At 39.4% G+C, this 72,089-nt stretch overlaps 2 protein-coding genes across 2 annotated transcripts; both read right to left on the reverse strand.

Annotated features, from left to right (window-relative positions):
* Positions 1–11,834: 11,834 nt before the first annotated feature.
* LOC136677393 (adhesion G protein-coupled receptor E3-like) lies at positions 11,835–28,123 on the reverse strand. Its single transcript, XM_066654917.1, has 15 exons — positions 28,084–28,123; positions 27,676–27,999; positions 26,390–26,728; positions 22,023–22,060; positions 21,812–21,907; positions 20,906–21,059; positions 20,630–20,746; positions 20,163–20,344; positions 19,477–19,644; positions 18,765–18,971; positions 17,777–18,006; positions 17,591–17,657; positions 15,539–15,814; positions 15,095–15,157; positions 11,835–11,984 (listed from the first exon to the last, which is right to left on the reverse strand). The coding sequence occupies exons 1-15, from the start codon at positions 28,121–28,123 to the stop codon at positions 11,835–11,837; spliced, it is 2,451 nt and encodes an 816-aa protein (XP_066511014.1).
* Positions 28,124–40,900: 12,777 nt separating this feature from the next.
* On the reverse strand, positions 40,901–48,374 carry LOC136686639 (adhesion G protein-coupled receptor E3-like). Its single transcript, XM_066660540.1, has 10 exons — positions 48,300–48,374; positions 47,852–48,005; positions 47,571–47,687; positions 47,239–47,420; positions 45,358–45,525; positions 44,535–44,741; positions 44,183–44,412; positions 43,971–44,037; positions 43,345–43,620; positions 40,901–41,572 (listed from the first exon to the last, which is right to left on the reverse strand). The coding sequence occupies exons 2-10, from the start codon at positions 47,922–47,924 to the stop codon at positions 41,477–41,479; spliced, it is 1,416 nt and encodes a 471-aa protein (XP_066516637.1). The 5' UTR covers positions 47,925–48,005; positions 48,300–48,374; the 3' UTR covers positions 40,901–41,476.
* Positions 48,375–72,089: the final 23,715 nt, after the last annotated feature.

Consider the following 72,089-nt stretch of genomic DNA (forward strand, 5'->3'; position numbering starts at 1 on the left):
CAATTGGACTAATGTCTGGGCTTTGACTAGACTGTTGCAATACATTTACACATTTCCCCTTAAAACACTCAAGTGTTTTTTTAGCTTTGGGTCATTGTCCTGTTGGAAGATGAACCTCCACCCCAGTCTCAAATCACTGCCAGACGAAAACAGGTTTTGCTCAAGAATATCCCTGTTTTGAACACCATCCTTCTTCCCCTCGACTCGAATCAGTTTCCCAGTCCCTGTTGCTGAAAAACAACCCCACATCATAATGCTGCCACCACGTTTCACTGCTGGGATGGTGTTCTTGGGGTGATGAGATGTGTTGGTTTTGTGCCAGACATAGCATTTCCCTTGGTGGCTGAAAAATTCAATTTTGGTCTCATCTGACCAGAGCACTGTCCCCTATACATGTAGGGAGTCTCCCACATTGGGTGCTCTCTATTTTGTCCTCAGAAATCAGCCGCCAAAATTTAACTCTGCTGTGATGAACATACATTTGATTGCACTGTTTCATACTGAAGAAATATGATTTTGAAGAAATATGGATTTGATCCTATTCTGTGTCCTCTGATTAATGACATCAAAACACTAGAGAACAATGGCCTTGATTTACCCTTCTCTAATGAAAAAGTCCATGGCACTATATGTCAGATAACTGGGGATAACTTAGGGATGCACACAATTCTAGGGTTTACAGGGTCTTTTAATGGACGTTATTTCTGGAAAAGAGCTTTTGAAATGCATTATAATAAGTTGCAGTCAGACCCGCAGAAGTTACCTGTGCTTGGTTAAAAGCACAATTCCACTCTTAACAGCCTACAGTTTTTTCATGTTTGCCAAAATTTCTCTTCGGACATAATGCATGACATTCTTGAAGGGGTGGCACAGTATGAGATGAAATTACTGTTGGAGTATCTGTCTGAAAATTTTTTGTCAAAACTTGATCTGTGTTCTAGAATTTATGCTTTCGACTATGGGTACTTGGAGTGCAAAAATCATCCTACAAGGTCGATTTAAGGTCGATTTAAGTTAAGGTCCTTAACTTGGACACCAGTGGCAATAAAATAGGTCTCAATTCCATTCAGACACTATGTCTTGTAAGAAACCTTCCTTTGATTTTTGGTGACATTGTGCCAGAAGGAAATTTGAATTGGACATTGCTGTACATTTAAAGCATTTAATAATGGAGCATCATGACTTGTTCAAGCAGTTGTATCCAGATAGAAATCCAATCCCAAAACACCACTTTATGATACACTACCCAGCTTGTATAAGAAAAATTGGGCCCCTAATTCATATGTAGAGCATGAGATTTGAAGCAAAACCAAGGGTTTTTTAAAAATACTCTGAAAAAATTTAAGAACATAACCAAATCACTTGCAATAAAGCATCAAATGCACATAGGGTGTTATGGGCCCTTGAAATCATTTAATGTGGTCAGGGAAGACAACAGAGAACTCTTGGCCTGAGCATTTCATGCCATTGTTCCACAAGACATCTTTTCTACTAACTGGATTAAAATCAGTGGGACAGAGTACAAGACAGGACTGATCATTTGCAGAGAGATTGAAAATGAAATGCCTGTCTTTTGCAGAATACAGAAGACTGTTTTAGTCAACAGTGTTATCTACTTCCTAGTGGACAAGCTGGTGGTTGACCATTTCAGTGAGCATTTTCATGCCTTCAAAGTATTTGAAAGTGATGAGAAAGATGTTATCAAAGCAGACAGTCTTGTAATTTATAAGCCATTTGACTTACAAAATACTTATGGTGGAGATGAGAGCCTAAATGTTGTACCTTTATTTTCTTTGTAACTGCACATTTTATAGCCAATCCACATGGTGCTTTGATAATTTTCTGAATAAAGAGTTCAGTTCAATGGTAGTTTAAGTGATTGTGTACTTTTTCTGTTAATGTTTTTGTAGTCATGCATGTGTCGAGAATACTTTACAGATTTAGTGCAAAAATTCATGGTGGGGGTGCAACACGTAATCACCATCACATGTCAAAAAACTGCACTGAATAACCCAGTTCTCATAGTTCATAACAATAATTTATTGTCACAAAACAACACTGAGTGTCAGAAATAATTCAGAGTTAAAAAATCAACACAACTCAAAGTGTAATTTTAACTCAGAACTGGTGAGAATTATATAAACACTGGGATAATTTTAACACCATGAGTGTTAATTTAACACCGAAGATTTTGCAGTGCATGTTTCACTGCTGGGATGGTGTTCTTGGGGTGATGAGATGTGTTGGTTTTGTGCCATACATAGCATTTTCCTTGGTGGCTGAAAAGTTCAATTTTGGTCTCATCTGACCAGAGCACTGTCCCCTATACATTCGGGGAGTCTCCCACATGCTTTTTGGCAAAGTCAAATTGAGCCTTCATATTTTTGTCTGTAAGTGAAAACTTTTTTTCATAAAGCCCAGCTCTATGGAGTGTATGGCTTATTGTGGCCCTATGGACAAATATTCCAGTCTCTGCTTGCAAAGTCTGCAGCTCCTTCAGGGTTAAATTTGGGCTCTGTGCTGTCTCTCTGATTAATACCCTCCTTGCCCGGTCTGAAGGTTTTAGTAGGCAACCCTCTCTTGGCAGGTTTGTTGTGGTACCATGATCTTTCCATTTGATAATAATGGATTTGATGGTGCACCGGGGATCATCAGAGATTTGGCTATATTTTTATAACCCAACCCTGATTATTACTTCACAACAACAATGTCCCTGACTTGTTTGGTGATCTCCCTGGTCTTTATTGTGTTCTTTGGTCAGGGCTGCCTCTTGCTAAATGGTGTTGCAGCGTCTGGGGCCATTCAAAAAAGGTGTGTATATACTGACAAACTATGTGACACAGACTGCACACTGGTGGATTTAATTTCAATACGCATGTGACTTCTGAAGGTAGCTTCATATCAAAGGGGGTGAATACATATGCACATGCCTATTTTCAGTTTTTTATTTCCAAAATTATCTTTTATAAATAATTATATATATATATATTATTTTCTCCTTTCATTTCATTTCATTTCATTTCACAAACTTAGATTATTTTGTGCAGATTCATCACATACAATTCAGATTAAAAAAACACCTACATTCAGATTGTTATGTAACAAAATAGGTATAAGTGAATACTTTCTCAAAGCATTCTATACCCGTGACATATGGGTATAAAGTTGGCTTACAATCTAACATTGGTTTAGAAACTAACATATGTGCCCCAAAGTCTCCCTATAATATTCACTGTACTGCAAAATCTTTCTGTAATATTCTCCTGTACTACAAAGAGGCAACTGTGTGCTACAGTTACAAACTCTCCACAAACAACTCCACACCGATCAGTGAGCAAGTGGACTTTAATGATGTGCAGCTGTTCCAAAGTGATTCAGATCTGATTCTGAGATATTTTTAAAAAAAACTTAATTGCACAACCATGTTGCAAAATCCTCTCTGCTGCTGCTATAATCAGACATCTCTCCGTCTCCACAGTGGAGGACACTGCAGCAGCTTAGTCTCTGTGTGAGAACACTGTTAAACTGAGTTCACTGAGAAAACTCATTCATCACCTCACTTAAAAATCACAAGTTTACTTAGCTTTAGTTATGCCACCTTTCTAATGAAGAAAGTAAATTCAGCTTATTGCCTTTAGTAACACATTTAAAAAAAAACATAAGAGCTGTGTTTTCTCTCATTGTAACTGAAGCTAATGATGCTGGAGGATTCAGATCATAAAGAGGACAGTGAGGAAGACACTCACCTTCTTCTACCTTCAGTTCCACTTGGGTGCCGCTGTCACCACCACCGTGTATTTCAGATGCACACCAATATTTTTCAGAATCTTTAAAACTGAGGTCTCTGATATTCACACAGAAAACTGCAGCACTGGTGTTATCAAACAGTGAGAATCTTCCTGAATTCACCCACTTATTTTTAACATCTGTCTTGATTTGGTCAGCACAGGTTGACCATGGACCCTTACAGAAATACTTTGTGTTTGATGTGTATTGTTTCTCATATCTGCACTTGATGAGGACTCCTCCTCCTGAAAATCCCCTCACTCTCATGGATCCTCCAGCAGCTGCTAAAAGAGGAGGAATGTCCATGTGAAGAAAGGCTGGATGTGACACTACTGATAGAGCTGATGATTTAGAAGTGTGTTTCTTACCTGAGATCAGGTAGAGGCTGAAGATGAAGAGGGTCTTCATTCTGAGTTCAGACCTCACAGATCCACACCAGCTCTACTGCACTTCACACAGATTTCAGAGCTCCTCACACTCACTCTGTCTCAGTTATGTCTCACTCACTCTCTCACTCTGCATCTATACTGTTTTCAGCTGCATCTGCAGAAACAGATGATCTGCCCACTCCCTTTTTGACTCAGAGGTCAGCTGCAGTAGAAATCTGCCAATGCTTTTGGGCTTGCAAAGGTTGGCAAGTCATTAATAAGCCATTTATAACTTACATGTTAGTTAACTGGTTATTATCCATTACTTATTAGTAAATCATTAAGCACTAGTTTATTACTCAGTGTAGTTTTGATTCACTATTTATATACTAATAGATGGTGTAATAGACTGCAACTTAGTATCCTTCTGTAATACTTTTAGTAATACTGTGTCCAAATTATACGAGAATTTCTCAATTAACTTAAATAATTAATTAATGATTAATTTATATTTATTACACTGCTTTGAGGAACATTTGTTCAGTACAGTGTGGAATATGTTCTTTGGACATTTTTGGACATTTCACTGGACACTTTCCTATACTGCATTTTTCAACATTGATTCCTATTTGTTACTTGAGTGGAGTCACCACACACATCATCTTATTGATTCTCTGTTTGTCTGTGATGGAGGTCCTATACTGCCATCTAGAGCATGAAAGTAGTAACTCTGTCAGAAAGAGACTGGAGAACTATAGACTTTGCACTTAACTAAAAAAAAAATAGTCATTTAAGAGCTAAAAGGTTTTATTTTGACAGCAAACTCAGATGCTGTGTCCTCTCTTAAACAACAACACATTCATGATCTCTTTTTATTAGCAGATGTTCAGAGTTTAGAGCTTTACACTGTCCTCTCTAATGACATCAATATCTTTCTTTTGTCATAATGCATAACTGTTGTGTAAGTATCATACTGTAGGGTAGTGTGAAGAATATGCATTAATAAAATAAAAAAAAAAAAAATAATGGTCAACTTCAGAGACATTTCCCATTCCAACAACTCAGATTGGAATCTGAGATAACACCCAGATAGTGTCATAAACCACAGCACAAGCCACTCCAGAACATACAATCAGAGGCAAGAAGCGCTCCAATCCTCAATCCCTGACAACCAATCTGGCCTTCGAGAAATCTTCCTAAAATCTAGTTTAAAAACCAGTAGCACGGAAAGCTCTCCAGTTCAGTTCATTCAGCTCATCAGAACGCTCCTTAGATCTCTCTTCAAAGTTCTTCAAGGCTTCTAGGCTCTTCTAGATGCTTCTCAGTCTCTAACAGTCTGTTGTATTCCAGAGAGAATACAGAAGGAAAGAGGAGGGGTGGAATGAATGATGAATTTAGATTCACATAAGGGTGAATCTGCTTCCAGTCAGGAAGCTCAGCTAGGAGAGCCCAGAAATTACAACAGAAATTAATTTTTTATTTCTTGTAGTAATATTAGAAAGCTATAGTTTAAATCCAGCAAAGCTCAATCCCACACCCAGAACGTGAAAGAGACCTCAGGCCTCTGACCCACAAAGTGGTGGAACTAGAGCTTGAGGATCAGTGACAAAGGAGAAGGTCACATGCTCTCTCAGAATGATAACCTTCTGAGGTGGTATCTCTGAGCAAAGGCCCAGGAGAGAAATGCATGGACGTATCTCTCAAAAGGAGGATGATCAGCAGCGAAGGAGAATCTCACATGCCCCTCAGAATGCCACCAGCTCCGACAGAGTGTTCATCGTGTCCTAGGCTGTGTCTATGACCAAAAGCCCAAATGGAAGAATAGGTGCAATGCTACAAAGTCTGCAAGAAGCTCCAGAAAGCCCAGCACATCTGTGACCCCACACATCACATCTCCACTCCTCTCAAGGGACATGTAAGATCACTGGTTAAATTATTTCATATCTCAGGAGATTGGTGCTGAATGCTTTAATGGGATAAATATAGCCTTTTTAGAATTTAGGGTAATTCCCTCATTTATTAATCTCCCTGCTCCCTCATGTAGTGCTGTAGCCCAATTCATTATATGAATATATAATCAACATTCGTTATTTGATATTACATTTAATAAACCAGTTGTATGATAAAACCAGTCCTTGGTTATTTGTTTGTCTGTGCACCTTTCTTGTATGGAATAAATACTTTTGGAGCCAAGAACCTACAGTGGGTCAATGAACATGATAATTCATTAATAATAATTAATTCTAGCTAATTCTGCTTTTATATGTGTAATGTCGCTCATCATTATAGCCTACTTGTCCAAGCTGAAACTGGACAGGTAAAGACACTACATATTACTTAATGACTCCCAACCATGGAGTTTAACAATATGAATTAAATAATTAATTATTTATCAAATAATAATTAATGATCACTGACTCCGCTACCTTATTCCAGTACTTGATAAAGAGCAATATAATAACATATACATCATTCTCAGAAAGTGTAAGGACTCCTCACTACTGCAACAAAATCATCAGTATATATATATATATATATATATATATATATATATATATATTTACCATTAGTTAATGAGTAATATCTTTTTAAAAATCTACAAAATCAGTTGTTAGCAAGTTTTGAAGTGGCCCTGGACTCCTAATTGCCTGGATGATTCAGAGACTTCTGATTGCTTTGCTCTGACAGTTTTAAATATGGCCACCTTCTAAACTGGTTTATTCAGAGACAAAGCTTCTGGTTTCTCAAAGATAAAAAGAGAAAACAGCCAAATGATTTTTTTTTTTTACATATAAACTTTTGATCATCTACTTTTTTTTTCTGAAATGGAGAAAGCAACGTGTACAATCTAGTGGTCAAAACCACAAAGTGCTTTGTGTATATGATAAATATCTGTGTATCTATTTTTTTTGTTTGTTTGTCTTTTTACTGATTTTAAAATGTGCTCCAGATCACTAAAACATTACATTTTTTTCAATAAAGGGAACTGATAAAACTTAATAATTTTTCATGCATGTCTTCAAAATGTCAGTATACTTGATAAAGCACATTAGAAAAACTACACTGTTGTAATAACATTCATAACTATCACACTGTTGCTGACAGGTATTAATTCTGTTATTTTATGTACAGTTCTAAAGTTCTAAAATTGATCCGCAAACTCCCAGGTAGGGCTTTGATAACCTGCTGACATTTACCGCATCATTACATGGGCTTGCTGTGGGAGGAACTAAAAATGAACATGGACAGAATATGGTGCTCAAGCAATGAGAGTTCTTGTGGACAGGGCAGTGAATGTATGTTTGCTGTGGGAATTGATCATTTTGTGAGAAATATGATGTTCAAGTTCAAGTTCTATTTTTTCCTTGTAATATATTCTTATGAAATGCTGTATCATATCTGATGAAAAGTGATCTCAAATCTCTGAACACTCATTTTTTCTCACTGCTTCCCTCCTAATAACTGTTCGCAGCTGATCATTTTCACAGTTATTTACAGATAGTTATTGCAGTTTTTTTTTGTTTTTGTTTTCACACGGACAAAGAAAAAGAACAGCAACCAACAGATGTGAGCTATAAACTCAAAGCAGCACAATCAAAAAGACAAACAAAATTTTTCCCTTTATAAAAGCATCCCCACACAGAAGAGTTTACTTTAAAACCAAGTCTTTAATAAGGAATAGCTGAAAGGTCCAGAAAAATTACTGGTTCATACTGTTAAAATAATTATGTTTTCATCATGAACATGTTTTGTAGAACCACTCTCACAACAAATCGGTTTCCTGTTTGAGAACCCAACAACATCCTACCCTGCCTTATTTATTTGGTGTTTTATGCTAGACGTGTAACAACCTCCACCATTTTGTCATGTCCCTCATCTTCCCCTAGCCTGTGGCCAAAGCCAGCAACTGTCTCCAGGTGTTCCTGGTCTGTGTTCATGATTTTATATACCTCTGCTCATTAGAATTTGTGCTATGTGCTTGCCATCGTGATTCGTGTACTTGCTTATTTTGTGAAAAAGTTTCCCAAATCAGTTTTGATTTGTGTGGTGTTTATGTGGACTTAGCAAACACAGCTTAAATGTTTCCTTCCTCCATGCTTCAATACAGACCCCTGGCAACAGAGAATCTCAGAATATGTCAGTCAGTAACCCAGACAGACAGACTGATCTAGACCTTGACCTAAAATCCACCCTCCACACTATTAAAATCCATCTTCTCCTCGTACATCACTGATTTTCAAACTGATAACTTTAGAGCTTTTCATTTCAGAGATGGAGGACCTGTCGCTCTGAGACAGTAATGTACTGACCACTGTTGTGATGTAAAATCTGAATCATATATTTCTGTGTAATCATTCACGGAGAAACGGAGAGATCAGAATGAAGGTGAAGATGTAGAGGGTCTTCATGTCACACCCTGGCCCTGTCTGTTTCCACCATGTGCTCACATAGCACATGGCTATTTGTTGTTGTTGTTGTGACCGCCCTTGTCCCTCCTTAGCTCCACCCTCTCGTTGTGTCTTATTTGTAATCCTGCCTCCTCATTTTCTGTTCCAGGTGTCCCTTGTCTGTGTTGTATATTTAAGTTCCTTTGTGTCATTTCCTGGTTGTTGGACATTTGTTTCACTCTCTCTAGTCTGTCTGTCTTGATGGTTCCTTGATTTGCTTCTCTTCCCTTTGTTTGTCAATCTGGTATGTTTGTTCCTTCCTTGTGCTTTGTGTACTTGTTCAGGTTAGTCTGTTTAGCTTTCTCTGTCTGTTTAGTTCTCTCTGTCTAGGTTTGTCTGTCTATCTCTATTTCTAAGTTTAGTCTGTTTAAGCTCTCTCTGTTTAGATCTCTGTTTAGTTCTATCTGTCTAGGTTTGTCTGTCCAGTTCCTGTCAATTCCCTCTCTCTGTCTAAGCCCCTCTGTCCAGGTCATCCTGTCTAAGTCTGTCTCAGAATTTCTTTCTTTACGTATTCTGTCTGGTATGCAAGTCTCTTTCTGTTTTGTTATCTTTTGTTTAAATAAAGTCACTGTTATAGCAAGTACATCCGCCTCTGTCAGTCCACCCTGCAGTCCTGACACATCCTTAACTGAACTCCTGTCCACTGGTTTTTACAATTGTGTGAGTGTTATTCTCCTCAGAGGTCAATTGTACCTCTGACTGGTTGTCCCTGTGTGCCCACTCTCTGCTTTAGCTTCTTCCTCTTTCTCTGGAAATGGTAAAAGATGATGCTCACATATCTTTCCTTTAGCATCAGTGACCACAGTATGTTAAAGACAGATAGTAAGAGATTATGTCTGTGTTGTATGATTTTGACATAGCTCCACTGCCATGAGACTATATTTACCAATGCATTTAAACCCCAGTAATACTATTGCTATAATACAATGTGTGTATCCTCCTGCTTCTAGAACCCAGTTTATCATGGGCACGAATGATCAAAGTCATATCTCAAAGAGAAAAGCTTAAGGTGGAAAACATGGGGAAGAAACACCAAAGAAATGAGCGAACTAGACCTAAACAACTAGGAAACTAAAGAATGTTTTAGCTCTGACCAATAAGTACAAACCAGATTCCAAAAAAGTTTGGACACTAAACAAATTGTGAATAAAAACTGAATGTAATGTGGAGGTGCCAACTTCTAGTATTTTATTCAGAATAGAACACAAATCACAGATCAATGGAAAAATATGTTGTTTCAAAATTTCATGGCGTCAACAAATCCCTAAAAAGTTGGGACAAGGCCATTTTTTACCACTGTGTGGCATCCCCCTTCTTACAACACTCAACAGACGTCTGGGGACAGAGGAGAGCAGTTTCTCAAGTTTAGAAATAGGAATGCTCTCCCATTCATGTCTAATACAGGCCTCTAACTGTTCAATCGTCTTGGGCCTTCTTTGTTGCACCTTCCTCTTTATGATGCGCCAAATGTTCTCTGTAGATCACGAGCATCCAGTAGAGTTTTACAGCCTTGACCCTTACGCACAGCAATTGTTCCAGATACTTTGAACCTTTGGATGATGTTATGCACGATTGATGATGATAACTTAAAAGTCTTTGCTACTTTACGATGGGTAACACCATTCTGGTATCTTTCTGTGCAACAATGGTGGAATTGGTGATCCTCTTACCATCTTGGCTTCAGAGAGACACTTATGCTCTGGGAAGCTCTTTTTATACCCAATCATGTTGTCAATTGACATAATTAGTGTTAATTGGTCTTCCAGCTGTTTGTTATATGCTAAATTTCCTTTTTCCAGCCACTTATTGCTACTTGTCCCAACTTTTTTGGAATCCGGTTTGTATAAAAGCAGTGTAAAATGAAAGAAAACAACACTGGGGAGTATCAACACATACACTTCAACACAAAGGCAAACAGAGGGGCAGGTAATCTTAAGGTTACAATAATTTTAACAGATATTTATTTGAATATTGCTGTTCTTGGCAGAGGTCAGTGGTCAGCGTGGGTACTCTGACTCTGTAGCTACTAAACCCTGTCTGTAGCTACTAAACCCATATGCTGCAAGCTGGGATGCACTGATCTGTCAGATGCCATTGAAAATGGTTATACTTGCATTCACTTGACCTCTCAGTGGTTTTAATCTTGTAGCTGATTGCTGTATGTTTGTGGCCAAAACCTTTTCAAACCCTGGTGAAACAATGTCATGTTTACAACATTTGATATGTGAGGAGCCTTAAGAGGAGGATGTTTGGTTCCATTCAACACAACTTTGAGAAATCCTGACTTAGTAAGTTTCTCTAGACCTAAATCATCCTCCATCACTTTGTTTACAACCCAACAGTTTATTAATGCAGGTTATTTAAAAGTTGGTGGAAGTTTCTGCAAATACAATTGCCTTTCTCATGTTAACCCCTAGAGGGCAGGATTACACTGAAAAATTCTGGCATGTTAAACTAGACTAGATATAGTCCACAGCTCTGGGTAAATAAGAATGATCTGCTGAGCTGAGCTCAGCTGATGAAGGCTTTAATGACATATAGAATGTGAATGAAAACCAAAGTCTACAGAGCTGTGACCTGCCAGGGCTGGAGTCTGACACATGCATTAAACTCCACCTCCGAAACCTGTGCTCTTCATATCATCGAGTAGCTACACTTTCTTCTTTCAGTACAGTGTTCCTGAGTGGTAAAGGCATTGGGGTAAAGGAGTCTTGAGCAGAGTAAGATGCAACAAACCCGCTGTGTTGTACTACTCTCAGCCTCTTGTGTTCACTGTTGGGATGGCCATATGTTGGGAAGCCTCCATCAGGTCTGAACTTTCTTCTCCGCACCCGCTCATGTGGGAAGTGCTTTTGGACAGGGTGAGCAGATCGGGAAAATCCTACATTCATTGGCAGTTTCCTAGCTCTTCTCATTGTGTAAATGCCTCCCACTGTTATGTAGTGTGTTGGTGAAATGGGAGACTGGATATGAGGTTGTAGTTAGCGAGTTATTTGCCAGACTCCCTGTTCAATCTTAGATAATGCTATAAATGTAACTTGTACCATTGCACCATATGTATTTTTCTTTTTTCATTCAGGGAGTTTACACAGCATTTTATTAAATGCTTAGTGCTAAAATGCAGAATGTAACTGCAGCATCATTTAATGTGGAAAGAAAAAAAAAATAAACAGCTGGCAAATTAGAGACCATCTGCAAGCTCTAAGAGATGACTGCTCTCACTTGCGCTACTCTAGCTCTTCTCTCCAAGAAAATGCCTGCTGTCAGACTGGTACACTTGCACCATCACTGCTCTGCCTTGAAACTGGCAGAACATGACAACATTCTGGGTCCACACAGTCACTTTGTTCATCTGAGGTCTGATGACACCACTGACCAGTACCTATGCAATGCAGAAGACAGAGTTTTTGCCAAGTGACACTTTGCTGGTTATGCTGTCAGACACACCTCACTGATCCTCCTCACATGTTGTAAGTGGTATTGCCATTTGCCACTCAAGGTTGTTTCTGCACCATGTAATCCAAAGGTCATTGTCACAAAACAATAATTTGTTAGGATAATTCTGCCAGGGTCCTTCCTGATGAGTTTCTAGGGGATGATGTTCTGTATTTCCTCCTTTTTGTTCTGATCTCAGGTGGACCACACACTCACCATCCTCTCCAATTGCTGGATTTTGTTATTGCTCTCTTCATTGTCAATGCATATTTATGTGGAATGACTAAGGTTCAACAGTTCTTATAGTGTCCAACAGTTCACGAATGGTCTAGTTGATACAAGACCTTGTGTGGTCTGTGCCAATTCACCAGCAAGCTTGTTTCTGTCATCAGCAAAATGATTATCACCTGTTTTAAGCATTATTTTCTTTTCATACCAGATATTTGGTAGATTTGTCTTTGATTGCTCCAGGTTCTGAAACATCTCTATCATGCTCATCATCTTCTCTGACATCTTTAAGATGTGCAAGAGGACACTAAACCTCTAAACTGTGTTTTGTCCATCGGTGGTTTCTTTGAATATTTCTAAATATCTCAAAATCTCCCGTCCATAGAGCAGCTGGAAAGGTGAGAACCTGGCCATCTCTTATGGCACTTTGTGGTGTGCAAATGTAAAGTATATTAGTTGAGAGTCCCAGTCTGACCCTGTTTTGCCACCTTTAATCATTAAACTACATTGGAACCACTTGAAATATACCATAGTAATAACCTTAAAAGCTATCGGAGATACCTTATCAATCGTTAAGTGGCACCAACTTAAAATTCCATAAAAAACCACTGCAACAGTTTAAAAATCCAGGATGTTCTATTATCAACAAGCCAGAAAGCAAATATTCATTCATACATACATTATCTGCAACCGCCATCCAGTTCATGTTTGCAGTGGGTCCAGAGCCCACCCGAAATCACTGGGCGCACAGCAGGAATACACCCTGGAGGTCCCTGGAGCTGTGTGACTGCAACACTACCTGCAGTGCCACCCAAACCAAATATAAACTACATTTATCATTTATATTGATATTTCAAATGAAGATTTGCCTAATAATATAGCTGTCCTGTGAAGGGATGATATGTATTCAGAATATTCAGCGTAAGGCATTCATAAAATTATAAAATATTTTTCAGAAATATAATTTGAAATCCAAAATCAGCACACAGGCTGCCACTGCCTGCTGCTGACAAGTTTGATAATGTCACAATGTGATTATCTGTTAGGATAATCCTCCCAATGTCCTTCTTGATGAGATTCTAGGGAATTATGTTCTGTATATCCAAATACAGACTGGACTCAGGTGAGACAGCATGGTTCAGGTCATTTTTTCAGAAACCACAGTAAATCATTCATTGCTGTAGTGATATGGTTAACACTGGGCATGCACCCTAGGAATATAGAATGTAAGGTAAAACAGTATTATAACATTTACCTCTGCCAGTACAGAAAATGTTCATAATCTATTTTAGTCTAGTTGAACTATAGCAGGGCGGCGCAGTGGTGCAGCAGGTAGTGTCACAGTCACACAGCTCCAGGGACCTGGAGATTCCCGCTCTGGGTGACTGTCTGTGAGGAGTTGGTGTGTTCTCCACGTGTCCACGTGGGTTTCCTCCGGGTGCTCCGGTTTCCTCCCACAGTCCAAAAACACACGTTGGTAGGTGGATTGGCGACTCAAAAGTGTCCGTAGGTGTGAGTGTGTGAGTGAATGTGTGTGTGTGTGTCTGTGTTGCCCTGTGAAGGACTGGCGCCCCCTCCAGGGTGTATTCCCGCCTTGCGCCCAATGGACCCAACGCGACAATTGGATAAGCGGTTACAGATAATGAATGAATAAATGAATGAACTACAGCATGTAGAGAAAAGATGTAGTAAAGATGTAGAAACGATTGGTAAGTTTGGGGGTGTTGAGTCTAGTAGACTGAATCTGATTGTCTGGTGTTGTTGTTTAGATCATTGAAAGTGTTTCAAATTTGGACATAAATCATGTAATAAGGTGGTCTACTAAGTCAAAACTGTTTATTAAACAGTTTATTAAAAAAACTTCAGGAGTTAAAACATTTTATGAATTATAATGGTCCATGATAAATTAATAAATGGTCAAACTAATGAGTTAGTCAATGATGATGATTATAATAATGATAAGATAAACATACACTGTGCCATTCAAAGAACTCAAGGATGGTTTATAGCTTAAGGGAAATAAATACATTCCTTAGAAGTGGATATAATCAGAATAGATTGAAGGAGATTATGCAAGACTTTAAAGGTTAACAGGAGGATTTTGTGTTGGAGGCATTGTGTGATTTGTAGCCAGTGTAAGATGGACGGGAGTGATATTAGCAGACATCTTAGTGGTTACCAAGACTCTTGCTGCAGAAATTGGATGTACTGAAGATGATAGTGAGTTTTGGTTGGTAAGCAATAGAATAAAATATTACAATGATCTAATTTAGATCATCCAGATATGATGAAGGCATGTATAAGGATCTCGGCAGCTTTAGGGTGAGTACAGGGCAAAGTCTGACAACATTACAAAGATGGAGGCAAGTAGATTTCATCAGAGGTTTAATATGATTAGCAAAGGAGATGTAGGAGGAGTTAAATATAACACCAAGATTTCACTCTGAAGGAGATAGACTAATGTGTTACAAACTGGAAGGATGTAATTCGGAAAGGTAGAGATAGCTGATTTGGTACCAACAATTAATAACTCAGATTTTGTAGCATTTATGTTGAGGAATTAGATTTTAACCAATTAGTTAACTCAAGAATAAAAGACAAAAGAAAAGATGCATGTAATGATTCTCTATGTTTAATGTGGCAACTATTCTGTGTATCATCAGCATAGCAGCATATAGATAAAAAAAAAATAATAAATTTAACTCTAAAATAAAACAAGTAAGACTGTCAATAATCCATTATCACTGAAATAAGCAATAAATGATTAAACTTGAAGATGCTTGATAATCCTTAAATCTAGAACTTTGATGTTGTAGTATCAGTATGTACTTCAGTTTTCGGAGTACGGTTTGCACGGAGATTTCGCCACCACTTCACATACAATAGCCTCACCTGGAAGTAGAAGAATATAAAGAGTCAGAGTGTGAATGAGAAAAAAGTAGATAATATAATATGGACCATGTCTGAAAAATAATAAAAATCTTTTGTGACTTCGGGTGTATTAGGGACACAGAAATCCTTAGGCTGTTTTGCTAGGTTCTATAAAGTAAATAGTATAGGAATATAATGTTGATAAATGTAATAATACACAGTGTTGGTAGGAAATGTTGAAATGTATTCATTTCAGTATAACTTCGCTATATTTATGTGATTGTTGGATGGATTCCTTATTCATCATCCTAGCACACAGCTAGTAACAGGATAATGTTGGTGTTTGTTGGGAAATGGTGGGTCAGTTGGATTGACCCTAAGGTGGAGCAGGTAAAGACTGACCTCTTGGTTGAAGACACAGTGGATGAGGAAGATGAATGTTCCCTGCTGGGAGTTGAGGAGCAGGAACATAATTTCCAAAACCTTACTGCAGCCTGTGAAGAACCCAGGGACCCAGGAGCAGCCGAGGATGAAGAACTGGATCATGGTTTTCAGGACTACACTTTTAAAGAGTTGCTGGTCACGCTCAGTGTGTCTGGTTTTCAGATTTTCTTTCGTCATTTTTTTCAAAGTTGAGGTCATAATGATCAAGATGCTCAGGAAGAGAAGTGTGTTGGCCTGGAAAAAAAAAATAATAAATACAAAAATAAATAAAAAAACTTTTTTTGAAAAGAATTATTTGTTGCGCCCCCTTCTGGGCCAGTAAGAACCGACACTTAATATTCTTATTAGTAGTCCAACCAATCACTGGGCAGGATGGCTTAACTGTCTGTCCAATTATATCTTGTGGAAAGGTCTAATTAATGCTGCTGAAGCTACAATATTCCAGTACTTTCCTATCTGCTATTTGACCCTCTTTCAGTGGGAGGAACTAAATCTATATTTCATGTACTGTATGCTTCTGTCTGTTCATGAGACTGTGAGGGGGTAATTTTGAATGTATCAGATACATGTATTAGTTTATGTTGAGTTTCCTTTATATATTAATGGTTAAACAAGGATTGTGAATGCTAAGTTATTTGGCCTCGTTAATGCTAGTTCAGTGAGATTCATGCTGGCTCTATTTCTTCCTATATGCATATAGAATATAGAATATATTATTAATTACAAGAACTTATAGCTCTTGTTTGTATCATTATTGAATGTGTTCTGTGTACATTGTTAAGTTTTTTTGTTGTTGTTGATAATGTGGCTTGGCTTAGTTTGGATGTTTGTGTGGTAAAATAGCCCTATCACTCTGTTTTTTCCTAGGGGAGGGATGACTCAATTCTTGTTAGGAAATAGGGTTAGAGCAGAGGGAAGGGTGAAATACCATGTAAAAATATATTACAGGGGCACACTACAAACAGAGGGTTATGAAACCTTTGTGAATCAGTGGCCAGATGGTGGTGCAGGCGACTGTAGAAACCACAAATATCTGTATTTTCATTATAAACTTTAACAACTAGTGTATTAGGTTAGGGTGGCACGGTGGTGCAGTAGGTAGTGTCGCAGTCACACAGCTCCAGGGACCTGGAGGTTGTGGGTTCGATTCCCGATCCGGGTGACTGTCTGTGAGGAGTTGGTGTATTCTCCCCGTGTCCGCGTGGGTTTCCTCCGGGTGCTCCACGTTGGTAGGTGGATTGGCAACTCAAAAGTGTCCGTAGGTGTGAGTGAATGTGTCTGTGTTGCCCTGTGAAGGACTGGTGCCCCCTCCAGGGTGTATTCCCGCCTTGCGCCCAATGATTCAGGGTAGGCTCTGGACCCACTGCGACCCTGAATTGGATAAGCGGTTACAGATAATGAATGAATGAATGTATTAGGTTAGTATAATGTAGTTTCAATATATTAAGTCTTAGAATACCCAGTTCCACATTAAATGTCAAAGCAATTACATTCTAGTGTCTGTAGATACTGCAGAGGAGGAAGGTGGAGATGGAAGTTTCAAACAAAAATACACAGAATAAGCAGCTGATATCAAACTTATATTGCAGTGATGTGGGAGTGGGTGATATGACTGTGGAACACGTTTGATGTCATAATGCCCTTAATGTCCAGAAGCACTTCTTTGATATGGCAAAATACCAATAGCAGATATCAATTGAGGTGCTGCCTTTTTGTGTTCTCACATTCTCCTTCATTTTGCCATGTCCCTCATCTTCCCTTAGCTACAGTAACTGTCTCCAGGTGTTCCTGGTCTGTGTTCGTGATTTTTTACACCACTGCTTCTTTTGTATTTGAATTTTTATTATGTGCTTGCCATTGTGATCTGTGTACTTACTTCTTTCGTGAAAAATATTCAGAAAATCCCTTTTGATTTGACACTTGTGCCTTTATACATGGCTGCTGCATTACAGACCCCTGCTCTCAAAAACCAACAGACAATCTTAAAATGTTTAGATATGATTTACTTACAGCAAGAATGAAACAAACAGGCCCCAGAAAACTCCACACAAAGTCTTTATCTTTCTTAAGCCAACATCTACAAAGAGACACACACACACACACTGTTATTTTTTATTATTTTAGGCATTTTGATTATGTCTTTCTCAAAACTAAACTCCACCCTGATTAAATAAACCCCATTCACTCCACACTCACTGTTCACTGCCGTATCCTTTAGGAACCAGTCCAGCAGACACACCCACCACAATCAGAGGAATAATGTATCCAGTCAGAACCAAGTATTTCCACTTAAGACCCTCCTTCTTTGATCTTAACTTAGTGAGGTTTTTCACATGGATGAAGAGCATCACAGCTTCAATGAACATCCACACAAAAGCAGAGAGGAAGAAGAAATGTAGAACAACTGCCAGCACTGCACACAACACCTGAGAGAGAGAGAGAGAGAGAGAGAGAGAGAGAGAGAGAGAGAGGGCTGTGGTACACCCTTATCTGACATTGTGAAATGAAAACAGGTGCTGGCCACAAATTAGAATTAGAATTAAAATATTATTGGCCACTGTGCTTGCACACAGAGGAATTTGTTCTCCACATTTAACCCAATCCATGCAGTGAAACACATTTACACACACACTAGTGAACACTAAGGGGCAGTGAGCACATTCCCGCAGCAGTGGGTGCCTGGGGAGCTGTTGGGTGTTAGGTGCCTTGCTCAAGAACACTTCAGTCATGACCTGCTGTCTGTGGGGAATGGACTGGCAACTTTCTGGTTACACGTCCACTTCCCTAACCACCAGATCACGGCTGCCCAATGTTGAATTGCCTGGTGTGAGGATGTCAGATAAGACCTTAACTGAGTGTTTCTTTGGAGATCATGAAAAGCTGTATATGCAAGTCTTAGAGGTTACAATAATTGAACCAAATGTTTATGGCTGTTTGCTGGGGATAAGCAACAGTGAGGTATGTTCTTAGCCTTCACGCTCTCTTTGTGCTGCTGTACACAGAGCATCTCCAAAAAGGCAGGTCTTGTGGGGTGTTCTTTGTCTACAGTGTTTAGTATCTATCAAAAATATACAGTGATGCATCTCTGCTTACTTTATATGGCACTGTGTACAATTCCTTCCCTCCAGCAGCCCAAACATTTTTGTGAAACTGACCCTGTGCCTAAAAAGGTAATTCCACTCACCTGCAGAGGTTTTATGTAATGCAGGAATATCTGTGTGAGCAGAAAGAGGAGGTGAGCCAGCAGCAGGGTTAAACACAGGTTGATCAGAGCGGTGTTGGTCAGTCTTGGGTTCCGTTGAAAATTTACAAATGTGACCAGGGATAAGGTCAGGAACACGATCCCCACTGATAAAGCTAGGATCCCAATCACCATCATCACAGTATTGTTCTGAAAAAACAACACTCAGGAAACTGTTACAACAGCCACTACACTGCCCCTCTCTAGAATTCTGATACATGGTACATTTTCAAGGGATATTTAAGACTAAGTGTTACAATTAGAGTGAAAGGGGATGGCATGATGTTTTCAAAGATTAAATACACTTTTGACAAAGCAGCTTTAATCCAGCATTTGATTCCTACTCAGTCTCTATTATGGAGCTAGATTAGTTTTTGCTTAATTTAGTTGCTGCCTTCCTTTTTTGTCTCTCTGTGTTTCTCTAGTGTTCAGTAGAGTGCATCTTTACATTTCAAAACATTAACAGAAAAGTTAAAAGGTTTCACCTGCTCTACGTTTTTGGAGCTTAGGCTGGTGATCCAGGGTAACTCTAATATTCTTATAATGTAATGCTCAGAAGTCAACACTGGTGAGATTTACTTTTGGTGTGTGTTGAGGCACACTTCATCTTTCTGTAAAGTATGTTATTTCTCCTGCTTTATCTTAAATATCTTACTTCATCATATGGACACTGTCCTATCCGCATGATGAGAGCGAAGGTGGACAGGTGATCACAGGAGCACACACTGTGATTGATGTTGGAATGGATAAGTTTACAGCCATCTTTAGTCCATTTAGTGTTGCTCCAGGACACACAGGAGGGTTTACTCTCAGAGACAACTTCCTACACAGAAGAGAACCGTCATGAGTTTGAGACTCTTATACCATGCAGTGTTACAATTCTTGTAGCAGCTGTAAGTCGAGGAATCAGTGTTCAACTGTGTTTGTGAATCACAGGGACCAAGCTGATCTTGAGAGATGGGAGGAGAACTGAGAGAAACTTGGGGTGGGGTTCAGTAAACCAGGCACCCAAAAGAACTCCAGAGTACAATGACATCAACCACTCAGAGGCTTATTGTATATGGGGGCACTGGACAGATCAGTCTATGGAAACTACAGTTACAGTTAATAATTGATTATTTTATCACCTGTGTTTGAATAAGATACATAAAGCATAAATGCACTTATTATTATCAAATGTTTCGGTACATTTATCGTTTGTCTACTTCAACAGACCTGTTCTCTCTTATACTTTTAGGTATATGAATATTTAAAACAGCATACATTTGAAATGAAGCAGATCCTGAAATTGAAAACAGAACATGCTAAAATGTGTGCATGTATGTGTGTGTGTGTGTTTACCTGATTGTGTTTGAAGGTGAGGGTAACAGGCTCAGGCAGGTGTTCTGTATTTTTGTTGCTGACAAAGACCGTCACTATTGGAGAGTTGAGGTTGTAGTCAGTGGTTCTACCCCCGGTGTTTGTTTCCTCCAGGACTGAGGTGTTAAGAGTTTTATAACTGATTATACCCATGTAGGCAAAACCTGAGGAGAGTGTCCAGACAAAGGGATTAACTCTGTTTCTGTTCTGTTTTCAAATTGTGTGTGTAGGTCTGTAGAGGTGGGTTGTGCCTAGTTATAATAATTACTTAATAACATGTATTTAAAAAAGTTACTTAAGAACATGTATTTAAGTTAAATATTTCTAACATTTCCTAAAGGTTTTCAAGGTTCAAAGGTTGCTTTTTCTTCTGAAATGAATTCAGTCTATGCCGTGGCCCTATATTGACGTAAATATGTGTGTGTGTCTGTGGGTTTGGGTGTGTTTACCTGGATACGATTTCCCAACTACAGTTTTCCAGCTGATGTTCAGATGGACAGCATTGGTGCTCAGAATCACATGGCCAGTGGGTGGAGTCACATTCTTTTTCACTGCAATATACGTCTCTGTATGGGAGAAATGCCATGGCAATAATGGAAATCAGCCCCATGTTCCTCCCATTAATTTGTTCTAATGTGTGACAAGCTTTGCATATAAAGACACCCCCACTCTGCCAAATCATATACTGCAGATCAAAGTGCAGTTTGTCGAGCGTGTGTGTGTACCTGAGATGTTGTTTTCCACTCTGGTGACAGAGCTGTCGAGCTGGGGTCCAATAAGATGGAGTGTATCCTCCATTGCTCCGAGGAATGCACTCAGTGTGAAGCTGTCATTGATATTTCCACTGGACACAACCTCATCACTGATCTTCATCAGGTCCTGAAACACACCACACACAGGGACAAAGCTTTGTGCAAGGGTTCTAACTCATACCAGATCCTGGGAGCACATTAGTCCAACCCTGAAACGCTTTCATTGGCTCCCAGTTCAGTATCGTGTACAGTACAGGTTAATTGTGCTGGTGTTCAAATCTTTGCATGGCCTTGCTCCCGCTTACCTGGGTGATCACCTTCAGTTATAATCTCCAGTACAAACTCTTCACTCCTCTGATTCACATTCACTTAAATTTCCTCTCTCCAAGATGTCCTCTGTTGATGATAGGGCCTTTAGTGTTGCAAGCCCAAAGTTGTGGAATATTCTCAGTGTCGACTTACACGCTTGTTTGTTCATGGCCATGTTTAAAGCTAGTTTTAAAATTCACCTTTTCCAGCTGGCTTATGACTGAACTGCGTTTTGCATTTTTTTTTTTTTTACTGTTATTTTTACTTTTAGTTTATCCCTTTGTCCCCTTATTGTGCAGCATTCGTGGGTGTCTTGAAAAAGGCTTAGCAAATAAAATGTTGTTGTTGTTATTATTATTATTATTATTATTATTATTATTATTTTAGTCCTAACTAACACTGCTGATTGGTTTTCTGTCAAGACTGGAATCAGAGTCAATTTGAACAAACAAATGTATAAGTCTGGACAGGAGCAGGTAATGGGATGGTGAGTTTCATCACGTGTAAACATTTTCAGATCAATTCTATAAAAATTACCTTCATCTGTAATAAAAAAATGAGGCATGTTACCTGCAGTAAATATTCTCCTGAGATCTGTGGAGCAGTGTGATTTCTCAGAGACTCACAACTCGACACAAACAGACTCAGCAATTTACCTTCTCCAGCCTGAGAGAGAGAGAGAGAGAGAGAGAGAGAGAGAGAGACTGCATTCTGAGTGACGTGTTAGAATATGTTGACTTTTCTATGAGTGAGTAAAGACAGGTGTGAACTGGTGACTTACCTTTGTGTATATGGTGTTGGCCTTATCACAGGTTGGCACTATATGAAAACACACACACACAAACCAAATCTTCCTTATTAGGTATACATACTCTTTTGGAGTATTTTTGCTAGTGTGGACCATGCCCATGAAGGCTAAAATCAAGCAATGAGCTCAGATATGATTTTTGGGCATGAGTTGTTAAAGTATTTGATGAGTAGAGATGAAGAAGGAAACAGAAAGTAGGCAGAGGTGAGGAGAGAGAGAACAGGGGATGCAGAGTCAAGAGTGGAGAGTGTGACATCATTGCAATATAGGGTGTCCATGCACCAGTGTTGGAGGCAATAAATTAGAATAATGTTTCTCTTATTAGCAGGACTAGCAAAAAAGGGACATGCTGGAGGCACCAGCTGTTACCCCAGAGACAGAGGAAATGAGAGGTGCAAAGCCGCACATTATTGGCAGAGCCAAAGGTTTAATCTGCACACCAATCACAGGTGGGAGGAGGAGAACTTGAAGAGCATAGATGCAGGAAAGACCAGAGCATGCTGAAATGCTTGGAGCAGCCAGAGTGACAGGAGAAGCAGGATCATGACAAGGATCAAAGCACCAAGCAGAGGCTCAGCAGACTTGAGACAAAATCAGAGAGAGTGAACTTTGTGAAGAGCAAGTCCAGGAAAGAGTGAAGAGCAAGTCCAGGATCATTGTGGGAGCAGCAAAACAGAATTGGACAGGTTGTCCAATGTGAAAATGATTTGAGTTTGAAGGATACATAAATGGCTGAGGGGAGAAGGTCAAGTGTAGACCTACTTCAAAAAATGACTTCAATAAATATGTTCACATTAGTTCCAAAAGTAGTGGTTTGAGGGCTGATCACTATATGTACTCTAAGAACAGGAGAATATTACAGAAAGATTTAAACTCTGTTGATTAGTGGTGTGGCTGCTCACAGGCAAGTCGGGAGTAGGATTCAGGTGCAGAACAACTAGATTACAGAGCAGTCACAAAACCAAAAAGATGGAATGTGAAAGAGAATGGGTGAATATTTTTGATTGATAAATAGCATAAAAGACAAAAAATGTAGAATCCAAGAATGGATAGAAAAAAACATTTATTATAGAAAAGCAAGGCACAAAATGGCTGAGGCAAAGAACAAAAGCTGCCAGAGGCCACCCTGATAAGTGCAGGTACAAAAAAAATATATTTTAAATCAAAAGGATTTCCTAACTAAAAGTACAAACCGTAAATAAAGGTGTGAGCTTTCGGGAGCTTACCCGCAAGGTTAGGTCATTAGTAATAAAATGAAGGGGTGTGTCTGTGGCTTTTGTCAGGAGACTTTTTGGACAGCAGCTGCTGCCCTGAAGGCTCTACATGCACTTTATCAGGCCTGTCGGCAAGGCCACACAAGTGGTCCAGCTGATGGAATTCTGACATCCTCCTCTTGTCCTGGAAACGTGCATGGAAACGTGGGCAGAGCATAGCTGAACTGACATTTGAAAGGGGACATAAGTAAGAATGAGTGCCAGAGAGTGTTACTGCCACACTCTGCCCATAGTAGATATTTGGCCTAAGAGGAAGGATTAGAGGAGGCCAGACAAAGAAGGGTACACTCTAAATACTGATTGGGCCATTTGATTGAGGTGAAAGCTTTAAGACAGAGACTGGCTTTAACTCCTAGGAGCTGAAAAAAGGCATCCCAGAAATGAATGGTGAACTGAAGCCTTCTGTTGGATACCACATCCAGAGGTAGCCTATGGATTCAGACTATTCATTGGTGGTGTAGTTCAGCAGTCTCCTTGGCTGACAGTACCTTTGGAAGTGCAATGAACTGGCAAGCTTCGGAGAAGCATCTACAATGACTAATATTACAGTTTTACCCTGGGAAATGAGCTAGCCTGTAACATTTTTTTTACAGGGAAATGTGAGACCATGCGTAGGAAAAAGTAGAAGAAAAGGATAAGGGATGCAGATGGCCCACATGTTACATCCTGGGTTCTTTGCATTGGGTACAAACATTGGAACAATACTGCCCCTACACCCATGTCAGAGACATTGACCTCAACCACAAATGGGAGCTTGGCATCTGGAAGTGAAGAATGGTAGCTGTGGACAGTAATTTGCTTGAGTTTGTCAAATGCTTTCTGAGCTTCTGCATGTCCACCGAAACCGCCCTGCAACCTTTTTAGTGAGTGCAATCAGTGGTGCAGACACAGAGCTAAAGTTCTTAAAGAAGTGTCAGTATAAATTAGCAAAGCCCATAAAACACTGACCCAAACGAACTGACGTGGGATGAGGCCAGTCAGCATGGTCCATGGTCAGTTGATTATTTCTATTCTGTGCATTTTATTGTTATTTTTATTTACTGTCATTTTTATTTTTACGTTTTCCCATTATTGTACAGTGTCCTCTGGTGTCTTAAAAGACACTTATCAAATAAAATGTTTATAATAATAAAATTATAAAATAATAAAATAAAATTATTATTACAATAGTCCAACTAGAGTCACTGCTGATTGGTTTACGTTAAAACCACTCTAATCACTGCTTGAAAGGTGTGGAATTGTTTGAAAAGTCTGTAAATATGTTTACAAACTAAGGTATTACATGTATTTTACAAACAAAATTTGGGAAGTGTCCCAGTTATGAACTCAAACTAGATTTTCTGGTTTAACACAACTATTTGGTCCATGCCCAGTTGATTATGGGACATGACAAAGCCAAGGAAAGACACTGAGTGAACATGAAACTGGGATTTTCCAATTTCACATATAAGTGGTTGTCTAATAAAAATGGACAAACCAATCTGAAATGGACTTCATGCTCATCTGTAGTCTTACTATACATTAAGATGTCATCCAAATAGACAAATACAACAATTGAGAGCCTCCCTCAGGACTTTGTTGATACACCGCTGGGAGACAGATGGAGCATTCATAAGCCCAAAGGGCATAACTAAGTATTTGTAATGACAGGATGGGCTGATAAACACAGTCTTTCAATGTACACCTTCCCTAACCCAGATAAATTTGTAGGCCCAGTGTAAGTCTAATTTAGTGAGGTCTGTTGACTATTGCAGAGGGCATGAGGGGTAATGGGTAGCAATCATTGACAGTGATCCACTTCAGTGATGCCCAGTACTTAATACAGGGGTGGAGGATGTCCGACATGAGGGGCCCCAGGAAAGGACAGATTGAGATAGCCAGTCCAAAACCGACAACCACGAGAAGTGTGGGTAAAAACAACAAAATTGAAAGCAAAAGGATTTCCTAACTTTGAGTAGGTAAAGGTAAAGCAAAGGGGAGAAATGTGTGAGAGACAGGAGCCTCATGCTTGATAAATAATTTTTTTAATTATTTTTTGAAAAGAAAATTTGGGAAGGAGTGCAGGGACTCTCCCATTACCAGCTGTCTCTCACTGCTCAAGTTGAGACATAGACAGAACCCTGAGCTCCATGTCTATTGAGCTTATAAAGCCCTCTGCCCAGTAGTGGGTTGTTGGGCCTGATTAGCTCCGAGGTTGAAATGGCATCTCCCTCACGTGATTGCAGACAGCTCAGCGCCATAACCAACCATTACACTACTTATTAGAATTTACCATTATATAAAGCAGCAAACTTGACTCATTTTTAAAATCAATGTACAATTATGGGGATTTTTAATGACATTTACTCAAAAACTAAACAGTAATGTCACTTCATATTGCATATGAAAATAGCATGGTAAACAATGAATGGATATATGTTGGTTGTATAGACTACTTATTAAAAATTACCATTTTATGCAGAATGAAATCTGACGAATAATTATAAACAACGGACAAATATGGGAATTTTTTAATAGCATTTACTTAAAAACTAAACATAATGTCATTTCATATTTCATATGTAGATGGTATGGTAAACATTGAATGTATATCTGTTGGTTGTAAAGACTACTTATTAGAAATGACAGTTTTATGCAGAATGAAATCTGACCAATCATTAAAAACAATGTACAATTATGGGGATATTGGATGCAATTTACTACACTACACAAAAAACAACACAATAATATTATTTCACATTTATTAGGTACATAGTATGGTAAACATACTAATAGTAATAATAAAAGTTGACCTTATAAACTGGGAATTTTCTGGAGTGTCCATTTACTCGCAAATTATGTGCAATTTGCTTGTGTTTTTTTTAAGAATATTTCATGAATGAGGCCCATTGGGATCCATTTTGACCACAGGGACAGTGCCCACTTTAGGAACCTCCAGCTACATTTCAAGATTTCCTAGGAGAGGGTCTGCCATCCTAGTCTGAAGCTATGTCTTTTTGGTTTCAGTCCAGTGAAAATTTTACATATTGCTGTCAACTAATTAGTTAAAAATGGCTCTCTACTCACCGGTCACTGTGAGGTTGATGTGTGTGATGTAGAGCTTGTATCCATTATCAGATTCCCAGTCCAATTCAGCTCCACACCACAATTCACCAGAGTCTCCCTCTCTCACATCACTGATGATCACACTGAGGGTGTTCTTTACATCATCATGCAATGCGTATTTTTCCTGATTTATCCATTTTCCACTTTCTTTAACTGGTGTTTTATAAACACAGCCAACACTGTCCACCCTCCTGCAGAGAAACTTGGGGTAACCCCTGAAGAATTCTGGGTATTTACAGCTGATGTTCACACTTCCTCCAGCATGGCCAGTAACACTGATGATCCTATTATAATCTGAAACTAGCAATCATTAACAGTCATGAGGGGAAAAAAAACAGTCAAATAAAAAGGATTTGGATAGCACAGTCAATTCAAATTTAAATACAGTTCTTACTTTATAGTTTACCAGAAAACAATAAAGTTTGCAGAATTCACCAAAGTCTCAGATTACTGATGTGTACTGTGAAGGTCTGCTTTACATCATCATCATAGATAATATTTTCCATTTTCTATTGATGTATTACCATTTTTAACAGATATGCTATTATCACAGACACTGATTAGTAGTCTTCAAAAAAAGTTGGGTGCATTGCTGAATGGATTGTGAGCTTTTACAGATGGTGTTTTCATCTCCATCTTCACAACTAATCCTTACTTCTTTCCATACTGCGGAACTGTCAATAATTAACAGAAAATGGTTAAAGTACTTTCACACAATTTCAGCTTGTCATACTTTGACTAGTATTGGTATAAACTACTTTAAGATCCAAAACAAACTAATCCACCATTTGTACATGACCTCACTAAATATCATGCAATACAATAGTAATGGCTGTGTTCCAGTGTCCAAAAGTAAAAGCATTTAATGCAGCAAAAGAGGACCAAAATGTCAAACAACTCCACAACTATTGCACTCAGATCAGTTGCTCGAAAGTGATTCATCACATTCTCAGATCAGATTCTGAGATAATTGTTAAAAGCAAAATTACAAAACCATTTTGCACAATGCTCTCTGGTGCTGTTGTAATCAGACGTCTCTCACGGCAGTCTCTGTGTGAGAAAACAGTTAAACTGACTTCACTGAGAAAACTTAGTCATCACCTCACTAAAACGTTAGCTTTAGTTATGCCACCCTAGTGAAAAAAGAAAATTCTCTGTATTGCCTTGAATAGCATAATTTAAAGATAAACATAAGTGTGGAAGGAGAACATTCCAATCATAAAGAGGACATTGGTGGAGACACTGACCTTCCTCTACATTCAGTTCCATTGGGGTGTAGAGGTCCAGACTCTGAGTAACATCCACTGCACACTGATATGTTCCATAATCTTCTACAGTGAGGTTTGTGATCATCACAGAGAAAAATGCAGCACTGGTGTTATCAAACAGTGAGAATCTTCCTGAATTCACCCAGGCATTTTTAACATCTGTCTTGATTTGGTCAGCACAAGTCAACGTTAAACTCTTACAGAAATACTTTTTGTTTGATGTGTATTGTGTGTCATATCTGCACTTGATGAGGACACCACCTCCTGAAAATCCCCTCACTGTCCTGGATCCTCCAGCAGCTGCTAAAAGAGGAGAAATGTCCATGTGAAGAAAGGCTGGATGTGACACTGCTGATAGAGCTGAAGATTTAGAAGTGTTTTTGTTACCTGAGATCAAGTAGAGGCTGAAGATGAGGAGGATCTTCATTCTGAGTTAAGACCTCAGAGATCCACAATAACTCTCCTGCACTTCACACAAATCTCAGAGCTCCTCACACTCACTCTGTCTCAGTTCTGTCACTCTAACACTCAGCGTCTGTACTGGTTTTGCAGTATTATCTACAGAAACGGATGATCTACCCACTTCCTTTTTGTATCCAAAGAAAGAAAGAGTTAACACCTCTTATACAAGAGATTTGTGAGAGGTCAGCTGCAGTAGAATGCTGCCAACAGTTTAGGTTTGACAAATGTTGACAAGTCATTAACCCTCTGGAGTCTGCACTCTTGCCGACAGGATAAATTAGAACTTGTACAGAAACACACAACTCAGTGACATTTTGTCCTAGAAACATAATAAATAAACCCTCAGAAACCATCAGCTTGAAAATAAATTTATGTTTATCTAGTTATATAAAGATAAGTAACAAGAAGCATGTCTCTCTCTGAGAGTCAGATACTAATATTTCAAAGCCCACCCATTCATATTCATATTCAAATTCACCAGTTTTAAATCAACACTTTTAGTGTTAAATCAACACAGTGTAATAATTTAACACTCTCAGTGTTAACTTAACACTAATAGTGTTGATTTAACACTTGAGAATTTTCTGTGTAGCATGATAATTCAGTGGATTAGCACTTGCTCATGCTGCACCAATTTGCAACTGAGAGTATAGTGTCAGGGATGAGAATTAGGGTGGAGCGCTCTCCTCAGGTTGGAAGTGAGATCCTGCCTCAAGTAAAGGAATATCTCGGGGTCTTGTTCATGAGTGCACAGTAAATTCACCAGTGTTACATCAACACTATTAGTGTTAAATTAACACCGTTAGTGTAATAATTTAACACTCTCAGTGTTAAGTTAACACTAATAGTGTTGATTTAACACTGGTGAATTTACTGTGTGAGGAAAGGTGAAGTGGGAGACTTACAGGCAGATCTGTGAAGCGTCAGCAATAATACAGACTTTGTACTGGTCCGTTGTTGTGAAGAGAGAGCTGAACAGAAAAGTAAAGCTCCAAACAGCCATTCAGTCTACGTCCCAACCCTCATCTATGGTCATGAGTAATGACTGAAAGAATGAGTTTGTGGGTAAAGGCTGTTGAGATGAGTTTCCTCTGCAGGGTGTCTAGACTCTCCCTTAGAGATAGGGTGAGGAGTTCAGACATCTGGGAGAGACTCAGAGAGGAGCCTGTTGAGGTGATCCGGATGCCTCCTGGACCCCTTCCTGGTGAGTTGTTTTAGGCATGTCCAATGGTGAGGAAGACCCAGAACATGCTGGAGAGATGTCTTGACTGGTCTTGGAATGACTCAGTAACTCCCTGAAAGAGCTGGAAGAGCTGGAGGTCTGGGTTATTTTACAAGACGGACCCAGATAAGCAATGGAAAATGAATGGATGAACAGATGCTAATCCAGCTATCCTTATTGGAGGATTACAACATGTGAAAACACTCATTTTAGTCATATAAACAAATGCACATGACTGTGTTTCTGCACTGAGCACAGAGCTCAAAACTGTGTCTGGTTGTCTCTGGTTGACTCATTTTTTCTGCAGCATGTTTGGTGCTGTTAGCGAAGGAATTTGTGAAAGATTTTATTTTTTTTTTATGGGCAGAGGCACAGAGCTTATCTGATAGAGGGAAAATTGTTTGCAATAAAGTTGGAATGCTCTCTGCTGACTTCAAACAGTCTCATATGCATGTAGTTGATATGCATGGCTTTGTTGCTCTAAAGCAGTTTGTGTCTGTGTTAAATAAATGAATACCACTTTTTACAGAACAGTGGAAACCCGGTCATATTCTATGGCATTTTGTAGTATGCAGATGTACTGTATAATAGTCCAGAGTCCCAAAGTGAGCCTATTTCGCAAACTCTTAGTTAAACTTAGCAACCACTTACATATACTCCATAGTGATAACCTAATAGACATACCATGTGTTATAAGTCTGAAATACCTTATCACGCTGCTACCTTCAGATTTATGAACATGTATCATTGGGGTCAATTAAATCCCAGCAAATTAAACCTCCAGAAAATTATTATAATTAATTTTGTTTTTGTTCATGTCACACAAACAATTTCTATTATCAACAATAGTATCATGATATGTTTGGGGTCAGTTTGACCCCAGGAAAAACAAAAAACTTTCAAAATTTTAGAAGGATTTTATTTGTAAAACAGATTATCATTATCATCTTCAGAACTGTTCTGACAGTTGTCTAGGTGCCACCAGGAAGGAGAAATCAGAGGAATAAAGACAGAGTCAAGTATTCACTCCAGTCTCTAGTTTATTTAGCCATTCACAGTATTTATAAGGCATTTGTCACATGCACTTTTCCTATTACTATTACATCATGTCTCAGATTTCCCCAAGTCCCAGACATTAGGAACTATTAGGCCACACACCTTTCTATTACCATCTATACTCTCACTGCTCCATAGTTAGCATTATGTCTTGCAGAGAGTCAGGTCAAGTTGCCCTGTCCAAAACAGGATGCACATTTACATTTCAGTTAGACTTCCCTAAATCTAACTAAAGAAATTAACTGCAAGGCTCTTTTTCTTTTCAGAGGGCATACAAGGGTCATGCTTCAAGTACAGCATGTTCTGCTTCATCATAATCACCACATACTGATAAAGTGTATCAAAATCATTTAAGATTAACCACATTATTAGTTTACATTTACTCATTACATTGTTAATTTGCATTTTTCTAATCACAAGAACATTGTTAAGGAACACATAACAGTTATTTATTTACAATACACATACAAAGTGCATTTGAGCATTGTCAGGCACTGTTCTATGCTACTGTATGCAAATATGTTTGAGAAAATAACAATGCTACTTTCTCAATAACATTCAAGGGCGGCATGGTGGCTTAGTGGTTAGCACGTTTGCCTCTGGAGTTTCCATGTTCTCCCCATGTCTGCGTGGGTTTTCGGTTTCCTCCCACAGTCCAAAAACATGGAGGGCAGGTGAATTGGCTTCTCTAATAAAAATGTCCTGGTGTGTGAGTGAATGAGTGTGTATGTGCATGAATGTCTATATGTGTGAGTGAATGTGTGTATGCCCAGATATGGATTGGCTCTCTGTCCTGGGTGAAATCCTAGTGTCCGATGCAGTCCTCCAGGTGGACGGTCATTCCTGGTCAAGAGTACGCTGTGCGCGATTGGCTGCCGCTTCTCACCAGTGTGTGTGTGGATTGAGTGTTCTGAGCAGTGTGGAATGTAAAGCGTCCTTGGGTATCTAGAAAGGCACTATATAAGTGTAACGATAGATAGTCATGCGTCGGCAGCTGTATGTGGCTATGACCTTGTGCAGCATATCAACCCCATGCTTTCTTCTATTTGCAGTCCAAGACCATTTGTGGTTTTCTGAATTCTCTGGTGCTCAGGAAAGCTGGAGTGTGCATCACATGCTGCCCATATTTTGATATCATATTTGGCAGGTTTGCTCGGCACGTTTTGTCTAAAGGGACAGTGCCCAAATAATGCAACCAGGCATTAATCCACCATCACATGGGGGCCTGGATTGTAAAGAAAGTGTAATCGCTGAACCCACTTGTCCCACACATTCCGTACTGCTGCGAGTTTGTCACGATCTCTTCGGCCCTACCTTGTTTCACTATCATCAAAGCATAGGACACGGGAAAACACATAGAATGTGTTTAGATACATGGTGACTGGAAATATAGCCCTTCCAGTGTCAGCATCTTGCTGTTGCTTTGGCTTTTGGCTTGTATAATGCCAGAACAAGCAACCCAGTGTAGACTTAGTGTTAGTGGGTCACATCCAGATCTTTCCAACTGTCCCCAAACACATGTCATTTTGTTCTCAACTGATGGTGTTATGAAGAGTTCAAATGCTGGTTTTATGCCTTGGACATGGCTGATAGCGTTTCTGGTGTGGCCTGGAACTATTTTGATGACATTAGCAGCTCCAGGGACCTGGAGGTTGTGGGTTCGATTCCTGCTCCAGGTGACTGTCTGTGAGGAGTTGGTGTGTTCTCCCCGTGTCAGCGTGGGTTTCCTCCCACAGTCCAAAAACACACGTTGGTAGTTGGATTGGCAACTTGAAAGTGTCCATAGGTGTGAGTGAATGTGAGTGTGAGTTTGTGTGACTGTGAGTGTGTGTGAGTGTGTATGTGTCTGTGTTGCCCTGTGAAGGACTGGCGCCCCCTCCAGGGTGTATTCCCGCCTTGCACCCAATGATTCCAGGTAGGCTCTGGACCCACCATGACCCTGAACTGGATAAGTGGTTACAGATAATGAATGAATGAATGAATAGACTTTGAAGGTGGTCAAATTGATCTCAAAGGTAATAGGTTAAGTCAGCGATCCCCAACCACCGGGTCACAGAACGTTTTAATTTTTATTTAAAAAAAAAAAAAAGATTATCAGTCTAAATGTAGATGTTTTATTTTGAAAAGTGACTTCTGTGCAGAATGACGCACAGACGCATACATATGTAACCAGCAGTTACCCCAAAAGCTAGCAAAAATGAGTGAAAAACAAACATCTTTGGCAAGCTTCTTTGGAAAGGGGAAAATGCCCAATGAGGAGACAGAAGAAGAGCCTACGACTTCCAAGAAAACGAAATCTGCATTTAAAAGACAATATCAGGATTCCTACTTAAAATACGGGTTTATTCCTACAAGTGATTCTCATGTGCTGAGCCCGCCTCCTGTGTCACTGTCTCCCATTACCCCGAGATGGGACCGGCTCATTGCAGAGAAACAAGCTCAGGGCTCTCACTCATTGACATTATTATTATTTGATTGACTTGTTCACTCTTTTATATAGAAATGACCAGTATTGTCACTTGAATCGAATTTAGTTTTTTATTATAATTATTTCTATAATTATTAAAACCTATTTCTATAATTATTAGAAAGGATTTTCATTCTAAATAAATATTTTCATTTACAGAGATATTGTTGGTTATTAATTTATGAAAAAAAAAGTTGTTTATTGTCTGTTGATGCTTGCGTTTGACATAAGACCACTGCGGATGATTTATTATTAGATTACGTAGACCTGAGCATATGAAGGCCAGTCCGTGAAAATATTGTCTTAGATGAAACCGGTCTGTGGTGCAAAAAATGTTGGAGACCGCTGCGTTAAGTAACACCATCTTTACAATTTAACATTTTGTAGCAAACATTTAGCAAACTTGTATCAATTTGAAAATCCATGATGTTCTATTATCAATAGCATTGAAACCAGTTAACAACCACCTAATAATATCCACCAATCAATAGTTTAATACAGTTTTATAAATATTATAATCATATAATCAAACTACAGTCATCATTTATACTGATATTTTAAATGTAGATATAACAAATATTATCGATGTCCTGTGATGGGTGGCTAAAAATTAAGATTAGAGTGGGGCATTCATAAAATGATCAAACATTTCCCACAAATATAATTTGAAATCCAGAAGCAGCTCATAGGCTCTGCCACTGCCTGCTGCTCACAAGTTTTAGAATAATTCCTGTCCATCATTCGACATACTGTGGCAATCACAAGGTACAGAATACAGTTTCATGACCAGCTACATTTCTTGTTGGCTGCAGGCACATTCAATGATGAAGTCATATGGTTAACACTGGGTATGTCCAAACTTACTCTAGGTCTATAAACTGCCATGTGAACCACTATGACACCATTTACCTCTGCAAGGACAGAACTGTTCAGGATTTATTTGAGTCTCCATTAAATACAGAATGTTCCAGAAAATATCTGGTAGAACAAATCTTATTAGTACCTTTGTGGGTTTAGGCTCTGGTAAACTGAATCTGATTGGTTGATTTTGGGGTGTAGACTCTTACATTTTTTTAAATTTGACTTAATTTTTGGAATAAGGTGGTCTAAGACAAAGCTGTTAAAACATTTTTTGAAATGAAGTAAAATCATAAATGTTAAAACTAATGAACTAGAAGATGACGATGATAATGATAATAATATTGATATCTTAAACATACATAGTGCCTCTAAAATAACTCAAGGATTACAGTTTGAGGGAAATAAAGACATTCTTTAGAGGGAATATTTAGTGGAAATAGTCAGATTAAAAATTTGTTTTGAAGAATGTGAAGGTACCAGAGCAAAGAGACTGAGACTGGGATTTTGTAGCAAAGGCGTTGTGTGACTAGAAGCCAGTGTAATTAAGTTATCTTATAGGATACCAAGGCTCCTGCTGCAGAAATTTGAAATTTTTTGAAAAGAACAGAGATTTTTGGTTAGTAAGTCATAAAACAGAGTATTACGCTGATCTATTCTATATCATCTAGAGGATTCCAGCGGCTTTAGGATTGAGTACAAGGCAAAGTGTAGCAACACTGTGAAGATGGAGGAATGCATGTTTGATGCAATATGAAATAAAACTTGTAAGAGCCTTTAATAAACAATTAACTTCAATAAATGATTAAACATGATGATGCTCAATAATTATTTAATCTACGACTTTGGTGCTGTGGTATTTGTTTTCAAAAATTATTAAAATCTCTTGTGAATTCAGTGTATTATAATTCAGTACTAAGTAATTCAGAACTGCAGTAGATTCAAAATAGAAGCTGCATTCCTTATTTATTACTACACTAATAGTCACTTGCATAAACATTTATACTTTTAATTCAATTTTGTAATCTATAATTATGCTTAGAAGTACAATGGATTCTGAAAATTATTATGTGCCTCATTTGTAAAGTGTTTGTAAAATATACCAAGTAATAACCACATATTTCTAGAATCATACCCTTTACTTACTCTGTACTTCAATTTTCTTACATCTTACTTATCAGGTACGTACAACATGCACTATTTGTAAAATGTTTGTATCTTACGGCTTACTTACTTCATACTTACTCTGTACTTACCCAGTATTAGCAGGCTGTAATTTAAAGTGTTACCAAATTCTTCCCTTTCCCTGCCCTTTCACATTATCCTAACATACAGTTGGTAATGGGAATGTTGGGGTTTGCTGGGGAATATTGTCAGTTGGATTGACCCTAAAGTGGAGCAGGTAAAGATTGACCTCTTGGTTGAAGACACAGTGGATGAGGAAGATGAAGGTTTCTTCCTGGGAGTTGAGAAAAGCAGGAAGATATTCACCAACACCTTACTGTAACCTGAGAAGAAACCGGGGATTAAGGAGCAGTCAAGAATGATGAACTGTTCAACCAATAAAAGGACAGGATGTCTTAACTGTCTGTCCAATCATAGCTTGGGGAGAGGTCTAATTAGTGCTGCAGCTGCTGAAGCTACAATATTCCAGTACTTTCCCTTCTCCTAATTGACCAGTTTTCAGTTGGAGAAAGGAGATCTTAAAGTACATCTAGATATCATGCACTGTGTGTTTCTGTCTGTCTATGAGACGGTGAAGGAATAATTTTGAATGTGTCAGAAGCATTTATTATTTAGCTTATCTTGAGTTGTCCTTTTATCTTGATGGTTAGTCAGTGATTAATAAAGGACAACTGAAACTCTCCTCCAAACAGAACCAAAAAAAGGTAATGACTCAAAGCTTCATGACACAGTGCACAGTAGCGGCGTCTGGTGGCCACAATCACCAAGTGTTTTGTGTACCTCATGGAAAAAAGTCTTTTCTTTACAGCTTTTACATTACATTACATTTGTTTCAATAAAGGGAACTGAAAAAGCTTAATCATTTGTGGTGAGTGTCTTCAACATTTCAGTATACTTGATAAAGCACATTGAGCTTGCTGTAGGGGAAACTGAACATATACATGGACAGAATATAGTGCTCAGGGATGATAAAGTACTGAGAGTGCTTGTGGACAGGGCAGTAAAAGTATGTTTGCTGTGGGAAGTGATAGTTTTCTGAGAATTATGATGGAAGTTCAAGTTCCTTTTTGTTTTTTTGTTTTTTTTTTGTTGTTTTTTTATTCCAATGAAGTTGGGACATTGTTTTAATCTTGTGGCTGATTGCTGTAGGTTTGTGGCCAAAACCTTCTCAAAACTATGGTGAAACAATGTCATTTCATGTGGCCACTTCCTGTGAGGAGACTTGGGAGGAGGACATTTGGTTCCATTCACCACATCTTTGAGCAAACCTGACTGAGTAAGTTTCTCTAGAACTAAATCATCCTCCATCACTTTGTTTACAACCTGACAGTTTATTAATGCAGGGTATTTAAAAGTTGGTTGAAATTCCTGCAAACACAAGTGCATTTCTCATGTTAACCCCTAGAGGGCAGGATTACACTGAGAAATGCTGGCATGTTAAACTAGGCTCTCTATTGTCCACAGGTCTATATAACAGCATCCCCACAGAGAAGAGGTTGCTTTAAAAAGATTAGGAACCTGGTTCTGTGTTTTGTAGAATCTCTCACAATGTTCCTGTTTGGGAACCCCACAATGTCCTGCCCTGACTTGGTGTTCATCCTCATTTATTTAGTGTTTGTCCTCAATGTCTAACAACCTCCACCATTTTGTCATGTCCCTCATCTTCCCCTAGCCTGTGGCCACACGCAGTAACTGTGGCCACAGTTCCGGTCCTGTGTTCATGATTTTATACATCTCTGCTCCACTGACTTTTTGTTATGTGCTTGCCCATGTGATCCATGTTCTTGCTTCTTTTGTGAAAATATTGCATAAAATATTGCAAAATAGTGTCCTTCCATTTGTCCTTCCTCCAAGCCCACTCCGTTACAGACCCCTGCCAAAAGGGAATCTCAGAATGTGTCGAACAGCGAGAATGAAACAAACAGGACCCAGAAAACTCCAGACAAAGCCTTAATTTGTCTTAATCTACTATGAAACACACACACACACACACACCATAAACAGTCAAGTGACTAAATCTGATCTCTGTTTTATTTTAGTCATCTTGATGATGCCACTCCACACAACTGAACTCTATCTCTGACTGTTAAATCCCCATCCACTCCACACTCTCACTGTTTACTGTGATATCCGTCAGGAACCAGTTCAGCAGACACACCCACCACAGCCAGAGGAATAATGTATCCAATCACAACCAGGTATTTCCACTTAAGCCCATGTAGAACACCTGCCAACACTGTACACAATGCCTGGAGAGAGAGAGAGAGAGAGAGAGAGAGAGAGATTAAAATGTAGAGGTACAGTAACTACAGTCAGTTTCTAGAGACTCACTGGGAAACCATACATTCATTTGTTGTCTATAAGTGCTTATCCAGTACAGGGTGGTGGTGGGTCTGGAGCCAACCCAAAATCAGTGGGTGCAGGGAACACACCCTGGAAGGATGGCAGTCCATCACAGGCAACACATAGTCACACCTATGAACACTTTTCAGTTGCCAATCCCCTTACCAACCTGTGTATTTGGACCATGGGAGGAATGTGGACATGGGGAGAACACAACAAACTGCTCACAGACAGTCACCCAGAGTGGGACTTAAACCCACAACCCCATGAGGAACTGTGTGACTGACATTACCTGCTGTGCCACTGTGCCGCACACAAATGAAACTGTTATTTTATTTGTTAAATGTCTACTGAAGTAGCTAGTTGCAGCCTGTGTTGTCTGAACAGGCTCAGGCTATGATATGATTATCATTATCCAATGTCACCAACAAAATTGGATAAAAGAACTCACCAAGAACTGATTTTTCTTTTGGAGATTTAAAACTATTCATGTGCTACTGAAAAGTTGTGGATTCAAATTAAAAAGAGGGGTTGAAAATTAATTTTTTAGGACTCAGTGACTACACTGAGAGAATATTTTATAAGGTTCTCACAGCCCCCAATAAATATTACACCCACCTGCAGAGGTTTTATATAAAGTAGGAATATCTGTGGGTATTTCTATTACATTATGTAATTGTACATAAAAAAAGTAATATCTTTAGTAATTCTGTGCAGTCATTTGTGGTCAGACACTCTCGAAAAATCTGATAGAACCCAGACAGACAAACTGATCTAACTCTAAACCTTAACCTAAAATCCACACTGCACACTATTAAACTCCATCCTCTTCTCTCACATCACTGATTCTCAAACTGATAAATTTAGAGCTTTTCTCTTCAGAGATGAAGGACCTTTCGCTCTGAGACAGTGATGTACTGACCACTGTTGTGATGTAAAATCTGAACGATATGTTTCTGTGTAATCTTAAAGTTAAATATAAATCGTCTTCAGTTTGAAGCAGAAAACCCAACCACAGATTAGGAAGACGGTGAAGATGGGTCTTCTTCCAGAATTGAACTCCAGTCCATTGTTTTTTACGATTGTGTGAGTGTGTTATCCTCCACAGAGGTCAATTCTACTTCTGACTGGAATGTCTCTGTGTGTCTTTCACTCTGCTTTAGCCGCTTCCTCTTTCTCTAGAAAATGTCAAAGATGACATTCACACGTCTTTCCTTTAGCATCAGTGACCACAGTATGTTAAAGACAGATAGTAAGAGATTATGTCTGTGTTGTATGATTTCGACCTAGCTCCACTGCCATGGGACTATATTTACCAGTGCATTTAAACCCCAGTGACTAAACTATTAAACTATTAAACTATTGCTACAGTACAGTGTATGTATCCCCCTGCGTCTAGAACCCAGCTTATCATGGGCATGAATGATCAAAGTTATATCTCAAAGAGAAAAGATTAAGGTGGAAAACATGGGAAAGAAACACCAAAGAAATGAGAAAACTAAACCTAAACAACTAGGAAACTAAATAATGTTTAGATGTACATTGATGACCAAGATGTACAAAAGCAATGTAAGGTAAAAGAAACAACACCGGGGAGTATCAACACACACACCTTAAAGACAAAGGCAAACAGAGGGGCAGGTAATCTTAAAGTTGCAATGATTTTAACAGATATTTATATGAATATAGCTGTTTTTGGCAGCGGTCAGTGGTCAGCTTGGGCAGTCTGACTCTGTCTGTAGCTACTAAAACCATATGTTTCAATGTGAATGAAAACTGAAGTCTACAGAGCTGTGACCAGCCAGGACTGGAGTCTGATACATGAATTAAACTACACCCCCTGAACCTGTGCTCTTCATATCATCTGAGAAACTACACTCTATTCTGTCCTGGTTGTGTTTGTTTTGTTCTACTCAGCTGTGATTGCCCACAAATATATGTTTGCAAGAGTTTCAGGAGAAAGCAGCACCCCAAATACAATAATAAAATAAAGAATAAATAGATTTTGCATTTTTCAGCTTATACAAAGGCTGTAAATTAAATGTCTACAATCGCTGTGTGTATTTTTCATTCAGGGAGTTTACACAGCATTTTTTTAAATGTTGGGTGTTAAAAAAGCAGATTCTAACTGCAGCACCATTTTAAGGTGAAAAAAACAGCTGGAAATAAGAAACCATCTGCATCCTCTTAGAGTTGACTGGGAAAGCATGCTTACCTGGGCAATACTCTAGCTCTCCTCACCAGGAAATTGTCTGCTGTCAGACTGGTGCACTTGCACCATCATTGCTCTGCTTTGAAACTGGCAGAGAACGACAGCATTCTGGTTCTACACAGTCACTTGTTCATCTGAGGTCTGAAAGAGACAGAATCTTTTGCCAAGTCACACTTTGTTGGATATGCTGTCAGACACACCTCACTGAAGGCTGATTTATACTTCTGTGTCAACTCGAAACACAGCCTACACTGTAGGCTACTCAAGAGCCCTACGCCATTGCAAACGTTTATACTGGTGTCTCCGTTGCTCTGCAACTACACCCCCACACCACTAGGGCTGAAACTCAGACATCTTCCTCTACACTATGTTGTACTAAATGTAGTATTGTAGAACAATTACATTTATAAATCTTTAAAGTGCACTATTTAGGGAGTAGGTCGTTGTTTGGGACAGAGAAGAGTTTACATCAGGTGCTAGGAAAGTAACTAAAACAAAGCTGGTATGTTTTTCCCACATGGTATTGCTTGTCGTTGAATTGTATTTTTCTCAGGGACCTCTGTATTTTCCCTTTGTTCACAATTTATATTCATCCCTGAAGCTCATACCATGTCTGAGGAAATTTCTCACAGTGAATGTGCTGCTGTCTGTGTCTCTGTGTGTGGAGGATAGGAGTTCATGTTCCATTCTTTGGTTCTGTATAAACAATGTCCTCAGATTTCTGACCAATCACAGTCATTGCAGTCTGCATCGACACGACAAGTAGTTACATTTCTGGATTCACTGCTGAAATGTTGCTTCTGTTCCATGTAATTCAAAGTGTATTGTCAAAGTATGTTTATGTGGAATGACTAATGTCCAACAGTTTTTACAGTGTCTAACAGTTCATGTGTGGTCTGGTTCATTTCATACATGACCTTCTATGTTCACTGCAAATTCACTAGCAAGCTTGTTTCTTTCATTGGCAAAATGACCTTTCCTATTCATACCACAGTTTGGTAGAATTTTCTGTGATTGCTCTAAGCCCTGGAACATCTCTATAATGCTCATCCTCTTCTCTAAAATATTTAAGATATGCAAGAGGACACTGAACCTCTAAACTGTGTTTTGTCCATCACAGGTTTATTTGAAACTTTCCGAAACTCCCAAGATCTCCTGTCCATAGAGCAGCTGGAACAGTGAGAACCCGGTCATCTCTTATGGCACTTTGTAAATGTATATTATGGCACATGACAAATGAATATTAGTCAAGGGTTCCAGTCTGACTCCAGTTTGCAAAGACTAATATTTAAATTACTAAGCAAACACTTAAAATAAATCATAACAATTACTTAAAAGCCATCAGAGGAACTTTATTTACCTTTAATCTTCAAATACAGTTTCATGACCAGCTGCCTCTCATTTCTTGTGAGAATGTGAGGGAATGTGAGGGACTAAAAAGGGATGAAGATTATTATGCTTTATTTAACATACATAGTGCTGTTTAAAGAACCCAAGAACACTTTAGAGTTTAAGGGAAATAAATACTTTTCTTATAAAAAAGTGGATATAATAAGAATAGATTGAGATAGATCATGCAAGTCTTTAAAGTTTAGCAGGAGGTTTTTGGGTTGGCGGCATTGTGTGATTCAAAGCCAGTGTATATGTTAAAGGATGGGATAGATATGAACAGATTTCTTAGTGGACACCAATATTCTTGCTGCAGAAATTGGACGTATTGAAGAAGTCTTTTGGTTGGTACAGCCATGGAATAAAGTATTACAGTGATGTAATCTAGATCATTCAGAGATGATGAAGGCATGCATAAGGATCTCAGCAGCTTTAGGGTGAGTACAGGGCAAAGTCTGGCAACATTGCGAAGATGGAGGAAAGCAGATTTCATCAGAGGTTTAAAATAAGTAGAAAAGGGGAGGAATGAGTCAAATGTAACACCAAGAGGGAGATTAAACCTGAAGAAGCTGGATAATTCTTAAATCTAGAACTTTGATGTTGTGGTAACAGGATCTTCTTCAGTTTTTGGAGTATAGGTTGCACAGAGAGTTCGCCACCACTTCAAATACAATAGCCTCACCTTGAAAGTAGAAGAATAAAAAGAGGAATCAGAGTGTGAATGAGTAAAATGTAGATAATATATATATATATATATTTTTTTTTTTTATTATCAATATATATATATATAATTTGTGTTTTGTAGAGTATTTCTTTGATGTGGCAATGCTTCCTGGCAATAAATCTAATACCATTGGAAAGCATGTTAATTTCCCTTTTACATGGTTTCACGTTTGTAAGGAAGATGCATTTGTGGGATGAGCAGTAGGGCTGAGAATCTGAGTGGTTCCACCCCTGAAAAATTTGCCAAATCCTCTCTGCCAATGCCAAACAGCTTATTCTGTGTGATGGTGTGGGACGGCATCTCCTTCACTGGAAAAATGAGGCTTGTCATCACTGGAGGCAATCTCAATGCAGAGAGATATCGTGATGAAATTCTGTAACTGGTGGCAATCCCATATCACCACAGTCTGGGACCAAAATTTATCCTCCAAGATGACAATGCTCGCCACCACAGAGTCAGATTTATCAGAGACTACCTCCAGAATTTGGGAGTGGAGAGGATGGAATGGCCTGCCAGTGTCCTGATCTCAACCCCTTTGAACACTTGTGGGATCAGCTTGGGCGTGCTGTTGGTGCCAGAGTGACCAACACAACCATGTTGACTGACTTGTGACAAATGTTGGTTGAAGAATGGGATGCCATCCCAAAGCAGTGTGTAACCAGGCTGGTGACCAGTAGGAGGAGGAGGTGCCAGGCTGTTGTGGCTGGGTATGGTTCTTCCACACGCTACTGAGGCTCCTGTTTGTTAAATGAATAAATGGTTAAACTGGGGCGGCACGGTGGCACAGCAGGTAGTGTAGCAGTCACACAGCTCCAGGGACCTGGAGGTTGTGGGTTCGATTCCCACTCTGGGTGACTGTTTGTGAGGAGTTGATGTGTTCTCCCTGTGTTCGCATTGGTTTTCTCCGGGTTTCCTCCCACAGTCCAAAAGCACACGTTGGTAGGTGGATTGGCGACTCAAAAGTGTCCGTAGGTGTGAGTGTGTGTGTGTCTGTGTTGCCCTGTGAAAGACCGGCACCCCCTCCAGGGTGTATTCCCGCTTTGCGCCCAATGATTCCAGGTAGGCTCTGGACCCACTGCCACCCTGAATTGGATAAGCGATTACAGATAATGCATGAATGAATGAATGGTTAAACTGCCAGTATGTCTTGTTTCTTCAAATTTCAATCATCCACTCACCAAACATCAAACGATTCAATGGCAAAATAAGCTGTTTGGCATTGGTAGAGAGGATTTGGCAAATTTTTCATGGGCGCAAGCCACATACTCAACTCTACTGCTCATCCCAAAAATGCATATTCCTTACAAATGTGGCACCATTTAAAAGGGAAATTAACAGACTTTCCAATGGTGTAAGATTTATTTTCAAGGAGCAAAAACAAAGAAATAATCTACCAAACACAAATTTCCAATTTTCCAATGAATCTTGACAAATAATTCTAATCTTTTGTGACTTCAAGTGTATTTGGGAAACATACAACTTTATGCTAGGATCTATAAAATAAAGAGTATAGGAATATAATGTTGATGAATGTAATACTACACAGTGTTGGAAGTGGAAATGTTTTTAATGTATTCTTTTTATTTAAACATTGCTATATTTATGTGAATGTTGTATTAATTCCTCATTCATCATCCTAGCACACAGCTGGTAACATGGTAGTGTTGGGGTTTGTTGAGAAATGGTGGGTCAGTTGGATTGACCCTAAGGTGGAGCAGGTAAAGACTGACCTCTTGGTTGAAGACACAGTGGATGAGGAAGATGAATGTTCCCTGCTGGGAGTTGAGGAGCAGGAAGGTAATCTCCAGCACCTTACTGCAGCCTGTGAAGAACCCAGGGACCCAGGAGCAGCCGAGGATGATGAACTGGATCATGGTTTTCAGGACCACACTTTTAAAGAGTTGCTGGTCACGCTCAGTTCGTTTGGTTTTCAGACTTTCACTCGTCACTTTTTTCAGAGTTGAGGTCATGATGATCAAGATGCTCAGGAAGAGAAGTGTGTTGGCCTGACAAAAAGAAAAAAAAACACTTTTGTTCTAAAAAACTCTTTGTTGCTCCCCCTTCTGGGCCAGTAAGAACAGTTAAAATTCTTATTACTAGTCCAACCAATCACTGGGCAGGATGCCTTAATTGTCTGTCTAATTATATCTTGTGGAAAGGTCTAATTAGTGCTACAGCTACAATATTCCAGTACTTTCCTCTGTCCTATTTGATCCTCTTTTAGTTGGAGGAAGGAGATCTTAAATCACAACAAGACCTCATGTACGGTGTGCTTCTGTCTGTTCATGAGACTGTGAGGGGATTGCTCTCAAAAAGCAAAACAGAAACTTAAAATGTTTAGATATAATTTACTTACAATGAGAATGAAACACACGGGCCCCAGAAAACTCCACAGAAAGTCTTTATTTTTCTTAAGCCAACATCTACAAAGAAACACACACACACACACAATCAAGTTCCTAAACCTAAGACCTGTTTTATTTTAGTCATTTTGATTATGTCTTTCTCAAAATTAACTCAATTAACTGAACTCCACCCCTGATTAAAGAGGCCCCACTCCACACTCACTGTTCACTGCCGTATCCATCAGGAACCAGTCCAGCAGACACACCCACCACAACCAGAGGAATAATGTATCCAATCACAACCAGGTATTTCCAGTTAAGCCCCTCCTTCTTTGATCTTAACTTAGTGAGGTTCTTCACATGGATGAAGAGCAGCACAGCTTCAATGAACATCCACACAAAAGCAGAGAGGAAGAGGAAGTGTAGAAAACCTGCCAACACTGCACACAACACCTGGAGAGAGAGAGAGAGAGAGAGAGAGAGAGAGAGAGAGAGAGAAGCACACTTGAGACATGCAGGTCATTAAGCAAGCCTATTGCAGGCTGTAGTATCCCTAAAAAGATAATTACACTCACCTGCAGAGGTTTTATGTAATGCAGGAATATCTGTGTGAGCAGAAAGAGGAGGTGAGCCAGCAGCAGGGTTAAACACAGGTTGATCAGAGCGGTGTTGGTCAGTCTTGGGTTCCGTTGATAATTTACAAACGTGACCAGGGATAAGGTCAGGAACACCAGCCCCACTGATACAGCTAGGATCCCAATCACCATCATCACAGTATTATTCTGAAAAACAACACTCAGGAAACTGTTATAACAGCCACTACAATGCTTCTTTCTAGAGTTGATATATGGCACATGGAATTATATTATATAATAATTATTATTATATATATATTATATGGCACATTTTCATGGGATATTTAAGTCCCTAATTGGTGCAGGAACTCTCACTTCAGTCCTCCTGACTCCCTGGAGCATCCTGGGAGATACACTATGTGTTACACTTAGAGTGAGAAGGGATGGCATGACATTCTTAAAGAATAAAAAAAATAAATAAGTCTCTTAATTATGGAGCTAGGTTAGTTTTTGCTTCATTTAGTAACTGCCTTTTGGTCTTTGTCTCTCTGTGTTTCACCAGTGTTAGTTCAGTAGAGTGCATCTTTACATCTCCAAACATTAACCCTAAAGGTAAAAGGTTTCACCTGCTCTACTTTTTGGGAGCTTAGGCTGGTGGTGCAGGGTTGCTTTAATGTTCTTATAATCTAATGCTCAGAAGTCAACACAGGTGACATTTACCTTTAGTCTATGTTGTGGCACACTTCATCTTTCTGTAATATATGTTATTTCTCTTGCTTTATCTTAAATATATTCATGTAAGTACAACTATAGTTGCTCTTACTTCATCATATGGACACTGTCCTATCTGCATGATGAGAGCGAAGGTGGACAGGTGAACACAGGAACACACACTGTGACTGATGTTGGACTGGAGCAGGTCACAGCCATCTTTAGTCCATGTAGTGTTGTTCCAGGACACACAGGAGGGTTTACTCTCAGAGACATCTTCCTACACCGAAGAGAACAGTCATGAGTTTGACACTCTTATACCATGCAAAATTACAATTCTTGTAGCAGCTGTAAGTCAAGGAATCAGGGTTCAATTGTGTTTGTGGATCACACGGACCAAGCTGATCTTGAGAGATGGGAGGAGAACTGAGAGAAACCTGGGGTGGGGTTCAGTAAGACAGGCACCAAAAGAACTCCAGAGTACAATGACATCAGCCACTCAGAGGCTTATTGGAGATGCTGAATTTGTGAATGTTGTTATGCTATTCTTGGTAAGACCAATGTCTGAGGAGCTGAATGTTGTGGTCAGGGAGGAGTGCAGAATGCTTCACCAATTCTAATCCATGACCTGTTTTTAGAGTGAGTATGTGTAACAGGTGAATGTGGAACCAGTGATGTGGGTTATTCTGCACTGTGGAGGCTGTAGAGGGAAGTGGTTTTGCTGAGCTGGGCTCGTCTTGGTTTATATCATAAGATCTGTCTCGGTTATGGTGATATCAGTTATGCAATATATAGAAAGGAATTGAAGGATACTGAGTGGTGTCACAGAGCAGCTTTACAGACATTAAAAATAAAAGCAAAAGTGAATAACCTCAGGTGAGCAGCCAAAGGCCACAGTGGAGAGGCTTTAATTTAAAGGCAGGTAGAAGCAGCTGTGGAGTCTTTGTGGATAATGGAGGTATTTAGTAAAGGTCTGTGCTGAATCAGTCCCATCAAATATCCAGGACCTGCTACATAAGGACAACAAGGGTCACAGATGTGGAGTGAACAAAGCATGTGAGGAGAAACATGGTGTGTGGGGTGATGGGGATGGTAAGCTTGTGGGAACCAGTGCAGAGTGATACATGTAACACCAGGCTGAGGACAGGAAAGACAAGAGACAGAAACACCTGAGAGTGATTAGAAACATGACAAATTACTGCTCTCAGGTGAAATGGGGAAGAGCCAGAAACCAAAACAAAACAAAAGCACATGGGCAGTGAAAAGCATTTGATAATTCTATGAAAACAAGAGCATTAAATGAAGGAGTAGAAACAGGATGTTATTGTTGTCGCAGAAACAGTCACTGAGGACAGATCAGCCTATGGAAATTACAGTCAATCATGATTGATTATTTTATCAGTTGTGTTTGTGTAAGATGCATGGAGCATAAATACACTGGTGGTCAAAAGTATGGGTACACAATGTTTGTCTAATTCAACAAACCTGTTCTCTGTTATACTTTTAGATACAGGAATATTTAAAACTGTGCGGCACAGTGGCACAGCAGGTAGTGTAGCAGTCACACAGCTCCAGGGGCCTGGAGGTTGTGGGTTCGATTCCCGCTCTGGTAAATGTCTGTGAGGAGTTGGTGTGTTCTCCCCGTGTCGGCGTAGGTTTCCTCCGGGGGCTCCGGTTTCCTCCCACAGTCCAAAAACACACGTTGCAGGCGGATTGGCGACTCAAAATTGTCCATAGGTGTGAGTGTGTGAGTGAATGTGTGTGTGTGTGTGTCTGTGTTGCCCTGTGAAGGACTAGTGCCCCCTCCAGGGTGTATTCCCGCCTTACCCCCAATGATTCCAGGTAGGCTCTGGACCCACCATGACCCTGAACTAGATAAGCGGTTACAGATAATGAATGAATGAATGAATATTTAAAACTGAATAAAGTTGAAATGAAAGCAGATCCTGAAATTGAAAACAGAACGTGTGTGTGTGTGTGTGTGTGTGTTTACCTGCTGGTGTTTGAAGGTAAATGTAACAGGCTCAGTCAGGCGTTCTGTCTTTTTGTTGCTGACACAGACTGTCACCACTGGAGAGTTGAGGTTGTAGTCAGAGGCTCTGCCCCCAGCATTTGTTTCCTCCAGGACTGAAGTGTTGAGAGTTTTATAACTGACCAAACCCACGTAGGCAAAACCTGAGGAGAGTGTCCGGACAAAGAGATTAACTCTGTTTCTGTTCTTTTTTCAAATACTTTTTCTTCTAAAATGAACACAGTCTATGCAGTGGTCCTACAATGAATTAAATATGTGTGTGTGTGTGTGTGTGTGTGTGTGTGTGTGTTTACCTAGATACTGTTCCCCCACTACAGTTTTCCAGCTGATGTTGAGATGGATATCACTGGTGTTTAAAGTCACACGGCCAGTGGGTGGAGTCACATCCTTTTTCACCGCAAGCCATGTCTCTGTGTGGAAGAAATGCCGTGACAACAAAAAAAATCAGCCCCATGCTCCACCCACTAACTTGTCTTTTCATAGCAACAGTTGCTAGGTTGGACAAGCACCAAATGAGAAACAGAAGAACACAGTCCAGCTTAATTTGTGTATGTGTGTGTGTGTGTGTGTGTACCTGAGATGTTGTTTTCCACTCTGGTGACAGACTCGTTGAGCTGGGGTCCGATGAGATGCAGTGTGTCCTCCATTGCTCTGAGGAACACACTCAGTGTGGAGCTGTCATTGATATTTCCACTGGACACAACCTCATCACTGACCTTCTTCAGGTCCTGAATCACTCCACACACAGGGACAAATCTGTGTGAGATCTCTCTGTGTGTGTGTGTTTCTCAGACTCTATACACCATTTAAAGCAAGTAATCACTTTTCAATATGACTGATATCACCACTGCTTTGGGTTTTCTGTTAAAAATCTGTGATGGTTTGAGAAGTGTGGCGTACTCTTGGGGAATGTCTGGATATCCTGTACTAACATGTGTAAAATATGGGAAGCATTTACTAGTGGACTGTACTGCTGAGCTTTAAAATGGCCTTCATCTGTAATAAATAATGAGGCTCGTTACCTGCAGTAAAGACTCTCCTGAGTGCTGTGGAGCAGTGTGATTTATCAGTGACTCACAACTCGACACAAACAGACTCAACAGTTTACCCACTCCAGCCTGAGAGAGAGAGAGAGAGAGAGAGAGAGAGAGAGAGAGAGAGAGAGAGAGAGAGAGATTGCATTCTTGAGTGAAATGTGTTTATTTAAATGTGAATATTTGAATAATTATTTTTAATTTTGAATTAAAGAACAGGTGTGAACAGGTGATGATTTACCGGTGTGGGTGTGGTGTTAACTTCACACTTCAGTTCTGAGTAAAAACAACCACACAAACACACACACATACACACACATCAGATCAAATGTATATTTGTCCATATACATGGACTATATATATATATATATATATATATATATATATATACATTGGCCCAGAAACTACTTTTTTCTAGCGTAATCTAATTAATCTAAGTAATTCTCCAAAGTCCTTCTTTAATATTCTCTGTGCTCCAGAGTCTTCTGCCACTTCTCTTATCTGTGCATTTGCTCTGGTTGTTTCCGTAGTTAGTGTATCCAGTTTCACATTTACAGCTGTAGCTGCCTGGTGAGTTCATACAAGTTCCATATTCTCCACAGATTTGTTCCTTACACTCATCAGTGTCTGAGAGGGAGAGAGATGTTTAAATGGTTTAGCAAACAAAATTAACCAAAAAAGGAGATACCTATTTTTGGTGTTTTTTTGAATATGCCAGGTTTGTGAAGGTGTAATGTAACTATGGGAACATGGCCTAAATTGATCCGTTTTCTGAAACAAACCTTGACAATGAAAAATAATTTACACTAAAAAAAGACCACTGAGCTGGATGAGGGTTAAGGGGTTAATGAGGGAGTTGTAAATGTGTAAATATGAAGAAATCAGCATGAGTAAGAAGCAAAGTAATGCACTGCAACAAAATGACATATTCCTCAGTGAAATCATCTTAAATCAAGTTAATAAGCTGAATATTTTTAATTATAAGTTTGATATGAGCATTATCTAGACGAACTGACTTGGTGTATTTCACTTTCTTTCTATGATTTTATCCAAGGGAAATTTCTCAAGTCACTGGGAGCTCATTGTTCCAAGCACGTCCTCAGTCATTGAAATGAGACACTTTCACCGGATAAACTTAATTAAAACTAGCAAAATTGTATAGAAACAAGTTGAATCTTGTTAAAGTATTTCATCACAGTCTCACAGTGAGAAATATTAGAAACATAAATATATATATATAAAATATAAAATGATTTAATTTCACAGGACATCACTCCTGCAGTGTGTTAGTTTTAAACTCCAGCCCTACAGGCCCTCACCAATGCAGGGGGAACTCTTGTTGCCTTGGTTCTGGTAGCCCTTGGGGCAAGTGCAGATGTAACCGCCAGATGTGTTATTGCATGAACCAAAGGGACCACAGATAGAGGAATTCTTCAAACACTCATTAACATCTGCAATGGACACACACACACACACACACACACACACATTTTTTTATTGCAATATTCTCCATCCATCCATTATCTGTAACCGCTTATCCAATTTAGGGTCACGGGGGGTCCAGGGCCTACCTGGAATCATCGGGTGCAAGGCGGGAATACCTGGAGGGGACGCCAGTCCTTCACAGGGCAACACAGACACACACACATTCACTCACACACTCACACTTTCAAGTCGCCAATCCACCTGCAACATGTGTTTTTGGACTGTGGGAGGAAACCGGAGCACCCGGAGGAAACCCACGCGGACACGGGGAGAACACACCAACTCCTCACAGACAGTCACCCGGAGCGGGAATCGAACCCACAACCTCCAGGCCCCTGGAGCTGTGTGACTGCGACACTACCTGCTGCGCCACCATGCCGCCCTGCAATATTCTCCTGTACTCCAAATTCTATCTATAATATTCTCAACACAAAAATATATTCTATTAAATATTTGTTGTCTGTGTCATTAAACACTTAATGTGTTGCTAGTTTGAGTGTGAACATGTAATTCTATTAAATTTGCCACAGTTCCACCACCACCACAACAACAACAACAACCAGTATTCCACTCGCCAAAGCATAGGTACAGATTCAATACCCAGAACAGTACATTGTGTACTCTAAAACTCTAAGTATATCAGGGTTCTTGAAAAGTGCTATATGAACATAAACTTTTGTCTTATTATTGATAATTATTTTACAGCTATTTTTATACACAATATAAAAAGTAAACATTTCCTGAATTTTTCATTAAAAAGATATTCCCTTAAACATAGCAATAACATCAAATTAATCAAAATAATAATAGCTTACCATTATAATAATGAAAAGTATTATTTTCATCAGTATTCCAATATAAATAAATACATTAATTAATTAATAGTTAATTGAGTCTGCATTACTGTAAAAGTCAGAATGCAGCTTGTAGTTGCACTTTGTTAAAAACAAGTTAAAATGAAATTATGACAAACTTGAGTCTAATTTACATCATAACCCTGGCCTAACTGTGAAGGACTGGCACCCACTCCAGGGTGTGTTCCTGCCTCATGCCCAGTGATTCCGGGTAGGTTAAGGTTTACAGACAATGAATGAATAAATGACCGCCCGTCTGAACCACATGGAGTGAGGAGGCTCTCAGGTTGTGTATCATTTCCAGCAGTTTGTAGACACTCACTCACACAGTGTTTCTTCAGAAATGAGAGGAATTAATAAAGAGATTTAGCAGTTTTAGCAGAAAGAACACCTTTCCTCTTTTTCTATGGAGCCATTCATCTGCTCTGGCCTCTTTTCAACTGGAGAAACAAACAACGAGAAGAAATTAAACTTCCTCTTTGAGCTAATTTTATACGTCTGAATGTTCTCATCAGATTCCTGCACAGCAAATTCACCAGTGTTAAATCAACACTATTAGTGTTAAGTTAACACTAATAGTGTTGATTTAACACTGGAGAATTTGCTGTGTGTGACATTCTCCAGCCACTTGGTCACTCGCTGTTTCTCCAAAATAGTCAATATAAAACAGAAATCCAAAATGTCTTTAATTCTGAATCTATTTTTGTACAGTGATGTGGGAGGCATTACACAAGATAAATTATATTCTTAACTGAACAGGTATCACTTTCTGCTACTTTCTGGAAACCAGGTAAACACACACACTCATATGATCTCAGAGTGTTTACACACTTGGTGTTGGAGATGATGGAACAAGGCTCGTCTCTGACATTCGTTTATTTCTGAAATGTGGAAGAGAGATGGTCTAACTGGTCAGGCATCATTAACTTAACCAAGCAAGGCCAATCCGGTTGACTAGCATGACCAGCGTGACCATGGAGGCCGACCTGCATATTTTCCACAATGTAAAGGTTGTAGTGTGTTTGTCAGATGTGTCTCTGTGCACTACAAATGATGTTAGATCTATCTGTGATATGGATGTGTCACAGTAGCATAGTGTGGCATTATCAAATCATGATAATTCAAATGAAACTAAAGGTTTCAGGAAACTGATTTCAGGAAACATTACAACTGATTTTAGATCTGTATATCATATGGATTTCTGACAGTAGTAATTCATTTTATGAAGAAAAAAAAAAACATTAAAACTGAACTGAGGCATATTTTCCTAAATAAGTTTAGGGTTCTACTCTAGTCATCTACATAAGATTTTATACAATGTCATCTCCAAGATCCAAGATGGATGTCATCACAGATTAGTGAGGAGGCTAATTGTAGTGCATAATTTCTGTTTATTGTCTTTAGTTTAGCACATTCCTTAGAAAATCAACAAAAAGTTCTGATTGTTGTTCTGAAGTTTTAAATTAGATTAGTCACTCACCCAGTTTCACTAGTAACTGGATCTCACTGTAGTAATCCTTCACTGATCTTTCTAATGCACACCAGTACATTCCTGCATCCTCTGTTCTCAGGTCAGTGATGTTGATGATGAAGACTCTGTTCACTGTATAATCTTTCAGAGAGAATCTCTGATCTTTAGCAGATTTAGAGTCAACAGGAATGTCTTTAGTATTCCAGGGTAAAGTAGAACATTCCCCTCTGCAGAGATACTTTGTGTTGGATTCATATCCAGAGTCATAGGGACAGTGAATCTGAACTGAGTGTCCTCTGAGTCCAGTTACAGTTGTAACAGCATTGACTCCAGCTGTAAAACACAATCCACAACAATAAACATGAGCTAAACAAACAGTGCAACATCCAAACCTCCACAGCTCATCTTCATGTGGAAGTTTAACTGGAGCGGAGCTAAGCCATTAGTCCCACACCACTGTAATAGCCCTTTTTAGAAACTACATAACATTTTACTATTAATTGCTAATTCCCCTCTAAAGCATATCCAGAAAATGATGTGTGGCCAAAATATGTTTAAATACTGAAAATAATGTTTATAATGTGTTCAATCATATCCATAACCATGCATAAATAGTAACATTCAGTATACTAATGACATACTTAACAATACGTTTTACACACAAATAGGAGGCATATGTATGTGTGACACACTGTGCACAGATCAGCAGCCACTAAAGGGATTGCATCCCTCAGAAGGGAAAACCTTCTCTTGACTTGCACAAATGTGGACCTGGGAGGAATGTGACCCCCAAATATCTCCAAAAATACAAAAGCAAAGGGGACAGTGGCTGTTTTATATGCTTCTTGATGAAAGCATAATGAGATAGCTCACTGTGAATGTGGATTTCACTGCCACACAGCTATGATCAAAAAGAAATATTAGTAATCATACATTTATAATAGGAATAATAAAATAATAATTCCATGTTATTATTCTTCTATTTCTATGTCTGATTCTCATGTAACAATTACGGTAGAACTGGGGTTTAATTCGATTGAAAAAATAATTATTTATCTTGGACTGACTACAGTCGTTCATTAAGTTCTCTTTCTTTGTCTAGTAAGCCTTTCCAATTCTTGTCATTAGACCTGTTTTAGTTTGAACACCAGTGACCATATTAAACCTACATTGGCTGTGCTCTGAGTACTTGCGTACTGGATTCAGTGCGAGAAGTTGATGTGGCCTTGGTTGTGTTTCATTATACATAAACCAGGTTTAGTTTCAGAGGTTCTATATACAAAACATCTACTTTAGACACACCACTTTTAAAATTCTGATGATGTATATTGCTACTTTCTGACCATGATCACATGCTGGTTACAGTAACGATGACACATTCACTGGTTTAGTGTTATACACTTGAAATTAATTAAATAAAGCCTTTAATACTAAATACAGCTAAATACTGAAAAACACTGAAAAAATAACTGAATCCGTCTTTTGAACATCACACACTTATAACTCTCATTGTGCACCAGTGTTTTTCTATACTTCATTTTTGAATTAGGGAAGCTTTATATACTGTAGTTGAAAATGGGCAGTAGTAATAATAATAAAACTATAAGCAGCCACAATGATAGTGATAGTTGCAAATTAGCAATAGTAGTATTAGTAGACGTAATGGGGGTCAATGAGTAGTAGCCCCTAACAAAGCTGTGGTAAATGAGTTTTAGCGGTAACAATAAATGAGCAGTATAAGTAGCAGTGGTAAAAGATTAGTAGTTGAAATACAAACCGGATTCCAAAAAAGTTGGGACACTAAACAAATTGTGAATAAAAACTGAATGCAATGATGTGGAGATGGCAAATGTCAATATTTTATTCGTAATAGAACATAGATGACAGATCAAAAGTTTAATCTGAGTAGATGTAACATTTTAAAGGAAAAATATGTTGATTCAAAATTTCACAGTGTCAACAAATCCCAAAAAAGTTGGGACAAGTAGCAATAAGTGGCTGGAAAAAGGAAATTGAGCATATAACGAACAGCTGTAAGACCAATTAACACTAATTATGTCAATTGACAACATGATTGGGTATAAAAAGAGCTTCTCAGAGTGTCAGTGTCTCTCTGAAGCCAAGATGGTAAGAGGATCACCAATTCCAACATTGTTGCGCAGAAAGATAGTGCAGCAATACCAGAATGGTGTTACCCAGTGTAAAATAGCAAAGATTTTTAAGTTATCATCATCAACCGTGCATAACATCATCAAAAGATTCAGAGAATCTGGAACAATTGCTGTGTGTAAGGGTCAAGGCCGTAAAACTCTACTGGATGCTCGTGATCTCCGGGCCCTTAAACGTCACTGCACCTCAAACAGGAATGCCACTGTCAAGGAAATAACAGAATGGGCTCAGGAATATTTCCAGAAAGCATTGTCAGTGTACACAATCCACCGTGCCATCCACCGTTGCCAGCTGAAACTCTACAGTCCAAAGAGGAAGCAATTTCTAAGCAAGCTCCACAAGCTCAGACATTTGCACTGGGCCAGGGGTCTTTTAAAATGGAGTGTGGCAAAATGGAAGACTGTTCTGTGGTCAGATGAGTCACGATTTGAAGTTCTTTATGGAACACTGGGACGCCATGTCATCCGGACCAGAGAGGACAAAGATAACTCAAGTTGTTATCAACGCTCCGTTCAAAAGCCTGCATCACTGATGGTATGGGGTTGCATGAGTGCTTGTGGCATGGGCAGCTTGCATGTCTGGAAAGGCACCATTTAATGCAGAGAACTATGTTCAGGTTCTAGAACAACATATGCTCCCATCTAGACGTCATTTCTTTCAGGGAAGACCCTGCATTTTTCAACAAGATAATGCCGGACCATATTTTGCAGCAATCACAACATCATGGCTACGTAGGGGAAGGATCCGGGTACTGAAATGGCCAGCCTGCAGTCCAGATCTTTCACCTATAGAGAACATTTGGCGCATCATAAAGAAGAAGGTGCGACAAAGAAGGCCCAAGACGATTGAACAGTTAGAGGCCTGTATTAGACATGAATGTGAGAGCATTCCTTTTTCTAAACTTGAGAAACTTGTCTCCTCTGTCCCCAGACGTCTGTTAAGTGTTGTAAGAAGAAGGGGGGGGTGCCATACAGTGGTAAAAACTGAGCTTGTCCCAACTTTTTTGGGATTTGTTGACGCCATGAAATTTTGAAACAACATATTTTTCCCATAAAATGATACATTCTCTCAGTTTAAACTTTTGATCTGTGATTTGTGTTCTATTCTGAATAAAATATTAGATGTTGGCACCTGCACATCATTGCATTCAGTTTCTATTCACAATTTGTTTAGTGTCCCAACTTTTTTGGAATCCGGTTTGCAGTTGTAGAAGACACAGTAGTAAATGAAATGCAGTAACAGTAGTAGTTGTGGTGGTAGTGGTAAATGAGTTGTAGTAGTGGTAGCAGTGGTGGTAAGTGAGGAGGAGTTGTGGAAAATGAAGTGCAATATAAAACTCACCTGGAAAGCAGCTGGACAGGAGGAGTATGAGTGGCCACATGTTGGACTCTGTGTCCGAAACTGTTTGTTTCTTGTTCTGTATTTTGTCGCTTCTGCATTCTCCTCTTGTCAGTGCTCAACCACTCACATTTCCTCTCGCACTTCTCTTTCTCAGTAATCTCCCTATCTTTATCTCTCTCTGCTCTGCAGTGAAAGTTAGCATCATAAGCACTCTGCATAACCTCACACTTATGGCTACCTCAGATAAATTGAGATGAAATGTCAGACCTACTCTGACTATACCATAGTACAGCTGTCCATATCACTGTCTTCACAGTAGACTGCGGACCCTTCTCTTTGTGCAGCTCTTAAACTAGCTCTACTGAAATGTGTTGTGTTGCTCTACTTGACTGCAGCCTGGTCTTACATTTGGGTGATGTTTACCTGGTATTTCAACCTTTGTAGGGACCAGCTCTGACTCCTGTATATAATAGTATCTCGTAACACTTTAAATTACAGCCTGCTAATTACTGGGTAAGTACAGAGTAAAGTACCTGTTAAGTAAGCCATAAAATATAGTAAGCACTGAGTAAGTAAAGGATATGATACTAGAAATATGTGATTATTCAGCATCTTACAAATATTTTACAAATAAATACATATTACAAAGTATTGCATTCTGAAAACCATTGTACTTCTAAGCATAATTATAGATTATAAAATTGAGTTAAAAGTATGACAGTTTATGCAAGTGACGATTACTATCATTTTTTATAAATAAGAAATGCTTTTAATATTTTGAATTCACTATAGGTCTGAATGTAATTATAGATCCTTTAAAATTATTTACAGTTTACATACAGAGAAGGACATAGTCGGCTACTTTCATTACAGGCACTAGCAGAGTTTCAAGGTGATTTATACTCATTAGGTTCAAGACATATGATTTACCACAATAATGATCATCACATACTTCAGAGATGTTTTACACTACTTTGCTTATATGTATTGAGGCATTATATGTTCATAACTGAATAATGATGAATGGGTGTTTCTCTTCTGCTCACATGGGTACAGCAGGGAATATACATCGTTGTTGTCTTCCACTTTAAATTACGGCCTGCAAATTACAGGGTAAGTATAACAAAAAATAAGTACAGTGTAAGTAAAGTACCTAATGTATGCATTTATCACTGGTATCTTATAAAAAAGTTTACAAGTAACTTAAGGAGTAGGTACCTGTTAAGTAAGACGAAGAGTAATAAAGGCTTTGATAATAGATGTAAGTGGTTCTTACAAACATTTTACATAGACAAATAATAGGTACCTCTAGGTGTAAAACATTATTACAGTTAAAGATATGACAGTAGATGTATGGTTTCATTACCTGGTATATTAAAAATATTTTACCAATAAAACATGTTACTACAATTATGAATCTATTGAAATTCTAAACATAAGTAAGTTTAGTACCCTGTACTTTCCGGTATTTCTGTTCCCTGTAATATAGGCAGTGCATGCAGTAATTTAAAGTGTAACTTCCTAACAGGGAAGCATGAGAACTGAGTATATATACTGAAACTATTATATTATTTGATATTGTCAGTAGTAAAAAAATCATTTAAAATCCTTTTTTTCTATTTTTTTCAAAACAACAAAATACATGGGAAATAAAAGGGAAAATAACCTTTTTATTTCAAATGACATATGAAAATGAAACCCTAAAACAGAGTCTGTCGCTCAGTAAGTTAATGTTCTTGCCACTCAGTATAAATCAGCTGTGTAACAGTGAAGGAGAGACTCAGAACTGAAGAGCCGTATATAATTCCGGAATAAATCAGTTGTTCATGTGACCTGGACTTGGATTTGAGATTTGGGATTGATATCTGATCCTGGAGCGGCCATGATTTAGACAAACAAAGCGAGTGGAGCGCATGGGCAATGCAAGGACAACGGAACAGTCACTCTGAAATTAGTATTCCTTGTCTGGAAAGTTTCTGACACTGGTGAGATATATTTAATTAAACTATGTAACTTTAACATAATGCAGAACCGTGTTTTTACAGTTTATTATTACCTTTAAGCTATATGTAACTTCATCTACAGGGTGGGCCATTTATATGGATACACCTTAATAAAATAGGAATGGTTGGTGATATTAACTTCCTGTTTGTGGCACATTAGTATATGGGAGGGGGGAAAATTTTCAAGATGGGTGGTGACCATGGTGGCCATTTTGAAGTCAGCCATTTTGGATCCAACTTTTGTTTTTTCAATGGGAAGAGGGTCATGTGACACGTCAAACTTATTGGGAATTTCACAAGAAAAACAATAGTGTGCGTGGTTTTAACATAAATTTATTCTTTCATGAGTTATTTACAAGTTTCTGACCACATATAAAATGTGGATGGACCACATATAAAGTGTTGGATTGTCAATGCAACCCTCTTCTCCCACACTTATATATATATCTTATATATTATCTGTAAGCGCTTTTCCAATTCAGGGTCGCGGTGGGTCCAGAGCCTACCTGGAATCATTGGGCGCAAAGCGGGAATACACCCTGGAGGGGGAGCCAGTCCTTCACAGGGCTATATATATATATATATATATATATATATATATGTTTATATGTTTATATGTTCATATGTTCATATATAATATATGTTTTACTAGTCTAAATTAAACACACAGTCACAGTAATAATTTGCAGTCTCAGCTTGATAGTGGAATTAAAGAACTGTTGATAGAAAGAGGTTTTGGCAGAGTTTATCTTAGAATTATACAATTTTTATTTTTTAATTTATTTATTTATTTATTTATTTATTTGTTGTTGTTTTGTTTTTTTTGCATTTGTTCTTGTCTTGACATTCACTGTGGAGTAATTCAGATCCTTCCCAGAATCAGAGAGATTTGTGGATAACTCAGCTGTGGAATAAATAGGGTCTGAAATGTTACAGGAGCTTGTGGATAACTGAACATTGCCATAAAGAGCTGAGGAAAGGTCAGAGGGGCCTGTGGGCATGTTTTGGCAGTAACGTAGATTGTGGAAACTTCTTTAATGTCCTCATAGTCCAGTTCAGCAAGAGTCACCTGAAATATTTAAGTAGAAATAAAAATAACAATAATAAGAGTAATATATTACTATTATATCTGCTCTGTAAGATCCTAATTTCATTATATAAATTATGAATAACATAAAATAAATTATTATGAGTTCATTATTAAAGACTTGACTGATAAATATAACACTGAAACAGAGCTGTCTCACCTGAGGACCGTTTAAGGAGCCTCTGATGGATTTCCTCGAACTTGAGGCTTTGTCTGAGAACAAAGAATTAATAATTCATCCTGCATTTCTTCTGAAATTAGTGGTAGTCGTACTGCACTTTCAGCCTCTGCTCTTCTGGCAATAATTTACATTAAGTAATGGAACATTTCCATCAGAATATTATTGTAAATATTTATAAACTTCTAGCTCATGCATACAATTTAAAATGAGGACCTACGTCCATCAAAGGGCAGCACATATCTGTTATAGCAGTGGTTCTCAAATTTCTAGTATCACCTGTGTGACATGTAACAGAAACACACACCACACACATACCAAAAAACCTTTATACCATAGGCATACATGTATTTACCATACATGTTTTAGTGAAAGGGCTGAGCCTAGCCATGCAGTGGGACTACCACCTGAGTTACACTTTGATTATGTTTGATGATGTTGTTATAGGTGAGCAAAAGCGCTGTGAGGGATCAAGCCCGCGCCTTCTGGTGCTTACATCACTGATTTACTAGAGCCTCAATCAGAAATGTGTTAATTTAACATAGTCTGCATTTGGAAGTGTTTCTGTGTCCCAGAAGCCTTCACTTCCTGCTCTATATTTTAGAAAACTGAAAGTCGTCCCATTCGTCCCCATTACGAGACAAATACACGGACACACCTGATGGTTACTGATTTTCGAGTTAGTCGAGTTACATATGCACAGCTTTTTTTGTTTAATATCAACTTAAGATGAAAACAGGGCAACTCTCCGGGTCATTAAAGGGGAACAGTGGAGAGACTGAATTATAGCTCTCACATACGGCACGTTTTTTCAGCCAGACCATATAAAATATGAAAGAATATTTACATAAGGTCTGGATCCCAGCGATTTTCTGATCATTTATCAAGTCTGTAAACAAGTCACTTTAATACAGGGCTTCACTTTTGAAGTTTGGTATGAACAGAAAATTATTATTTTCAAAAGGAGAAACTGGAAACAGTGAATTTTTCACCTTCACGGTGACTAAAACAGAGGGTCCCAAAGTAAGGACAGAAAAAAATGAAATCACCCATATAAAATACAGGGATCCAATTTTAGAAACAAGCTGTGGGGCAGGGGGTACCATGACTAACGAGTTTTGCTCTTCACTTGCATCTTGTGCCTAAAACTGTCTAAAATCCTTACGTTTACATCCTGTAACTTCTTTGTTTTCTATGTGTTGCCTAGGGTGCTCACCAACTTCAAATTCTATCAAGGGCTATCGTAACAATCCCAACCCTTTAACCTAAATAGCACCACAATGACTCAATTCTAATTTTCTCCCATCCCCGAAAGAGCCTCACTGAATGAGGGGAGACAGCACAGAAGTAGGAGCAAGATTTATACACTTTATTAAATAATAAATTTATCTAAAAACTTTGTTAGCAGAAAGCATCGATAAATAATCCACAAGAGAAAACAAACCCAAAAAAAAAAAAAAAACTCAAATTACAAATGGCAATTATACAGGCTGGATCCAATCCCACAATAATAAATAAAGATAATAAATAAATGATCATCACCCCACACAAACACACATATATATAAAACCCAATAAAGCAAACAAAAAAAACCCCACTCCACACCAATTACCACAGTGCAGCTCAAAACTGCCACAATGATTAAAGCAATAAAACAAAAGGAAAATACCCAATAAGGAAAATACAAGAATCAAAAAGAAAGAATAAAAACCCCTTGTGAATATTTTGGCCAATACCGGCCACTAATCTACTTTCTAGCAATATACTGTTAAAACACAATAGATCTATAAACACTTCTATAAGACAAGGAATAACTATTCCAATGGCAAGGAAGACGTTAAGCTTTTAATACGTCAAATAACTGTGGACAAAACTGTCCTGCGTGTTTGTTGATGCAAATAATTGGAACAGAAGAGGTTAACACAGAGTTTGAGTGAACAATCAAAACAGTTTATTATACAGAATTCTGGGAAGAACAGTACAGCATGCTTCTTCTCCCTTAGCTGGTCTGTTCTCCGCCTAAGTGACCTCTGACTCCCTGTATTATAATGTGAGTCCCCCCTAGGTATATGTTTCACCCTGATTGGCTCCCAGATGAGTCAGTCGTTGCTAGGGTGTTGCTAAGGCTTTCCAATGACCTAGTGACCTCTCTGCTAGAAGACCCTGTTGTTTACTGCTGAGTTCAAGCAGTTAATCACACACCCCCTTCACACACACCTTTTCCTGTTGCCCTATTGCGCAGATCATAAAGTTAATACTGTTTCTTAAAAATAATAAAAGTATCAATCTAGCTGAAAAATATAATGATTACTGAATCATTTTCCCACAATTCCCCCTTTTGACCTGTCCTAATGACAGGTCAACATTACACATATACTTGATCCTCCTCCTGGTTAAGTTCTGGGCCTGTAGTCAACAACGGCATCATCATCGCGCCTCGGGATTCTTGTTTCTGAAATATAGAAGTAATAAATTTTTCTGCTAACGCCCTAATACATGGAACACAACAACATCCACGAGTAATAAGAATTCCTAGAAATAATGCAATGGAACTCAATACTGATAAAAACATTGCCTTCCATTTGCCAAATGTTCTTTCTAACCAACCATTGAAAGGATTCTCTATGCCGGAGTTATCCTGCATTTCCTTAGATAGGGCCTTAAGAGCTTCTAGTGCTCTAGTTACGGATCCATCAGGGGCTGTGTTATTTGGAATTACCGTACAACATACATCTCCAAACATATGACAAACACCCCCTTTTTCGGCCAAGAGCATATCCAATGCTATTCTATTCTGAATAGTCATTAATGAAGTGGCTGCCAGCTGTTCCGCTATTCCCGTTATTGCAGTTCTAGTAATATTAGCAAACCTCATTACCTGATAATTAACATAATTGATCCGATCTACATTTTTATTGCGAGTAATGGGAAACAAGGCAGCTATGATAGGAATGTTCTCGAATCCTGTTGCTATTTGATTTGCCAATTTATATTCATCAGGAACTCCTCTAGGAACTCCAATAGAATCTATATATGTGGGAGTATTCTTAGACAGATCAAAGTCATCCGTGTTCACGTCCCTTCGTTTTCTGTTTGGTCTGCTGGTGTTTGATATGTCTCTCATACCTAACAGAGTAATAGGGGTGGTAAGCCTCACCATTGCACACAAGCCCAGACTCCTTATTGGCAGTCTAATGTACAACCTTGTTCCCCCGCAGTAATAATATAACCCTGCTCTTGCCCATGGTCCCACGGAGGTGTTCTGACCATCATGAAAAACATCTGAACACCATGCCTCATAAATGGATCCTAACACTTGCCTCTGACTGATGTCATTACCCCCGGTTCTATTGAAACACGTAAAATTACCCGCTATGGGTCTTTTAAATGGGCCTGTGCCAGTATTATTAGCTATGACAGGAAATATATTGGATAAGGTAGTACAATGTGGTGGATTTGCCATTTTAGTTAATTTTATTATACAAGCAAATCCATGTGGGTCAGTTTGTGGAAACAATGGGGCAGGCATTATATATAGGGGAGGTCTGGCCTGAGCACATGCTACACAGCCTTCCATACCCAACTCCCTGGCTTGTCCCATGATCCATGTCAGCCATAAATTGTCTGAAGTGTATCCAGTACTAAACTTAATCACATCCACTATACTCCATGTAGAGTAATCTGATCCTTTTAATCCTGAATGTTCAGTAGGCCCAGTTGCAGGTATCACAACCGTAGGGGTGATCTTGACCTTAGGGTCACTAGTTATTATTCTGATCAGTCCCATTTTGTCCTTCCCTTTTAACTCAACCCCTAAGACTAGGTGGACGGCGGTACTTATAAAGGTATCTCTATATTCTTTCATCAAATGTCCATGCCAGTGTACCGACATGGTAATTGGATTCTGATATTTCGAATAATCTCTCTGCATGGTTGGGTTCCCCCAGTATGTTTTTATTTTAGTTTCTATCTTTCTCATATTGGGTGTCCATATCCCGGTGTATAATACTACATAGTCCCATGATGAGCACCAGTTGTACCCGGAGGCTATATTGTGGGGCTTGTCACAATCCTTGGCAACCCTCTTATCCCAACAGAGATAAATATTCTGACTTTTATAGGAAGCGTTTTTGCCGCCGCAATGACCTCACACAAATCGAATGTCCATACTGTCCTTTGCCCTAATTCATAATGTAATTCAATGCCCCCATTCTCTTCTAGACAAAGCATCTTTGACTGTCCTAGTAATGGGTTACAGAGGACCACCATTAGCATACTGACCCTGACAATCTCTAATGCCACTGCTTTCTCAGTTCCCATTTTGATCATTCCTATAATGCCCTGTGCTAATTAGATATTTATATGAATGCTTAAGCAATTAATATATTTTAACTAGGTCTTGCCAAGGTCACTCTTACTTGGAGGGTGGCCTAGGCAGAGCGTGATGGCAGAGAGTGGCAATAGCAGGGAATTACACTGTTCCCTAAGGAGCGGACACCTCTGTCCTATCACTCACCTTCTGGACTAAGAGATTACAATGAGCCCTATATGTGTATGTGTAAAGGTGTAAAGTCTTCTGTCTTCTTATATATAGAGAAATATATATAGAGAAATATATATAAGTATAGAGAAACCTTTACAAACAGCTTTCAGTTCTTCATATAACTGTCGGTACTCTGCTTGAGGTAGTTTCTGGGGGGACGCAAGTGCGGTGGAGGGGCCTGGAAAAGGGATGCCCCTCACTAATTCAAAAGGAGTGAACCCTGTATTTCTGTTCACTGAACTACGGACACTAATTAAAACAATTGGAAGGGCATCAAGCCAATTCATGCCCGTGGCCAGTTTGATTTTTGCTAATTTGGTCTTCAAAGTTTGATTCATCCTCTCCACCTGACCTTGTGAAGCCGGATGGTACACACAACCATAGCTATGTTTCAATCCTAGTGATTGTTCTAACCACTGCAGTGCCTTACTAGTAAAATGAGTTCCATTATCGGAGAGAATCTTTTTAGGAAACCCATGTTGAGGGATCCAGTGGTTGATCAACATTTTGCAGACTGATTTGGCATCCTCCTTAATAGTGGGGATTGCCTCGACCCATCCTGAATACCTATCTACTACCACTAGAAGGTACTTATATTTACGTATAGGATCGATCATATCTGTATAATCAATCTGAATTTCTTCCCCGTGGGTTAATGGCCGTGGAAACCTTCCCTGGGAGTTGAGTCTGAACCCAGTCCGTAGTCTCCGCAGCTCTCTTAATCATGGGGCCCAATTGCTTAGCTGTATATTTGGGGTGTAATGCTAATGAGATGTGTGGTATAGATGTCTCAGACATTTTAAACCACTTATACTGATCGGGTGTGAGTGTAACCAGTGATGCCACCCCCTCAGGCCCCACATAAATACCATTGGACTCAATGGTCCATTCAGTATTCATTAGTTCTGATTCAAACAAGTCAAAGTATGCTAAATCCCCTCCTGTGTCATAGAACAAGGTGACATGGGGCGGATCAGGGGGTGGTGCATAGGGCTCCAGTACCATGATCCAGGGCTTCCAAAGGTTGAAAAGAGTCAATAACTGGCTACTGTATTCCTGAATTAGTCCCCAGTAGATGTCCACCAATTCAGGAGTAAAAGCTTTCATCAGATATATCCCCTCTCCATGACGTCCTATAGAACATTGGTTGGACCCGTCTGGCCATGTAATAGTTAATCCCTCTAGGGAGCACATAATACATGCCCCCATTTTCACTAATAAGTCTCTGCCACACAAGTTGAGTGGTGCTTGTGGCGCAATCAGGAAAGAATGTAAAACAGTCTGTATACCATTGTTTACACTTAAGGGTTTTGTTTTTGGCAGTGAAATGATTGATCCCGAGAAACCCCTGACCGGCACTGAAATGTCACTCATCATACTCGAGGGTAGACTGCTCGTCAATGCAGAGTGAGTGGCCCCTGTGTCAATCAAAAATGGAATCTTCAGGGTCCCGACGGTCAGTGACAGCATGGGTTCTGCCAGTGCCATACTGTCTTGATGGTCCTCTGGGCATCGTCACTGTCCCCCCCAGGGCTCCAGACTGTACTGACCTACTGGAGCTGTGAAGGATGTTGTTGGGGATGTGACTGGTTCTGCCTGTAACAGTCCCTGGCCCAGTGATCAATTGCTCCACACTGGAAACATCCTTGTGGCCTGGAAGGCCCACCGCGACCACGCCCCCTCCCTCATCCATGCCCCCTGGATCTAAAAGGTTGAGGTGCATACTGCATTGGACCATAATTATACTGAGGTGTGGGCCATTGCTCGGGTGGCATGTATGGCATGGGTGTCTGTCCCAGAACCGCTGGAGCTGGAAGTGGTGGTGTAGGATTTGGAACTAATACTGGGGCTGATGCTTGTGGCTGTGTAAGAGACATTATTGTTTCCGACTTACTTTTAGGCTCCTTAGGCTCCTTCTTATTTATATTAGCGTTGTTACGGATCTCTTCCAGTTGGGCTTTTAACAGCTCCAATTCCATTTTATCATTTTCTTTCCCCTTGCTATCTACTCTATCTTTGTGCTTGTTCATATGAAACAAAATATGTCTCAACCAGTCCTCATGAGGCTTATCTGGTCCCATATCTGGATTGTCTTCTACCTTGTCCTTAATAGGAGTAGGTAGGCCCTTAAGAATTGCAGTCCTAAACCACACCTGTTGACCCCGAGCTGGGTGAGTGCCAGTAGTCATAGTCCAGTGCTCAGCTGCCTCATTCAAATGTTCTGCCAGGTTAGTTCTCATCCCAGGGATAACTAGGGACAGTGGTTGTCGCTCTGACTGGCCACATACGCCTCATGATATCTGCTAGGTTCTGTGAGTATGCTGCAAATGGAGTATTATCTACCTGCCTATATGTGTTTGCCTGTCTCTCCAATTCAGCCACCTCCATAGCAGTTGTGGATCTGTTGATAATGTTCCTGAAATCTCCCAGAGCTAATGTAATTCCCCCCGTTAATTTATTTAATTTAGTTAGCCAAAGTCCAGCTTCCCCAGAGAGGGGAGGTAATTGATCAGCAATAATCTGAGCATCTGTTACAGTGAATGGAACATATTTTCTATCCCCTGAGGTGGTCTCTAAAAGTGGCATCACATGTGCAGGGCCCCTATCAGTAGCCCCTGTACGTGACCTAGTGCTCATGTACGGCCCCTGTTGTGGACCCTGTTGTTCCATTATACTTAGCTGTTCTGTCAGGGGGTGTATCTTTTCATCTATCATTTGCATAAGCTCTCTCCTAGTTATACCACTTTCCCTTTGTTCAGGTCTAATCTGCGGAGAAAGTGCTCTATCTGGGGACTGAAATGAAGCCTCAATCAATCCACCCTCATTAGCAGTATCTACCTCTTCCTTAATTACCTGCCCTGTAAATGCAGCCTTAATTCTAATGCCTTGTCCCTCAGTCAAGTCAATCAAGTCCATGTCACATGGATTCCTTATTCTTTGATCAGCATATGAAGTGTTCTTAGTCAGGGGTGGGTGACGGTCACATATGTCCGTGACCCGAGAGCTGGGCGGGTCTTGTGACCCATTTTCCCTCACCATTCTATCATGGAATGGATTATTCCCTGATGAGGGCGATTGACATTGATCCCCAGTAGGAACGCTTCGTCTTAGTGTTTCCAGGTCATCCTGTGGATATATAGAACGTGATGTGGAATGTTGATATGGTGTGTTCATGGATTCCAAATTAAATGTTCCTGTCTTAATACTGATCATGGGCATCATATTACCGACTGGTATGGGAGACATAGGTGGGGGCAATGTGTTCAAATAACTCACATTATAGGGCGGAGGTATCTCTAGTTCTGGTGCAGGATCACATTTCCTGTCTGGAATGTGTGTGTGGGGAGTCCCTGCCTCCAAGCTGTGCTGAGTGCTCTGCCCCTTCTGGGTCTGGTCACATAGATCAATGTCAGCAGTTAGTGAATCAGTACTAGGTGTGGTATGTGTAATCATAGCAAACAAATTACCATTATAAGCTCATTTCAATCTTTTTAACTTAATCCACGCAACTTCTGCTTGATCACTTTTACATTTAGCCTTTTTACGTCTTAATAAGCCTGAGTTTTCCAACTTCTCTTTAGCCTCCTGCACTGCCTTATTTCTGATTATAGTCATTTCATTTAGCATTCTTCCTAGGGATATCTTCTCCTCCCATTTACCCACAATAAATTCTTTGACTGCCTCATTCAAATCCCTGTTCACCTCTTTTTCTAAATCCTCCCTTTTCTTAATATTGGGGTCCAATCCTTTCACTATTTTAGCAATTAATTCACATTGTTCTTTTACAGATTTCCATTTCCATTTCCCTTCCCCAAATCTGAAATTTAATTCCTTTTCTAAATACCTCTTATTTGAGTCTGCCATATTGATCAAAGACTGGACTTACCCTCGAATTCTTCCAGTGGGTTCTTCACTCCTACTCACTCAACTTGCGTGCTTTTGTTGTCACCGTTAGTTTTCCACATGGGAGGAGTTATTTCGGAGAACACGGTTTCCTTTACTGCAGTCCCTGATGTGCAGACCTCGGTCCCTGACTCGAGGCTTTTCCTTTCTCGGTCCCAGACACGAGCTCCAGTCCCTGACTCGGGTTTTAGGGAAGGCCACTCCCAAGGAGACCCAGTCTCCTAGTCTTTAATCTGAGTGCTCGTCAGCGGCCCAGAGGGGTCCACCACCACCCAGCCAAAACACAATTAGTACACACAGAAACTCACTTTTCCTCTAACTTTGGGACTCTAACCCAAAGACCTTGGTCCCTGACCATGAGGCTTTCTTACTCTGGGACTCTAAGCCAAAGACCTTGGTCCCTGACCATGAGGCTTTCTAACTCTGGGACTCTAACCCAAAGACCTTGGTCCCAAAGACCTTGTTTACTGCTGAGTTCAAGCAGCTAATCACACACCCCCTTCACACACACCTTTTCCTGTTGCCCTATTGCGCAGATCATAAAGTTAATAATGTTTCTTAAAAATAATAAAAGTATCAATCTAGCTGAAAAATATAATGATTACTGAATCATTTTCCAACATAACCCAGAATAATAAAAAACTACACAAAATTTTTTTTAAAAAGATTCAAGGAAGGAAAACAGTGGCTGGTACAGCCACACAGCGATCTGCACACGCTTCGGTAACCACCTCTAGGCAGTCCTCCACTGGTTATGAGCTTCCATCTGGCACCGCGGTCTTTTAACTGCGTCCCGTGTACACGTTCCAATCACGCCCTTCCCAATGTAATCAGCTAACTGCAATATGTTTGTTGCACCCCGTAATAGCGTGCACACGTAGTGATTTCCAACACACCTCGCACCTTTATGGCTCTCGAGGGCTACTCAGCCTACAATATCACGTCTCCAACCAGCAGTTAAAGTTCGCTGCAAGCATCCACCATGCCAAACAAACGCTACTGCGCAGGGCAATACTTATAGGCACCTCCCCTGCAAATTAACACACGTCATCCGACATCTGCTTCCACCTTGCAGGCCCAGGCACCAAAAAAAAACACAGCACACCCAGAGCTCCCCCCACAGGAGGGAAAATTCATGCAACACTACAGGTCCTACCTGTTACATATGGAAAATTGTGTAGCCTAAAGAGTAATATATCCATGTTTTTGTGTGTGTGCTACCTCGATTCTTCCTTCTCTTTTGCAGAGTGAGTACAATGAAACAAAGTCCAATCAAGAGAAGAGTCAGAAGCACAGACACCACAGAGGTCACAGTGGAACCTAGAAATTCAGGAGAAACAGAATCATCATGAAATCAGTTCTGATCATTCAGATGTGATCAGACTGGTATTTTGTGTGTGTGTGTGTGTGTGTGTGAGAGAGAGAGAGAGAGAGAGAGAGAGAGAGAGAGAGAGAGAGAGAGAGAGAGAGAGAGAGAGCAGCTGGATTTGCATATGTGAAATCACCATTTTCAGACCATGAAGATAGTTTAGTGTTCGAAACTGGGGATGTGGCTACTTGTGTGGTCTGTGAATTGTCCATTGATGGCTGAACACCTGCTCCTAAAGGGAAGGAAATGTCATAATGTTATTACTAGTATTACAGAGAAAAGTCGCAGTTTATAATTCTGTGACAAACACTTTTGAATCCACAGTCCATGAAAGAGAAAGCTTTAATTTTGCATTATTTTAAAATTCAATACAATTGCACGTTATAAACATTATAATCTCACGAAATATAGATCTGTTTTAATACAGACATTCTTGACTCAAGATGAAAACAAGATTAAAACCTCTAACATGTGAAGTGAATAACACTGATTATCTGGTTACTGGGCCCCCAGTTTAGGTGCGGATATGAACTGGCAGGGTAGAAGGTAATGTTGGAAGCAGGAGCAGTACTCAGCGGACAGATCTCAGCCATTTCGACAAGGGCCACATTGTGATGGTCATATTTTCACAATTTCTCCAAAACACAGGTCTAGTGGGGTGTCCCAGTGGTAAATGGTTGGTACTGACCAAAAGTGGACAAAGGAAGGACAAGCAATGAACCAGTGACATGATCATGGTTCCTGAAATCTCACTGATGCACCAAGGGAGTGAAGACGAGCTCATCCACTGGCAACTGCCAAAAGTGTCCAAATAGGGCATGAGAGCATCAGAACTGGAGCATGTATCTATACTGGTACAAGATGGATCTTGATTTAATTTCCATCATGTGGATGGCTGGGCCCATGTGCAGTGCTTTCCTGGGGAATAGGGGACACCAGGATGAACTTGGGAAGCTGGTAGAGACTGGGTGTGGCACTGATCAGTGTTCTCCTGGGAAACCTTGGGTCCTGGTGTTCATGTGGATGTAAACTGACAGGTACAACTAACTTAAATATAACTAGAGACCAAGAACACCCCTAATCACTGAGGCAGGATAATTCTCCCTGCCACACTGCAAACGCTGTTTATGAATGGCTTGAGGAACTAATAGTTCAATGTGTTGACTCTCCACCCAAATTCCCCAGATCTCTGAAGAACACATTTAGATGCAGAGACTGAGCCACAATCTTAGATCAGCATTCACAGTAGATTTCCAAGATCTCCAAAAGTGTAGTACATAAACAACTACACACACTCTGGGTTAGGGTTATTGTTAGGGTTACATATTGAGGAGTGGTCTTGTAGTAAACAAGTCTGACTTCCTGTTCAGACCAAGTGAATATTTCAGAGTATCATAGATATTCACAGTACTCTATGAATATCTAACAGGAACACAGCGGAAGCCATCTCAGAAACAAAAGCATTGTCGCTTCTCCCTAGGTGGGTCCCTTTCATAGACAGCTCCCCCTGGTGTTGACTAGTCAGTGTCATTGTATATGTGCTGCTTCAGATCTGCAAAATACATATTGCAATAACACAGACTTTCACACATAGTAAACATATGAGAAGATAGACACAAGGAGCATAGGGTCAGTGGCGTACCTGTTGATGTCCTCATTTAAGTTGATGTATGGGTGGTTGGAGTTGAGGTTGAAGTTGTAGTTGTAGTTTTTGCTGGTTGTTCTCGTTCTGTTGATGTAGATGAAAATTTCACAGGTAAAATATTACACCTGAATGAGGTGAATCGTATTTTTATGGATGATTTAAACACAAAACAACACACATTTCATACACCTGTTTTTGTTCACTAAGTGTCATTTATACAGATATGTTACAAACATAAAACTTGCAGAGAGTCACACCTGGTTTATACAGAAATCATGTGTAGTTCATTTGTGCTCACAGGCAGCTGTAAAAGTGAATTTACTTAACCTTCCTCCTCTGTTAGCTTTCTGTCACCATCTCTTATATTAGTGGGTTGGTTTTGACCCGTGTCTTAAATAAGCCATAAGACACCCTAAAAACAATTAATTATCAACCAATTTGTTTCTTACCTCTTGTTTACCTTGTTAGATTTCCTTGTCCATGAAAGGGTTTGTTTTAATTTGTCATTGTTGCATACTGTAAACTGGAGATGTATGCTCTATAAAACACAGACTCTAAACTGACTTGGCCTTACATGTCTGGAAATGTATGTCTTTCCTTGTTTTGTGAAATAGGCAAAGATAGAAGCCCCTGACTGAAGCTTAAGTGGTTGTAGGAAGAGCTGGCTGTTAGTGTATAGTGTGTTTATGATTCCAGATTTGGCACTTTTTTTTTCTTATTTAAAATTCTACCAGGGTTGAAACTGACCCTAACAACAGAAAAGTCATAATTTTAACAAGAGCACTTTATAATTTAGTAAAAAAAGAAATATATGTTATATATATATATATATATATATATATATATATATATATATATATATGTTATTATATGTTATTTTGTGTCCCTCTGCAGGAGGTCAGGTTGGAGGTTGGCATAATTTGAAATTACATGTATTTGGTGGAGGTTACCCAGGCAGTTGAAAAACTCTGCACTGGCAACTTACCTTGTTCTTTGAGTGTGGGTTGGGTTTCTGCAGTAAGTCAAGCGTGTTCTGTCTGATCCACAGATCTGTGCCTTGTCTCCACACCTGTTAAAGATATTCATGGACAGGGTGGCAACATATAGTCCGGGACAGCAAAGGCTTCTGTCAGGGGGTTCAGGAGATCTGCATTTTGCACATGATGTTGTCTTCTGGCTTCTTTCTACAGAGGTCTCCAGTGAACACTTGAGTTGTTTGCAACCAATGTGAAGTCTGAGACCATGGTTGTCTCTCAGAAAAAACTGTATTCTCCCTTAACCCAAGGGACGGGAAAAGGGATTGTGATATTGGATAGAGCTTAGGTGCAGCATCTGAAGTAGCAAGGGAGTTGAGCTATAAAACTAAGCTCTTATTTTATGCATATGCTAATGCCTGAATGATTATGATTGTGGATACAATCAGCTAAAATTACTTTTCTCCAGTGGGTTAGCGACAATATATATTCTAGATTTTAATTTACCATTAAATGGTGCAGCTGACTCTACATTACATGACATTACATTTTCTAAAACGTGTCATCACCCATACTGTAATAGTTAAAGCTAGTTTTACATTTAACTGTAAGGTGATTAACTTAAACGTGTTAAATCACTTACCTCTCCAGGATCGGCCTGCATTACGCTCTGAGGGATCGGCTCAGCTGGAGATACAATTTTTCATATTTCAGTCAAACAGCAAAGTAAACTACAAAATAGACTACTACAAAACC

Source organism: Hoplias malabaricus, chromosome 2 (genome assembly GCF_029633855.1).
Source record: "Hoplias malabaricus isolate fHopMal1 chromosome 2, fHopMal1.hap1, whole genome shotgun sequence".
Taxonomy (NCBI): domain Eukaryota; kingdom Metazoa; phylum Chordata; class Actinopteri; order Characiformes; family Erythrinidae; genus Hoplias; species Hoplias malabaricus.

Excerpts from the sequence above, each read along its gene's own strand:
- LOC136677393 (XM_066654917.1), bottom strand. The coding sequence starts at position 28,123 with ATGAAGATCCTCCTCATCTTCAGCCTCTACTTGATCTCAG. Across the intron at positions 21,060-21,811 it reads CAGGAGAATATTTACTGCAG|GACCTGATGAAGATCAGTGA; the intron begins GTAACATGCCTC and ends GGTGTGTTTCAG. Across the intron at positions 15,158-15,538 it reads ACTGTGTCTTCAACCAAGAG|GTGAGGCTATTGTATGTGAA; the intron begins GTCAGTCTTTAC and ends TTCTACTTCCAG.
- LOC136686639 (XM_066660540.1), bottom strand. The coding sequence starts at position 47,924 with ATGGAGGACACACTGCATCTCATCGGACCCCAGCTCAACGAGTCTGTC. Across the intron at positions 47,688-47,851 it reads AGTGGAAAACAACATCTCAG|AGACATGGCTTGCGGTGAAA; the intron begins GTACACACACAC and ends TCTTCCACACAG. Across the intron at positions 41,573-43,344 it reads ACTGTGTCTTCAACCAAGAG|GTGAGGCTATTGTATTTGAA; the intron begins GTCAGTCTTTAC and ends TCTACTTTCAAG.